General features: G+C 29.0%; 4 protein-coding genes and 1 long non-coding RNA gene across 13 annotated transcripts; 1 reads left to right on the forward strand and 4 right to left on the reverse strand.

Annotated features, from left to right (window-relative positions):
* Positions 1-9,302: 9,302 nt before the first annotated feature.
* LOC119601042 lies at positions 9,303-12,307 on the reverse strand. Its single transcript, XR_005231178.1, has 3 exons — positions 12,198-12,307; positions 12,090-12,143; positions 9,303-9,598 (listed from the first exon to the last, which is right to left on the reverse strand). It is a non-coding gene; the product is annotated as an uncharacterized LOC119601042 (long non-coding RNA).
* Positions 12,308-12,415: 108 nt separating this feature from the next.
* LOC119601045 (calcium-binding protein P-like) lies at positions 12,416-13,253 on the forward strand. The gene is made up of 2 exons (XM_037951738.1): positions 12,416-12,465; positions 12,588-13,253. The coding sequence occupies exons 1-2, from the start codon at positions 12,460-12,462 to the stop codon at positions 13,149-13,151; spliced, it is 570 nt and encodes a 189-aa protein (XP_037807666.1). The 5' UTR covers positions 12,416-12,459; the 3' UTR covers positions 13,152-13,253.
* A 2,259-nt stretch (positions 13,254-15,512) lies between these two features.
* Positions 15,513-17,401, reverse strand: LOC119601044 (succinyl-CoA:3-ketoacid-coenzyme A transferase, mitochondrial-like). Its single transcript, XM_037951736.1, is given in 5 exon segments — positions 15,513-15,914; positions 15,983-16,153; positions 16,205-16,226; positions 16,228-16,783; positions 16,848-17,401. Coding segments are annotated over 5 exon segments (1,227 nt in total). The 5' UTR covers positions 17,182-17,401; the 3' UTR covers positions 15,513-15,770.
* Positions 17,402-25,249: 7,848 nt separating this feature from the next.
* On the reverse strand, positions 25,250-51,714 carry LOC119601043 (protein anoxia up-regulated-like). Of its 8 annotated transcripts, XM_037951729.1 has the most exons (9): positions 51,390-51,693; positions 42,220-42,246; positions 34,940-35,440; positions 34,687-34,799; positions 34,497-34,621; positions 34,067-34,243; positions 27,509-27,710; positions 26,134-26,340; positions 25,250-26,079 (listed from the first exon to the last, which is right to left on the reverse strand). In XM_037951729.1, exons 1-9 carry the CDS (start codon positions 51,462-51,464, stop codon positions 25,509-25,511), a joined length of 1,998 nt encoding a protein of 665 aa, XP_037807657.1. In that variant the 5' UTR covers positions 51,465-51,693; the 3' UTR covers positions 25,250-25,508. The 8 variants fall into 8 exon arrangements, 7 of the variants coding, with proteins under 7 accessions (XP_037807657.1, XP_037807659.1, XP_037807658.1 ...); XM_037951731.1 differs by lacking the exon at positions 34,940-35,440 and having other exon boundaries at positions 51,390-51,694; XM_037951730.1 differs by lacking the exon at positions 34,067-34,243 and having other exon boundaries at positions 51,390-51,691.
* A 17,462-nt stretch (positions 51,715-69,176) lies between these two features.
* On the reverse strand, positions 69,177-71,203 carry LOC119601038 (uncharacterized protein PF11_0207-like). 2 transcript variants are annotated; one of them, XM_037951723.1, is made up of 4 exons: positions 71,022-71,203; positions 70,729-70,955; positions 69,410-70,667; positions 69,177-69,347 (listed from the first exon to the last, which is right to left on the reverse strand). In XM_037951723.1, the coding sequence occupies exons 1-4, from the start codon at positions 71,066-71,068 to the stop codon at positions 69,224-69,226; spliced, it is 1,656 nt and encodes a 551-aa protein (XP_037807651.1). In that variant the 5' UTR covers positions 71,069-71,203; the 3' UTR covers positions 69,177-69,223. The 2 variants fall into 2 exon arrangements, with proteins under 2 accessions (XP_037807651.1, XP_037807650.1); XM_037951722.1 differs by having other exon boundaries at positions 69,177-69,350.
* Between the last annotated feature and the right edge of the window lie 886 nt (positions 71,204-72,089).

A 72,089-nucleotide genomic window follows, 5' to 3' on the forward strand; every position in this document is an offset into this window, starting at 1 on the left:
GACCTATAGAGGGAGGTCCGGCCTACATTTCCTCATATTTAGTTTTCATGTTTACAGATAGGCCTCCGAACAAAATTTTCAAAAAACTGTTTTTGGACAAAATCACTCAATTAGTTTTTGGACCATAAGGGTCCAATTTTTACTTTGTGCCAAAAATCGAAATATGGGGACCTATAGAGGGAGGTCCGGCCTACATTTCCTCATATTTAGTTTTCATGTTTACAGATAGGCCTCCGAACAAAATTTTCAAAAAACTGTTTTTGGACAAAATCATTCAATTAGTTTTTGGACCATAAGGGTCCAATTTTTACTTTGTGCCAAAAATCGAAATATGGGGACCTATAGAGGGAGGTCCGGCCTACATTTCCTCATATTTAGTTTTCATGTTTACAGATAGGCCTCCGAACAAAATTTTCAAAAAACTGTTTTTGGACAAAATCACTCAATTAGTTTTTGGACCATAAGGGTCCAATTTTTACTTTGTGCCAAAAATCGAAATATGGGGACCTATAGAGGGAGGTCCGGCCTACATTTCCTCATATTTAGTTTTCATGTTTACAGATAGGTCTCCGAACAAAATTTTCAAAAAACTGTTTTTGGACAAAATCACTCAATTAGTTTTTGGACCATAAGGGTCCAATTTTTACTTTGTGCCAAAAATCGAAATATGGGGACCTATAGAGGGAGGTCCGGCCTACATTTCCTCATATTTAGTTTTCATGTTTACAGATAGGCCTCCGAACAAAATTTTCAAAAAACTGTTTTTGGACAAAATCACTCAATTAGTTTTTGGACCATAAGGGTCCAATTTTTACTTTGTGCCAAAAATCGAAATATGGGGACCTATAGAGGGAGGTCCGGCCTACATTTCCTCATATTTAGTTTTCAAGTTTACAGATAGGCCTACGTACAAAATTTTCAAAAAACTGGTCGAATTTAAAGGACTTTCAAGTAGATTTAAAAGTAAATTTATTTAATTTTATCCGACTTTTTCGAGTTTTTAATTGAAAAATGATTTTTTTCACAAATTATTTATGATAAAAAGTCGACTTTATTTTCCCAATTAAACGCCTGTATTTCTTAATGTTTTCGAATTTTTCTATTTTTTTATATAGAATAGTCGACTTTAACAACTTTTTAGGACATATCCGAATTTTTATATTATTTAGTCTTCTTCAAGTTTTCTATCTATTAAAGTAAACATTTTTAAAGTTTTGTAAAATTTATTTCGAATTTTGCAGATACTCCATTTTTGAATAAAAAAAAAAAACTTTTTTAATTTTATTTAAAATTCGTTCTCGTAAAAATTGGGAAAGTTCGAAAAGAACTTAAAGAAATGTTTAATGTAGATTTTGGCTGATAAAATTTTCAAGAAATTTGCAAACATTTTAAGTAATTCTTTTAAAAAGTCATAAGACGACTTTTCGGGTTAAAAATAAGGCCAGTATTCAGAAAGAAGAATGTAAAACAATATTTAAAATTTTATATGAAAAACACTAACAAAAACTGAGTAGTTTTCATACAAAATTTTAAAAATTGTTTTCTTTTCTTCTTTCTGAATTCGGGCATAACTTGAGAAAGTCGAAGCAATTCGATAAAAGTCGTTTAAAGTAAATTTTTTGTTAAAAATCTCCAAACGGTTTGAAATTTTAAAATAAGTTGGGATTTTAAAAACTTTAAAATTGTAAAAATTTTAAATAAGACAATAAAGTCATTCAAAGTCATATTTTTCTTTTTTGTCACAGAATAATTAATATTAATAATAATTTAATAGAAATGCACTTAAAATATATCTCCATCCCTGCATTACAACATCTGGCAACTTCTTTTAGTACCAAAAAAATATTTAAACTTGGTAGAACTTTTTTAATTGTTCTGCAACAAATTAAATTTATTTTATATTTATATTTTTAAAATCTTGGAAAATATACTTTCCAAGCATATGTTCTTGTCAGAGGCGGCACTCTAGTGTTTTTGCCTTCAATTTCCATGCAAGCTAGACAAGATTTGGCCAATAAATGTTGATGGAAAGTGGGTTTTAACGAAATTACCACAAAATGTAATTATAGTTTAGTTTTTTATATTGTTATGTATAACGTAAATAGTGAAATTTTTTTCCTACAGCTATAAGGAGCGTTTGGAATATGTAATGCTGACCTATCGTTTCTATACATTTTCTTAACTCGAAGAGTTTATGAGTTTCAAAGAACGTTTAACGAACAGTTTACATTACGTAGCAATTTCTGTAGAGGCTCAATTGTGTTATTTTGTCATGTTTTTTGCTGCTGCGCTTAATCGCCTCTTTTGTTGTTCACTTCCATTCAATATTTAATTGCTAAACATTGTCGAGCTGCTGCTTACAATGCCAAGGAATGTCAAAATTCGATTTCCACACCTGCCGAAGAAATCGCCGTTAATGAATCGTTGTGTGATTCATGACCACTTTAGTGTAGCAAATTTATGTGGGCGATACCAATTTCGCTGCAATGTAAAGTGGTCAGTGATAATGTAGTGGCCGTGGTTAATTTGTGCGAAGCGACCATTAAAGGAAGTGACGAAGTCACCTAGGATGGTTTGTGGCAAAGACGTGAATGGAATTTATAGTAACTTTTTTATGAAGATTGTGTTTTTTTTTTCATTTATAGTTTTAAATATTTTCTAAATTTTATATAAAATTTACTGTCCTTACTTTTTTGATTTATTTAATAATTAATTTTCAAGTAAATTAAGTAAAAACAAGTTTAATTACAATGAAATTATAAAAATAATTACAAAAGATAAAACTGAACATTTAAAAAGAACTTTTAATAACGTTTTCTTTCAACCATTCATTGTTATTTATTTTGATCCTGATTTGTATACATAAATACAATACTTTTATTTCCAAGTATTACCGAAAAAAAGTGTTTGTATTTATATACCTACATACAGTGTCTCTCATAATTATTCGAATTTGGGTAAACTATAAAAAGAAACCAAATTTAATAATATATTTTGTGTGCAAAATAAATAAATTAATTTGTTATATTGTCTAGATAGTCCTTATGTTTGATATCACGCTTTTTAAAACTTGAAAAATTTGCATTGACTTAAATTAATTGTGGATTTTTTAAAAAAGTCCATGAAATTGCCTCTCAAAAGTATACAAATTTTTCCTGTATTTCATATTTGATCATATTATACGCAACACAAATTTTAGAATCGAATGGTTTTTATGCGTAATATTGTTTTAAGGGGTTACTATCCACGGAAAGGATATATTTTTGGCCCATTTGGTCCACAATTTTGGGGAATTTGTACCTTTCTTCAAGTAATATCATTAAAATGGGGATTTTTGGCCATAATTGTAAATTTTTCTCCTTATTTCCAGAGATAAAACAAAAATTTGATATTAGGACTTAAAAGACCCCTTGGGGTATCTAAAAATAATATTTTTTGTTACAAGAATCTGTATTTAAACGTTCCAAGATAAATTATTCGGATCATTCTTCTGTCGCTAATTCAATATATTGGAACTTAAGTCCATTTTTATAATACTAGGATCAACTATTTTCGGGAAAAGTTTTCTGGTATATATTCTTTTAGATATCAGCTTTTATACATTTTAAGTTTTCAATGTGTTGTGGAAGTGTACAACTCCAAAACATGCCTCGAAGAAACACCATTCAAAATAGTAAAATCATTATTTTTATATACCAATGGCCTCCATGCTGCACGGCACGATATCATTATGATCTAACTCAAAAATGTTGATATGTGTTTAAATAGTATTTATTATGATCAAATTAAAACCAAAATTTTGGACTTACAGTGTTATTGTAACGGGCAACATAAGCGTGAAAGTTACGAGTAGTAAAAACTGAAATCTACTATATAGGATGACGTTTTGTTAAGGCATGTTTTGGGGTTGTAACCCGCTATAATATATTGAAAATTTAAAATATATTAGTGCCAATATGTACATGAATATACACTAGACAACTTTGTCGGAAAATATCGTCCCTAGAGGTACGAAAAGGGACTTATGATCCAGATAATTCAATTAGAAACTGAAAAACGATACCAAAAATTCATCTTGGAACGTTTAAGTACAGATCCTTATAACAAAAAATATTATTTTTAGATACCCTATGGGTTCTATTAAATTCCAATATTAAATTTTGGTTTTATCTCTGGAAAAAGGGTGAAAACATTACAAATATAGCCAAAAATTGCCATTTTAATGATATTACATGAAAAGAGGGTACAAATCCCCCAAAATTGTGGACCAAATGGGTCAAAAATATATCCATGCGGTTGATAGTTACCCCTTAAAACAATATTAAGCATAAAACCATGCGATTCTAGAATTTGTGTATCGTATAATATGATCAAATATGAAATACAGGAAAAATTCGCATACTTTTGTGAAGTAGTTTCATGGACTTTTTTAAAAAAAGCACAACTAATTTAAGTAAATGTAAAGTTTTCAAGTTTTAAGGGGCGTGATATCAAAACTATGGACTATCTGGACAATATAACAAATTAATTTATTTATTTTTCACACAAAATATATTATTCAATTTGGTTTCTTTTCATAGTTTACCTAAATTTGAATACTTATGTATTTTGTATTTTGTTCTTGTGTATTTTGTTCTTGTTTTTTTTTTGTATTTCGTTTCGTATGTTTGGATGTCTGTTGGTTTTACTGCCTTGTGTATTTTGTTTTTTGAGTGTTTATTTCGTTTAGCGTTGTTGTTGTTCATTTTGTTTTGCTATTGCTATAATAATGATATAATCGGGAAAATTAAATAGGTACATAAATCTAAATTTTATAAAATTTATATTTTTTAAATACACTATGGTGAAGGGTATATAAGATTCGGCACAGCCGAATATAGCACTCTTACTTGTTTCAGTTAAAACAGTTGGAATAATCTAAATAAGTTGCAAAAAATAGAAATAGAATAGAAAAACTCCAGAAAAAATACATAGTTTTCCACACAACCCATGAGGTACTATGCGATGTGCGTTGCCAATTATTTAATATGGCTGGCATCCCCAATAGGCCTAAATACCATATTTGTTTACAATTGCATTGCATTGTTATCACAGATATTGCTACAATATATGTACATATGACTATTTATGTGAATAATAGATTTATACAAGTTATCTATAAGATGGTTAACCTCTTTATAAAATTTAATATTTACATAATAATTATTAATTCGTTTAATATCTATATTGACAATATATTTTGTTCAATAATTTTGCAACGATCAGATTCACTATTCTTATGTTTATGTGCGCAATTTGAACAAATATAATATTCGCAGTCATTGCATACACAAATATCCTCATTTTTTCTATTAAAACCTCCACAATGGCAACAAAATCTTGTTTTGTCACCTTGATGCTTTAACAACAATTTTTTCATATCATTTCTAACAATATTTGGTTGATTTAATTTTATTAAAGGTTCATTTTTTAGAATTTTAGAAGCATACATTAAAACAAATATTCCACAACTAGAACCATCATTTTGCAAATCTCTTTCCAGTATTGGTCGGTATTGCCATAAACTTTTGTTATTTTCAAACGTGCTTATAAAACAATTATAAAGCCGTTTTCCTTCACCTTCACTTGGTAATGAATTTACATATATAAATTCATGTGAAGAGAATTTAAGAACACATAAAGTGTAATGACCTGAACACAAAATAGGTATAAATATTAATTCAGGTTGATTTTGTATATATAAATTCAACTTGTCAAACTGTATATTATTAGTCTGACAAGGTAAACAATAGCAATCAATTAATCTACTTTCTTTTATTACCGCTAAAAGGCAAGCGTCTAAAACGAAATTTGTTAATTGTTCCATATTGTTTAATGAATCCCAATCGGATGTTTCTAAATAATCATAATACCCCATATTAATTGTATCTGTGGTATTATTAATTTCAGAAAAAAGTAAATCAAATTTGAAAAGAAAGAACGATTCTCTCTTAATCAATGTTTTTCCAAATTTAATTTCTTCTTTTTTTACCTCGGTTTTTTTTGATTTATTTTTATTTTTAGTCACCTCGGCTTTTTCTAATTTAATTTTATTTTTTATATCCATTTTTTTTGATTTTATTTTGTTCTTTTTTATATAAGTTTTTTTAGGTTTTTCAATATTTTTAAGAATATTTGAAATTTTTTTGCTTTCCTTCGCAGCAAGCAACATTTTAGGTCGAATATTTTTCTTTTTCTTTGGGTCTGTTTTTCCCCATTGCTCTTCGGGATCGGATTCAAAACTATGTTTTGAATAACTATGATCCGTTTCTATTAACTCAACACTTAAAGCTTGAGAGTTATCTATTTTTTTTTCAATAGGTGTTGAGGTAATATATGAATGTTCTTTTCGTTGTGAGCTTTGAACATCAACTACATTATATTCATTTAAACTTGTGAGTGTATCCTCAATTTCTTTGTCCATTGGACCAAACATCTTGTATTTATAACGTAGTTCTTTCAAAGAACTTAAATAGCTTATTCTCATTGTATTAACAAAGACATCGGCTCTCACAGATTTTTCAGGTAAAATTATATTTTTTTGCAAAAAGTAGGTAAATTCTACTGGAGCATTGCTTATATGTTCTCCTGATGGATCAACGTGAATACCCATAACATTTGTCCAAAGAACAATAAAAGCGCAGTATTTGTTTAATATAAACGTACAAATTTGATCATTACGATATTTATTTAGTTCATGACCCATATTTATATTTTTAATATCGGTTTCAACTTCATTATAGATTGTAAGAAACATTTTTCGGAATGGACTACTAGCCGCAATAGATTCTAATGGATCTATTTTTTCATTTTCTGAAATAATATAGTTCTTTTTTCTGTTTTTCTTATTTTCTTCATCTTTTATTAAAAATTGTGTCAATACTTTAAGGCTTTTTTCCAAATTATGACATTTATATGGCGTAAGTAAAACAATGAAGATATGTTTAAACCATTCTTGACACTCTTTAATAGTAGTGAAATTATATGCTGCTATGAAGGCATTCTTTAATAAAGGCCTTAACACATGATTTCTACCCAATCTAGCGTCCAAATCTTTGCACATGATGTGAATATAATGACATTTACACCATTGCAATATAACAAAATTGGGTTTAATTTTGGGATTCAATTCGAAATCATTTAGAAATTTTGCACAAGTATTCAGATACTCTACCATATTTTGGTTGTTAAAGCTTTGCAACACAGCTCCATATAATGCTGCGCTGACATCAGTACAGACTCTTTTAATTTTTGGCGGTTTGAACTGAAATTTCACACCATACTCTTTCAAATTTGATTTTAAGTAATCTATATAATTCGAAATTTCTTTTTTTGAGTGTCCTGAAAGAATTGCTTCTGCAATAGGCAGAATTTTTTTCAGTTTTCTGATTCGTATAACTATTTTATAACTTAGAATTCTTTTGTGAGCACATGCTAAAGTTTTCACGCTTTCACCTGAAGCATCGATATGCAATGTAAAATTCGAATCTTTAAGGATTTCAATATTGGATGATATTGTGTCAAACGTATATCTTTCCCATGTATAAACTGTAAAGGGAGAAGCAAGTCTATGAATATAATTCTTATAGGGGCCCATTTGCATCAAATAAAGAGCAACAAATGGATCTCTATCATAATATTTCGCCATATTGGCCTCAGATTTTAATTTTCTAAAAGTTTCTAAATTTTGGATATTTTGAAAATTGCCTTTTTCCGCAATATCGTCTGAAGCTACCAATATTTGTTTTTGTTTAAACAAATATGGCACATCTTCTTTTATTTTACTTTTAAATACATGTCTTTTTACACCTCTCATTTGACCAACGTGAATTTCATCTTCTGCATGATGTAACTCATTTGTTCTATAAACGGTTACATTTCCTTGAGGAGTTACGTCAAATCGAAAGGTAGTGCAATCGTTAAATTTACAATATGCATATATTAATGTTTTTTCAAAACAAAACTTTATGTTGTAGAAACATAAAATACAAACATTATTATACTTTAAATATTCTTCTCTTATCAAATCTTCGAGAAGCTTTTTTTTCGTAATTTTATCCATATACTCATTATTTACAGTTTTTAAACTAACAAGAAAAGAACAATCGAAAATATTATTCTTAAATAGTCGTTTAGGTTTTGTACTTTTTGATTTTGTACGTATTACATTTCTATTGCATTTTTCTTTTGGATTAGGACTTTTTCTATATTTTAAAAAATCTGAATTATTTGTGGAATCTCCTGTTATTTCAAATGGTCCAAGGGTTACATCCCTTCTATTATTTTTACACTGTTTTTTTATGGAACAATCCTGCTCTTTATAACACTGTACAGTTCCTACAGAAATTTCTTCCTTATGCAGTTTTTTTTCAGATTGAAGCTCATTTAAAATTTCTTTTAAATAAGCTTTAATTTCTTTTAGGTTGGATTCATTACTAGAGGAAAATTCATTCAAAATTATAATTTTTTCCATCGAATTTTTTAAATCGCAAGCTATTAAACTAAATTCTTGAACGAAACCTTCACACAATTTTTTAAATGAATCATGTGGGACTTCATTAAGATTTTTATTTAATTTAGCGTCTAAAATGGTATTCAACATTAATTCCAACTCTGTTTTATTAGATGTATTTTTGAAATCAACAACATTTTCAATTTCATTTACAACATCATTGTGGGAAACAAAATCCTCAACACTAATAATTCTATTAACCGAAGAATGACTGTTGATATTTTTTGTTTCATTTAAATTTGTATTTGCTGTTTCTAAACTTTCAGAGTCAGACAGCAAAGCAGATATATAATTTTGCTCCATTGGAAAACTTTCCAATTCTAAGTAATTTATACTTTCCAAAAGCTTTTTTTCATCATTTTCTAAATACGAACTTTCTATATTTTCTGATATTAAATCAGTAGCAACCGCATTTCTACTTTCTATACTGTTACCTTCAGAATGTAAATTTTTTATATTTTCTGACATTCTAACATCAGTTACCTCATTTCTACTTTTTAAAATACGTTTGGCAATAGTAGATATGCGTTTAAAAAGTTTTGCACTTTTTGGAATTTTGTTACATTTACTTCTTTTTTTATTCAAAGAATCTATAACATTTCGAAAGAACTTTTCATTTTGTTTTGAATAACTACTCAAATTTTCCAAACATGAAAAGTCTTTAATAACATTAAATATATCTAAATAACTTAATCTAAAATTCATTATTCCCTAAAAGAAAAAAAAAACAAAAATAAAAAAGACAGCAATATATTAATTATTAATTTATTTATTTATTTTGAAAAACTTAGCATAATACTTAAAAATAAAAAACTTTTTTTCATAATTAAATGAATTATAATAAATCACACATGATTGATAATCACATTATTGATCTTCGTTTTGTCGTAAATGACCATGACATTCATCATGGATTTTTAATTCACCATATTTAATGGATTTATTTAATATACACCACGTTTTTGTGGATTTTTCATATTAATAATAATATATAAAAATAAATATAAAAATAAACATACATTAAATCTGGAGGCACATCAAAATTCCCTGCAAAGAAAAAATAACGTATATAATATTTAATGATTAAAAGTTTTAAAAAATAGTCGTTAAAAAAGTTTACAAGTTGTAAAAGCAGTAAATATTGTTAAAAATAGTAAAATTTAAAAATCAATAAAATTTATATAAATTTGGAAAATATGTCCGACTTTTTGATTTTTTAGATTGTTCTACGTTTTTTAATATTTTTACTTTTTTCAACTTTTTTCGATTTTTCGACGTTTTTAGATTCTTCGTTTTAAATTTTTACACTTTTTTCAACTTCTAAGATTTTTCGACTTTTTTTGATTTTTTGACTTTTTTCAATTCTTCCGATATTTAGACTTCTTCGACGTTTTTGCGATTTTTCTAAGTTTTTAGATTTTTCGACTATTTTGAACTGTTTTTGATTTTTCGAAGTTTTTTGACATTATATCAACTTTATTAATTTTTTTTTTCGATTTTTCCGAATTTTTTTTTCGATTTTTCCGAATTCTTTTTCGATTTTTAGACATTTTCGACGTTTTGCGATTTTTTTTTTTTACTTTTTCGATTTTTCTACGTTTATCAACTTTTTTCGATTTTTAAACTTTTTCGACGTTTTTAGATTTTTCAACTTTTTTCAACATTTTCCGACGTTTTCCGATTTTTAGACTTTTTAGACGTTTACGATTTTTCGACTTTTCCGACTTTTTGACAACGAAAGATTCGTACAATGTACGAAATTTTTCGCATATATTCGGCATGAATTATTTTCAGTGCATAAAAAAACAAAAGTACCAAAATTAGGCCAACAACAATGTCCTTTTTTATAACTTATATATTTAATTGATATACGTCTAATACAAAAAATATAACGTGACAATGCATGACGTAACATATATAGTACATAGAAAAATTTGAAAAATAACTATCAACAGATATTAAATTAAAGTCATGTACCATATATGGTACGCTATGCATTTAAGGGTTAAATTCATGTTTCTAGGTTTAATATTATTAAAAAAAGTACAAAAGAGTTGCCTTTAATAGGTCCTCTACATTCTTAATTTATGTTTCTGGGTTTAATATTATAGAACGAAAAAATACTAAAATGTTTATAGGTTCTTATTTACTCCGGGATCTACATACTTATATACATGTTTCTAGGTTCAATATTATTAAAAAATCGAAAAGTACCACTTAATGAATGGAAAAGTGCTTAATTTTATGTTTCTAGATTCAATATTATAGAAATCTCAAAAAGTACCAGTTAAAGAACTAAAAAATACCAAAATGTCCCCTATATAGGTTCTTATTAAAGGCCTGAACAAGACAACACCAATTTGTTAAACAAATTTCGTGTTTTTTTACAAATTGTCGCCTTATTGTTGTCTTGTGCAGGCATTTAGTTCTTATTTACTCCGGGTTCTACATACTTAATGTTTCTAGGTTTATTATTAAAAAAATCAAAAAGTACCAGTTAATGAACCAAAAATTACCAAAAAGTGGCCTTTAATAGCTTCTTTACATGCTTCATTTATGTTTCTAGATTTAATATTATTAAAAAAATCCAAAAGTACCAGTTAATGAACCAAAAATTACCAAAAAGTGGCCTTTAATAGCTTCTTTACATGCTTCATTTATGTTTCTAGGTTTAATATTATTAAAAAAATCAAAAAGTACCAGTTAATGAACCAAAAATTACCAAAAAGTGGCCTTTAATAGCTTCTTTACATGCTTCATTTATGTTTCTAGGTTTAATATTATTAAAAAAATCAAAAAGTACCAGTTAATGAACCAAAAATTACCAAAAAGTGGCCTTTAATAGCTTCTTTACATGCTTCATTTATGTTTCTAGGTTTAATATTATTAAAAAAATCAAAAAGTACCAGTCAATGAACCAAAAATTACCAAAAAGTGGCCTTTAATATCATCTATACATGCTTCATTTATGTTTCTAGGTTTAATATTATTAAAAAAATCAAAAAGTACCAGTTAATGAACCAAAAATTACCAAAAAGTGGCCTTTAATAGCTTCTTTACATGCTTCATTTATGTTTCTAGGTTTAATATTATTAAAAAAATCAAAAAGTACCAGTCAATGAACCAAAAATTACCAAAAAGTGGCCTTTAATATCATCTATACATGCTTCATTTATGTTTCTAGGTTTAATATTATTAAAAAAATCAAAAAGTACCAGTTAATGAACCAAAAATTACCAAAAAGTGGCCTTTAATAGCTTCTTTACATGCTTCATTTATGTTTCTAGGTTTAATATTATTAAAAAAATCAAAAAGTACCAGTTAATGAACCAAAAATTACCAAAAAGTGACCTTTAATATCATCTATACATGCTTAATTTTATGTTTCTAGGTCCAATATTATAGAAAACTCAAAAAGTCATATGAAATCCAAAAAGCCCTAAGTTACAAACAAAACAAAATCGACTTTTCGCTTCTCCAGAAAAATTTGTCAAGGGCTTTTTGGATTTCATATGACGTTATAAGAAATGCTACTCACAAGTTCTTATTAATATTTTTCTTGCCCGTCCTATTCTTCCAGCGCCTATGATCTCTGGAAATAAATAAAAAATTAATAAATAATAAATTAAACCAAACATTTGCTTACCTCTCCAACAAGCACAAAATTCAGCCATGAAATAAAAATTTAACAGTGATGCCTGCTTACAAAATATTTAGTACTAAATAATGTTGTCAAATAAAATTTGTTAATGGTAGGGAATACATTTTCTTTGTAAGTCGACTTTTCGATCATGATGTTCGACTTTTTCAAAAATACAACCTTGTAAAAAGTAATGCCAAGTTATTTTTAGAATAGAATGGTTATGTACTTGCGCGAATAGACTTCATTCCACTTAAATCATTTGAAAATGGCGGTAAGTACTTTATTGCTCTTAATTTGAACGAAGATTTCTTAGAAATCTTATTTCAAATTTAGAGTTTGGAATTTAGTTTTTATATATTTCTTTTTTATTTATTTCTTTTTTATTTATTTCAGTGCATCAACAAGTGCCCATATTGCAACATGGCCATTAAAGTCAATTTTAAAAAGGCCAATATTCGGCCGATACATCCGGGCTATCTGGCTGCTCCGGCCCAGCAACCGGGTCATTATCCGGGATACTCAGGCCCACCGGCCCAGCAACAGGTCTACCCAGCCCAGCAACAGGTCTACCCAGCCCAGCAACAGGTCTACCCAGCCCAGCAACAAGGCTACCCGGCCCAGCAACAGGGCTTCCCGGCCCAGCAACAGGGCTTCCCGGCCCAACAACCCGGCTATCCGGCCCAGCAACCTGGCTATCAGGCCCAGCAACCCAGCTATCCGGCCCAACAACCCGGCTATCCGGCCCAGCAACCCAGCTATCCGGCCCAGCAACCCGGCTATCCGGCCCAGCAACAGGGCTACTCAGCAGCCCAGCCGGCAGCCCCACCACCAGCACCTGTAACAGCACCTGTAACAGCCCCAGCAACACCTGTAACAGCCCCAGCAACACCTGTAACAGCCCCAGCAACAGCCCCAGCAAACCCACCGACAGCAACATCAAAACCCAACGAAAGCTAAATACACATGTTTCGTTTTTTTTTCTTTATATATATGTTTGAATTGTTTTTATGTTGTTTTTTTAGATATGAAGTTTAAATATAATTTGTGTTTTTTTCAATATATTTTTGTTCGTTATTTTTGAGGGTTCTAGCCATAGAGTATATAGAGCGGAAACTCTGCTGTCAAGGACCTAAGTCTGTTGTCAAAAACCTAAGTCGTCTGAATGTAGTAGTAGAACAACTTATGGTAGTATTAGTATATTCCCCATATTTGAAATAACCCAGCAAACACAAAATCAAACGTTTGAAAAATGTTATTAATTTTATTTAATATTAAATATTAACGGTTCTTTAAAAAGAGAAATTGATTCAACGTTTACATTCGATTTAGAGTTTTAAAATTTTAAAATAGTTTGATTTACAATCTTTCTCGACTTTACATGAACCCCCTGTGTTTGCTGGGTAACGACATTTCAATTTATTATTCTGACATTTTCACCACAATTTTTTATTATTTATTTTTATAATTTTACATAACTTCGGCAAAATAAACAGATTTAGGTGACCCAAATTCAAGAGAAAACACTCGACATATTCTTACGAGTGTGTGGGTGTGGCGAGGTGGTGGCGTGTCGTCTAATAAGCTCACATTGTGGTTGTAAAAGTACCACCGTGAAATAAGGCCAACACGGCAGGTGTTCACGTAAAGCACTTCGAATTATGTATCTGTTGTCTTTCCGGCAACAGCAGTGAACTTATCCAGAAATATAGATTTCACCGTTCATCAGTCTTTTTATCAACACGATTTTGGATTTAAACCTCAGCCACCGCGTGCATCCGAAGGGACCTCTCCAATAACCGTGATGAGACAAAAATGGCAATACAGACGAGTAAGGGAACGTATATAGTCTAATCTATAGTGTAGTCTATAGTCTAGTCTATAGTTGTATAGTCTAATCTATAGTTTAGTCTATAGTCTAATCTAAAGTGTAGTCTATAGTCTAGTCCATAGTTTAGTCTATAGTCTAGTCCATAGTCTAGTCTATAGTCTAGTCCATAGTCTAGTCTATAGTCTAATCTATAGTCTAGTCTATAATCTAGTCTATTGTCTAATCTATAGTCTAGTCTATAGTCTAGTATATAGTCTAATCTATAGTGTAGTCTATAGTCTAGGCTAGTCTATAATCTAGTCTATAGTCTAGTATATAGTCTAATCTATAGTGTAGTCTATAGTCTAGGCTAGTCTATAATCTAGTATATAGTCTAATCTATAGTGTAGTCTATAGTCTAGTCTATAGTTGTATAGTCTAATCTATAGTTTAGTCTATAGTCTAATCTAAAGTGTAGTCTATAGTCTAGTCCATAGTTTAGTCTATAGTCTAGTCCATAGTCTAGTCTATAGTCTAGTCCATAGTCTAGTCTATAGTCTAATCTATAGTCTAGTCTATAATCTAGTCTATTGTCTAATCTATAGTCTAGTCTATAGTCTAGTATATAGTCTAATCTATAGTGTAGTCTATAGTCTAGGCTAGTCTGTAATCTAGTCTATAGTCTAGTATATAGTCTAATCTATAGTGTAGTCTATAGTCTAGTCTATAGTTGTATAGTCTAATCTATAGTTTAGTCTATAGTCTAATCTAAAGTGTAGTCTATAGTCTAGTCCATAGTTTAGTCTATAGTCTAGTCCATAGTCTAGTCTATAGTCTAGTCCATAGTCTAGTCTATAGTCTAATCTATAGTCTAGTCTATAATCTAGTCTATTGTCTAATCTATAGTCTAGTCTATAGTCTAGTATATAGTCTAATCTATAGTGTAGTCTATAGTCTAGACTATAGTCTAGTCTAAAATCTAGTCTATAGTCTAGTATATAGTCTAATCTATAGTGTATTCTATAGTCTAGGCTAGTCTATAATCTAGTCTATAGTCTAGTATATAGTCTAATCAATAGTGTAGTCTATAGTCTAGTCTATAGTTGTATAGTCTAATCTATAGTTTAGTCTATAGTCTAATCTAAAGTGTAGTCTATAGTCTAGTCCATAGTTTAGTCTATAGTCTAGTCCATGGTCTAGTCTATAGTCTAGTCCATAGTTTAGTCTATAGTCTAGTCCATGGTCTAGTCTATAGTCTAGTCCATAGTCTAGTCTATAGTCTAGTCTATAGACTAGTCTATAGTCTAGTCTATAGACTAGACTATATTCCTGCGGAAAATTAGTTAAGTACTTTAAAACCTAAAAAGTACTTTTTTTGTTATAAGTACTATTTCAAAAAAATATTTGTAGTGGTTGTAGTTTATCCTTTCCTTAATGAATTCATAGTCTAATTATTGCATAAATTTACAATTGAATTTCAGATTACTTCATTATTATGTTTTTTTTGTCAATTTTTTAATATTAAAATAAATGCAATCTTTAATCACGCTTAAATTTAACTTTACATTGTAGATTAAGAAATATTAATGCAATTCACATCTTAGTACGACTTAATATAAATTTAAGAAGAAATTATATTTCATTTTGTATTTAACTTAATATTAACGAAGGGGAGGAGGTTGAGGTATAACAGCAAATAGAACCAGTCCATTTTCTGGCTAAGAAAACAAATGTACGCAACAAATTATACATCAATTTGAGACATTTTCTTAAGCATCAATTTGATACATTTTCTTAACATTGGGAGAAACAATGAATTTAGCTCCAGTGCAGGCGGTAATATCATCAACGGTAAGACCCTCAGCGATTTCAAGAAGAGTAAGACCAGCACCCTTTTCAACTTGGAAAACAGCCTGAAAACAAAAAAAAAAATCAAAAATTAATACATAAATTTAAAAAAGCTTTAAATTGTTCGTTTTACCTTTTCGGTAATAATTAAATCAACAACATTTTTGCCGGTCAAAGGCAAAGAGCAGGAGTCCAAAATTTTGGGAGAACCATCACGGGCATTGTGTTCCATTGTAACAACCACTTTAGTACCGGGAGCAGCTACCAAATCCATAGCACCACCCGTACCCTTAACAAGTTTACCCTGAAATTCCAAATTGATTTTTACTATATTCCACAAAATTTTAAAACTTACGGGAATCATCCAATTTGCCACTAGTAGCCGACACTTGCATAGCACCCAAAACAGTCAAATCCATATGACCACCACGGATCATGGCAAAACTGTCATCGGAACCAAAGAAAGAAGCACCAGGTACGACGGTAACAGTTTCCTTACCAGCATTAATAAAATCAGGATCAACTTTATCCTTAGTGGGGAAGGTACCCAAACCCAAAATACCATTTTCCGATTGCAACATAACATTCATGCCCTTAGGGATGTAGTTGGAGGCGAGTACGGGCATACCAATACCCAAATTGGCATACATACCATCACGGAACTCCATGGCAACGCGTTTAGCAATACGTTCACGTACGGCCTGGGCTGGTGTGGGAGCCGATTTCTTGGTAGAGTCAGTCTCAGTAATGCGTACCTTTTCGATACGTTTCTCATAGTTGGTACCCTTGAAGATACGCTTAACATAGATGCCAGGAATATGGATTTCATGGGGATCAATAGCACCTATGGGCACAATTTCTTCGACCTCAACAATGGTGACTTTAGTAGCACGGCACATAGCGGCATTGAAGTTACGGGCAGCCTTATTGAAAACCGTAATAATTAATAATTTAAAATAAAGAATAATTCAATATTTCCTCTTTTATATAAAACTCACCCAAATTGCCATAGGGATCAGCCTTTTGAGCCTTGACAATAGCAAAATCAGCAAACATAGCCTCCTCCATGACATAGTTTCTGCCATTAAATTCTTGTACTGGTTTTGGTTTGCTAGCAATTTCAACTTTACCATCTTTGCTGTATTTAATTGGAGCTCCACCTGTTTGGATAAGAGTACCATAACCGGTGGGTGTAAAGAAGGCGGGTACACCAGCAACAGCGGCTCTAATTTTTTCAGCTAATGTACCTTGTGGTGTCAATTCTACAGCCAATTCACGGGATAAATATTGGTTGACCAATTCAGCATTTTCACCTACATACGAGACAATCATCTTACCCAATTGGGGAGACTTCAAAGGCACCACGTGTAAATCGTGCACTGCATCAGCGGCACTTTCATTGATTTTACCCTTAGCTGATTTACCACTGGTGGAATAGCAAGCTATTAGCTAAAAGAAACAAACACGTTCTTTTAATAATTACAATAAAAAAATCTTAAAGTAAATTCATCAGTTGGATCAGTAGTTGTGCCAAGTTGACATTTTTTGTACTAAAAAGTTGCCATTTGCTAAGTACAGGGTTGGATAAGCTTTTCCTAAATTATCTTGGTTTGAATCTAAAAAGTCGACTTTTTCAAATTATTCGCATTTTCTTTATACTGTATTCACACCAAAATAAAAGATAGACATTGAGTTGTAAAAATCTTTTAAAACTCTTTATTAATTTATTTATATGAAATAAATGAAATTTATAAATATAAAATGTTAAAATATGAAAAATTCAAAAAGTAGTTTTTCACTTTTAGACGTTTTCTTTTACATATTAGTTTTCGACAAAATTTTGAATTTTTATGGGAAAACTAAATAAATTTTAGTAGTTTTTCAAACAAAAACTCAATAAAGCCAAAAACTACTAGCTTTTACTTAGTGTATAGGGCATATTAGTTTTTTAATTAAAAAGTAGATTTTTTGTTATAACGTTGTAGTCAAATTGTATTTCAAATATTTTTATATTTTTAGACATTTTTATAAAAAAACAATTATTGCATTTGAGAATTTTATATTTACATTCCAAAATTTTCAAAAGTATTTTAGAAGTTTCCTTTTGTATTGCGGAAATTTCTATTTGTATTTTAGATTAATATTTTCTATATATTTAGAATTTACATACATTTTAGAAATTCTAGTTAAAATTTTAAAATGCAATTAGTAAATTTTGATATAAAATTAGATATTTCTAAAGTACAATTTTAATTTAAAATTGAAATAAATTAAAAATTTATGAAAATTGGAAAATTCAATTGAAAATTTTGGAGGAACAATTGAAATTTAACATTAAAATAAATTGGAAAATATGGGTACTAGAAATTTAAATATTTTTGTTAAATTTGTAGATATACGTTTAGAAATAAAAAGTTTTGAATGGTTTTAAAAAGTTTATAAATACCGACCGTATTCCAAAACAAAAAAATTAAAATACCTTTAATAAATTATTTTATAATATATCAAAAATAATTTCGTATATTGTTGTTTGAAATTGTTTTCATTTAATTCACTTCCCATCCTTGATGAGTGCATTTAAATATATAAGAATTTGGCAGCACTGCACATTCAGTCTGCAAAGAAAAGAAAATACTCATTTTCTGCACAAAAAACTCAATTTCTGCAAATAATACTCATTTTCTGCACAAAAGAGTAATTTTCTCCCTCTCTCCCATAATCGAGTAAAAAAAGTTTGCCAGCCAGAGTTTGTTATCTTCTCGTGGCTTGTTTTTTGGTGTATTCAGTTTCGTATGTTTGGATGTCTGTTGGTTTCATTGCGTTGTCTATTTTGTTTTTGTGTATTTCGTTTCGTATGTTTTTATGTCTGTTGGTTTTACTGCCTTGTGTATTTTGTTTTTTTTGTGTGTTTATTTCGTTTAGCGTTGTTGTTGTTTGTTTTGCTATTGCTATAATAATGATATAAACGGGAAAATGAAATAAATTAAAATTTTATAGAATTGATATTTTTAAATACACTGTGGTGAAGGGTATATAAGATTCGGCACAGCCGAATATAACACTCTTACTTGTCTTACAATTGTTTTAATATATTTTCTTTATCGAAATCTTTTTAATTTTCATAAGCCAAAAAATTATTTTTTCAATTGTTTGACAATTCATTTTTTGTTTTTCTAATTTCAAATTGAAGGTGCAGAGTAGCATTTCTTAGTAGTAAACAAATGTATGATAATCCAAGAAATGAAAGAATTTTGCATTTCAACAAATACAGAATGCATGAAAAATATTATCATGCTTTTATAAATGCAATTTAAAATGTATTAATTTAAGAAAATTAATGCAATAAAAACATTGTAATATTATTTCGACCGATTTTATACAACTATGTGGGCATTGTATGTGTGGTAAAAACCCAGTAAACAATTTTTTCAGACATGTCTGATGTCAGAAATTTTCTGAAATAATTCTTATACTTTATCAGAATTTTTAACGAATTTCTAAATTTCCTTTAGACATTTTACAGAATAATCGGCAAACTGTTTGTTAGACTTTTCTGCACATTTTCTGAAGTATTAAACGATTAATATCAGACTTGTCTGCACATTGTCGTAAGGGAATTTCAGTGTTACGACAATTATGAGACTAATCTGCACATTGGCGGAGGACAATTTGTTTTTTTATTCCTATATTATTTTTTAGACATAAAGGAGAATAGTCTATACATTTTCTGAAGTAAAATATAAAATGGATTAAGAATTATATCCGATAAATCTGCACATAATCTGAAGAGAATTGTTTTTGTAACGTTCCTTTAGATATTTAACAGAATAGTCTGCACATTTTCTGATATTTTTTGCTCGGTCATTTTGTTCCCATTTTCAGTACTTTTGTAAGAAAACTTTGCGACAACTCTGCACATTATCTGAAGAAAATTTTGTTTTTTTTTATAAAAATCATGCACAAACCTGTTTATATTTTGAAATTTGTCAACTGTACTTTAAAAGGGAATTTAATTTTTATTTTCTTTTATTTTCTCAGTTAGTTTTTGGAAATCAAGTAAACAACATCTGCATATGTGATGATTATTGTTTAAATTTCTTTAAACTTTGTTAATACACAAAAATTAGCAAAAAAATTACATAATTTTTTATGGTTTAATTTTATAATTTTAAATAGATGTATATAATGAACTCTATTTTCGTATATAATACGTAAGTAGTATGGTTTAATTTTATTAATTTTAAAAATAATCTATAAATTTCTATTATTTATTTATGTACCCTTAAGAAGTCATGAATAATGGAAGCTTATAAATTATTATTAAAATTAATAAACTTAAACCATAATAAATTGTATATATGAAAATAGTTTTCATCAGACGTTGATCAGAATAGTCAGGCCATTTTCTTATACTTGATCAGACTTTTGTACGAACTGTCGGACATTTTATCAGACATTTATCCGACATCTATCAGACATTCTTATACTTGATCAGACTTTTAAACGAAATGTCGGACATTTTATCAGACATTTATCCGACATCTATCAGACTTTCTTATATTTGATCAGACTTTCGTACGAAATGTCGAAAGAATGTCAGACATGGTACCAGACTTCAATCAGATTTGTCGAAAATTCCTTCAGAATTTCCCCAGGAATTTACATCAGATTTCGTACCGAATTCTGAACGACAACTCTGCACATTATTCCGAATTTCCTCAGACAAAGAGTTCCGAATTCCGAGCAACCTTTCATACGATTTTCGTAACGAATTCTGACGGAATTCGGATACGAAATCGGGAACTTGTGCAGACTGTCGGTACGAATTCGGCAAAAATTGTTTAGTGGGAAGCTTTTATACACTAACACTTCTAAAGCCCCCTTCACACGAGCACACAAGTAATATGATCTGTCAAAATTTTGTGTAGAAGAGAACGGATGGGATCGTCTAAACGCAATATGTAATGAAACCACACATTTAGAGAAAATACGGATGGAAAATTTGACAGTCGTATGGCTCTCTTCATTTTTTAAAATGATTCAAAAAACAAGCAAGTCGCATTAGATCAGGGATGTATTTTTATGTAAACACATACAAAAAAGTGAAACAGCTGTTTCCATCTTACTTTGTTATTGTTTTATACCAATCGTGTAAACACAAAAAATATAAATCATACGACTTTTATTCTCTTTTTTGTCATACGGATGGAATTTCATTTTACTTTTTCATTAGACTTGTCGTACGTAAAGTGTGACCGTGTGAAGGGCCCTTAAAGAAAATCTTACTAATACATATTTAGAGTTAGGTTTTTTTGACAGCTGAGTTAGGTTTTTTCCGGGAGAGTTGGCCTTTTACGGTAATATTCTATGCCATATGAAATTTTGACAGGTTTCCTCTCTATGTTTCTCTATAGTTCAGTGCATATAGTAGGGATATAGGCGAAACTGAAGGGGTTGTCAAACAAAATTTGTTTCTCTCCACACAGACGAGTTCTGAGGGAATAAAACACACTTGAGAGAACTAAACGCACTCACAAAACTTCAAATTTTCTTCGCGAAATTGCGAGAATATTAGCACATAATAGTTTTTCTTATCAATTAAACTGAATATTTTTTATTTTTTGTGACACTTTTATTGTGTTTAAAATCCCGTAAATAATTTATATTTTACAAACGAAAAAAAATATTTTTTATTCTTCGACATTTCATTTTAATTAAAACTGAAAAAAGAAAAGTTGTAAATTTTAGTATTAAAAATGAAAAAAGTATTTCACACACTTTTTTTCTTTTTCGATTGGTGCAGAAAAAAAAGACATGTTTATAATATGTTTTAAGATGAAATATCTTCTTAATTAACTATTATTTTCATTCACTAGTATATAAATCTTATATATTTTATATTATTTTATATTATTTTATATTATATTATTATTATATTTTATATATTTTATATTATAAAATCCCAGTAATAACATACAAGAAATAACGTATCAGAAATACATTTATTATTCAGTACCTTTTGAACAACTGTACTTATTTTTGTGCTAATACATTCTCAACAGTTAGGTTTTTAAAAGGGTCTTAAGTCTTTGACAATCTCTTTCGGCTATATGCTACTATATCGATACCCTATATTCAAAAAGTGCTAAATCAATAAAGTCTAGTTTTCAGGAAAGCAAAAAAACTATTTAATTCGTGAAATATTGCACTAAAAGACAATATTTCTTCCATAATACGTTTTTAACATCCTTACTAATTCTTACCTATGAAAAAATTTTAATATTTTGCACATTTTAGCGACTTATTTAAGATAGCACTTTTTGGTCGACAAAAAAACAAATATTTGTTCTAAGTTAGCATGTTTTGTTCAAAGAATAGAACAAAAATTTCTTGTAATAATATGCGTTATTTTATAATTTTATGAAATGTTTTTTTTAAGGGATATAAATCAAACCAGTAAGTCCAATAAGATGCATTTACACCATTTAAGTAGAAAAACTCATGGCATATCTGCTTGTTTACTATTCCTTATTCTCATTACAAATATTTTAAATTATGAAAAGTTTTTTAATATAAAAAGTACCAATATTTTTAGAATAATACTCCATTATTTTGCACATTTAAAGACTTTTTTATAATCAAAATTCTAAATTGGAACCATAGAATATTATAGATCTTAGTGTTATAAACGATTTCTGAAATAACTTTACATTTTTCGGAAAAACATTATTTAAAGTCTAAAACTGGCTTTATATACAAATATATAAATGATCATATCTTAAAAACTATACATTCAATTTATTAATCACCTGTTTTGTTTTCAGCATGTTCATCTTGTTAATATACAAAATAAATTTTAAATAAATTTGAAGTTTTAAAAAATGTTGTAAAATTTGTATGGAAGTTAGCACTTATTTTCTTCAATAAATATTTAACTTTGAGATAGCATATTAACAAAAATTGTTGTTAAAAGTTCAAAAATTACTTTTTTGGTTTCAAATTTATACCAGACGTGGATCATGCATTGAGGAATCCTTTTGCATCAAAAACTCACTTTGCCCAAAATTGAGTTCGCACATTTTGAATATAGGGTCACGATATGGTTTAGTGGTTGTGAAATTGTACTATTTGGAGTTGCCAGATACACAAAAAGAAACATTTATTTACATAGGGATTATTTTCACCTGCCTGTGATTATGATCTGGTGGGCATCGCGAATAAGATTGGCATCATATATGTAAATTGTCAATTCCAAATATTTTATTATGTATCTTTTCAGTAGAAATGTAGACGTAAACTAAAAAATGTAAGTACGTTCATAAATACATTAGGTTTTGTGAATTAGTAAGATCTGTAACAATATGTAAATATGAAACAAGAAATACTGCAAAGTACGTTTTATTTAAAATATTGCAGTTTCGCGCTATCAATGGATTTATGAACGTACAGTAAGGATTGAATTTAAAATCTAAAAACAAATTATATGTACATGCATATCTACTAGGAAATAAAAAAAATCAAATAAATATAAAACAATACGAGTATTTTTATTGGTTACTAATATTGATAGTTTCGGTCACCGTAACCGAATTGTATTTTAAAATAAGTAATTATGACAACTACTTAATCAATGACTTCAATCGATAATTCGGTGCTAACAACTTACCTGTGTTCTAAAAACATAATTTTAACAAATGAAATATTCGGTAATTGCAACCAATTTATGTGGTAGTTGTTGTAACCGACCAAATTCGATTGGAAACAAATTCGGTTGTGGCAACGAATCTGTTTTCTCTGTGTATATAACAAAAGAAATATAGTTTAGAGATATTTCATTTGACATACATATATATTGTGTGGGAACAAACCTATATGCTTTAAAAAGCTTACAATGTACCAAACATAATATGGTCTGTTAAAATTCTGTGTAGAAGAGGACGGATGGGATCGTCCAAACGCAATATTAATAGAAAATACGGATGAAAAATTTGATAGTTCATTTTTTTAAATGATTCATAAAACAAGCAGGTTTCATTAGATTAGGGATATATTTTTATGAAACAGCTGTTTCCATTCTACTTTGTTATTGTCTAATACAAATAGTGTAAAAACAAAAAATACATTTAAATCATACGAATTTATTCTCTTTATTAATTGGATTTTTCGTGCGTAAAGTCGTACGTAAAGTCTGATAGTCTAAAGCCACTTTAAGTTTAAAGTATTGTTTAAAACTTCTGAGAATTCATATTTCAAATTAACTTAAAATATAGAGACCAAATTTTCAACTTCATTGGTGCGGAAACTTTTTCGATTGTATCGAAAAATTAAAATTGCGTTTCTTAAAATTTTTGTATGGACTTTTTGGTTTATACATGTAAAATTTGATATTTGCAAAAAAAAAAAAAAAAAAAAAATCAAAAAGTCATTACCCCGTTAACACGATGAAATTATTCGTTATTCACTGTCTCATTCCTTATTCAACTCCCAATTACGAACTGAATTACATGATTCGCCATACAAAATTTCAGTGGCGAATTACACAAGCTGTACGTTTGAATTATCCACCAATTTCGAATGAATGAGTGTCACCTATAATTTTTGTCGGGTATTTATTATAATCAGCTGTTTGTTAATTGGCTATTGTAATTCAGGAGCCTAAAAAAGTAATTCAACTCTCCGTGTGAACTTGGTATAATACACATTTATTCCAACGAAAAACAAAGCAATGAATAGAAAACACAATATGGCGATGAACTGCCAAAACGAATTACGAGTGTATCGTGAAAACGGCAATATTTAGCAACTTGCCGTGAAAACATGGCATAACTCTTTCATGAATTAATATTGGCACGAAGGAATATCTTTTAAATAAAACAAAAGCAGTAAATAGTTATTTTATTTTCGATTTTATTGCGTCTAATTTAAATATAATGAGTAGAGAGTTATTAAATAAATTCGTTAACTTAACAAAAATATAAAAACAAATTGTAATGTTTTTATGGTTAAAAGCATTCATTAAAGGTCAAGGGAAGAAAATGCGTTTAGTTTTGAAATTTGAAAGCAAATATCAACTCTTATACGTGAAATACATAGTTACAAATATTTTACTTTATATTCATGTAATTATAAAACAAAGTATAGGAGTGTTTTGCCAGTTGTCCACAATTCAGAATATGTTCAATTTACTAAATCGTCTTTATTGTACGAAAAAAAACTTTAAACTTTTTTCGGTACAAGTTATTGTGGTAATGAATTGATTGTTACGTCTTCAAAATAATATTAAAATATTAGATAATTGGACGTAACATTTTAGAATTAAATGTCTTTAAATTTTAAAGTTCCTTGGTGGAAAGTGTAAGTAGTTTGATTAAGAAACGAATGAATAATAAAACGATAATAATTAAGTAATAAATTTAGAATAAGTGTATTTTGGTTTTTATGATTAAACGAAAGTTGTAGTTGTATGAATAAATAGTAAATAAAGAATTGTATGTAATAAATATTCAGCAAATAAGACAAACTGAACTCAATCGAATGGGTTCAGTTGTTAAAGCTCGTATTTTTTTATATGTAATATGTCGATTTGTTTAATACATTTGTATGTGTATGTATGTTGAATAAGTTAGACGAGAGATGTGAAAATGATCAGCTTTCCGAAGTTATTCCTCTTCCGTTTCCTCTTCGGTAGTGGCATCGACAACGTCAGCATCACCACCGCTTATATTCAAGTCAATGGTTGGCTCTTGTTGTACTTCTGGAGTGGCAGGTTCTTCTACAATTGGTTCTTCGGCAGTTGTGGCAGTTGTTTCTGCTTGTTGAGTTTGTTGAATAGTTTGTAGTTCTTGAGCAGCAATTTCAGCTTCTTGTCTAGCAATTTCTGCTAATTCAGCTGCTTGACGGGCCAATTCACCTTCCCGTTCTTCTTCGGCTAGTTTTTCAATTTCAGCCAATCTGTTAATTTCTTCTTCACGAATGCGTTGCTCTTCGGCGAGACGAGCAACTTCTTCAGCCTTACGGGCAGCTTCTTCAGCTTGTTTAGCCTCCTCAGCTTTTTTGGCCTCTTCAGCAAGTCTAGCTTCTTCGGCTAATCTAGCCTCTTCAGCTAATCTAGCCTCTTCAGCTAATCTAGCTTCTTCAGCTAGTCTAGCCTCTTCTGCTAATTTAGCCTCCTCTTCTAGACGTTTTTTCTCCTCTTCGGCAGCCTTACGTTTTGCTTCCTCTTCAAGAGCTCTAAATATAATTTTGTTACAAATTGGAAATATAATATCATAAGTGTGTACGTACTTTTTTTCAGCTTCTTGTGCTGCTTTGACAGCTTCCTCAGCTTGTTTTTCGATTTCAGCCAAACGTTTCATTTCTTCCTCATCTTCTTTGCGTTTACGTTCTTCTTCCTCTATACGTGCAGCTTCTTCAGCTTTTCTGGCAGCCTCTTCTTTAGCTTTGCGTTCAGCAGCTTCTTCGGCTTTGCGTTTAACTTCATCTTCCAAAGCTCTAAAATATGTAAATATACAGAATTAATTAATTGAATTAAACAGTAACGAAAGAAACAAGCTATTAATAAATTAAAAAATACTTTTTTTAATCATTACTCAGTCTTCTGATGACTACTGAGAACAAATTATAAAACATAAGTTATAAAATATCGGCGCAAACTTCTTCGTCAATCCTCTTATCAGTTTAATGCAGAGAGGTAATCAATTCATTATTAATTCTGAGATAATTTCTATACTATGTACCTTAGACCGACTCACTCTGTATGAAAAGCAAAAACATGTTTTTGTTACGAATCTCAAAATTAACCTTGCTTCGTTTTATAATGATTCCCAAAATATTTTAAGTCTAGCGATGGCCGTTCGTGAGATGGACCAAATTTAAAAAAGGTATTTTTGAATTATTTTTTTTTGAATTTATGTTTATTAATTTATTGAAATAATTGACTCAATATGGGGTATCGTTTGAAAGATGTTTCAAAGCCGCGTCTAATGATGTATTAATCATAAATAATCGTCTGCTCATAATTGTCGTATTTCAAAAAATTTTGAATTTTTTTGCATGAATATAAATAAAATTTATGCATAATGTAGGAAATTTTGCAAACCACTATATTAAAAACCCTTTAAAATGATACCACATATTGTATACTTTGTTCAAGGAAAAACTGTACAATTTAAAAAAATAACTAAAAAGGGACTTTTTTGTAACCGGTCCAGCTCACGAACGGTCATCGAGAGACTAAAAATATTTTGGGAAATATCATAAAACTAAACAAATATTTTTTGGAACTGGGTAAAATTTTGAATTGAACGTGAAAAGTAGTGTCTCTTATAGGATAGTTTCTTGAAAACTGTCCAGCTCACGAACGGACAACACTAAACCCAAAATATTTTGGGTAACATCATATTACATAACAGCGAATTTTTTGAGGGGGGTAAACCAAGCACCATTTTTTGTGAGTCGGTCTAATGTACATACTTAAATACTTCTAAACATTTTAGTTCCCTTAAGAAAATCTCAATCATCATTTAAATTATTATTTAAAAAATGTTTGGTACTTTAATTGTTCCTAAGTAGAATAAATTCTAGCTGTTTAAATCTGTGTATTTGGTTTCTGGTAGGATAAAGTTTAATAGTTCGGGCAACACATATCATATTATCTTACTTTTGCTCACGACGTTTAGCTTCGTCAGCACGTTGTGCCTTCTTCTTCTCCAATTCTACGAGATCCAGTTCCTCCTCATTAACTGTCATGAGACGTTCCTGGCGCAAACGTTGTTTTTCCTTAGTTTCATCATCAATTGGATCTTCCAATGGTCTGGGAGCAGAGAATTTCCTACTTGGGCGATGAGGATCCAATTCGGGGTCTTGAAAAAATGAAACCAAATCAAAATTTACATTCAATCATAATATTTACAAGAAAGTTCCACTTTCTCAAATTAAAGTCTGAATAATACAAAAGAATCTTAAAGTTGGAATAATTGAAATACAAAAACTAAAAAGAAAAAACGAAACAGAATATGAATTTGTACTTACTCTTCCCATAACTGTATAGTGTTATGAAAATGCTTTGAGGTCCTGATCATGGCTTATTGCAGTTAGGTACAAATCTTAACGACCGTCTTAAGCGTTGGATTTGCAAATGATTTAAAAGAATTATTTAAAAAAATATTTATAAAAATATCTACATATTAACATATACATACATATATACAAATTGTCTAAAAATTAAATATTATATACATACATCAAAGCAATTATATAAAAGTTAAAAATATTGCAATTCAAAAGTATTGGTTTATAGACCGCTTTTTTAATGTGTCTTGAATTATAAATTACAATTGTTATATTGAGTGTCAAAAAGTATTATTTTGAAATAACATGCATGTTTTTGTTTATAAATAATGCTATTTAGAAATATGTGTAATTAATCATATTAAATAGATTAAATTAATTTCAAAACTAAGAGTCCTGAAAGTCAATAATCTTCATATCGTCACCAAAATTGCAATCTGCCTTAACAAAAATTAAAATTCGACTTTGTTATTGATTCTGATATATTGATGATTTATCTTAATGAATATTTCTAAATAAGTGTCCAAAACATAATAGAAACACAATACCCATTATACATACATATTAAGTGCAAAAAGTGAATTTCCTGCTCACTTTATCGCCCTAAAATAATTTTTAAATGTCTTCGACTTTATATACATACATATGGATGTATATTTTTTTTTTTAATTTGGGTGGGAAAGTTCAAAGTATCTGAAAGAAATATCACGTCGCAATCTAACCAAGAATGCATATTTTTAATGAAATGTAAATTATTGAAAATTTATTAACATGAAAGTCTCAAATACACACATACATACATATGTATAAATATTAAAATTATTTCGAAAATTTGTTTCCGAACATTGACGTCATACCCGCATAATAGCAATCATTTCGATTTAAAAGAATTTTATTGTTCTTAATAGTTTGCAAAAACAAAAATATTTGAAAACATATTATATTAATTTATATTGTTTTTACGAAATATCAAGGCAGAATCTGCCAAATTATTATGACCACACTTGAAATAAATATTCATTCTTTACCCCTCACAGCATCTGTTTTATCATCGTATGTGACAGAGATTAATATACAATTCATTGAAATGTTCCACATGTCCACGAGCGAGGGGTTTAATAAAATTTCATCAGTCATGTCCTCTTCGGAGATTGTATATATGCCAATGCCAGGGGGCATTGAAACGGGTGGCAAATATATGGGTCAAGGCCATTTAATCATTATCTCCCATTTGTCTGTATACTAACGTGAGTACTGTATTGTTGTACTTTGATACTCTCTCATATTTACGATCAGTTTCAAATTTGTATTCTCGAACACTAACGATCAATGTCGAATTTAGATAATAAAAACTATTTTATAGTTGTTTATATTCAGATGGGGTATTTGTTTGTACCAAAAAGCATCCATTATTCACTAGTCATAAAACTAGAAAGCGAATGTGAAAAACCCAACCGCTAGCCTCCACGCTTTGGCGCCCAACAACCAATCGCCCCCCAATAGAGTCTGAACAAGTAAGAACTCAGTAGTAATAATAAAAACACATTCGTTCATTTTAAATTTTCGTCAATGTTTTATATTATTTTGCATTGAAATTTTTCTTTTTTCATTAGTTTATTATATATTTGTTGTAGCAGTTTTTATAATAAATATAATTATAATAATAATAAAAAATCATATAAAATAAATTTCTTTTCACAGATATTTTCTTTGGCATAAGTAGTATTTTTAAGTTTCATTCATTTTCTTACTTTTCTAAATGTGTAGATATTTTCAATATTAAGTAAATGTAGTTTTTTGATAAATAAATCATAATGAATCATAGAAAAATTTATAAAAATCATACATTGGCAAAAAAATCTGATAATTTATATAAAAACGAAATCAACAAATAAGGACAATAATTTTTTAAATAATTTGTTAATAAAAAAAAATAATTAAAACTTAAACACGTTTGTATTGAAGACGTGATTGTGTAACAGTGTTTATGAAAGTGTATGTGTAGTGTAGTTGTGTGTTGCATGATCGAACGCCTGTTGCAATATATTTTCGTGTATGAACTGAAGCATACAATATTTCGAACATACAAACAAATAAACAAACAATTATTAATTATAAACAGAATTCATTTTGTTTTCGTTAAATAACGATGTTAAAATTTATACACAATCAGTTCCAAGTGTATATTTTTCATCTTTTTGGTTATTTGAGTTACATATAATGAGTCTGTCTGTAATTGGGGGTCTAATGTGAGAACATATAATTTAGTTAAACATTTTGTTTATTCGTTTTATCTCTTTTCTTTTAACATACACTTATTTCAATTCAAATTCATACATTTAGGCCTCAACCTCAGCAGAACATACTGCAAAGAATCATTGAATCATAGAAAGAAAAACACATAAATGTTAGCAAAATACTATTAAATGAAATCAACAAAACAAAAACAAAATATCATCAAAAGGATGTTTTATATATGAAAAGATGAATTAACAATCATAAAACAAAATGTTAGTCACAAATGTTAAAAATGATTAGTTTTATAATTGACATAGTGTATGTGTGATTCCTAAAAGTTTTGGTAAAAAGTCCGGCAATTATTGGCCAATATATTTTCCTCCGAGTAAAAATCTATAGCACCCAGTAATAATTTAAAAAAAAGCTTTTACACATAAAAAAGGCGATATGCTGTGAAACTAGAGTCCAATGGTAGCAATTCTGCCTACTCCGTCTTTTTAAGGACTTACAATTTCAAATGATTATTTTAAATATTTAGATGTATTTTATGATGCTAATATTGGTATCAAATGAAAGCTGGAAATCTGTACATTCTATCTATATTTTTTATTAGACTCAGAAAAATATTTAAAAATAAATTATATCTAGAAAAGTTCAAATTTTTAAAACAAACATTTTTAACTACTTTTTTGCGACACATTTTCCTTAAGCCTCTGTTTCTTTCTTAATGCTGATGAATTGAAATAAATAATATTATTTTGATGTTGAGATTATTCGTATGTACTTTAAACTTTAAGGTCCTTTTACAGGGGCATAAGAGCTGACTATGAAAAACTACACCATCAGGTGCCGTATTTCTATAGAATTACAGACATAGCTATATAAACTTAAAATCCGGGTATTTTGAGTTAAATACCATAAAATTAGAATAATAATAATTTCGATTACTTATAATTTCGATAAATTTAATAAATTATTTACGAAAAGATTTCGAGTTTAAAACTAACAGCCTGTTTTTCTAAAACAATTTAGTTCTCACACGAACATTTCATTTTATTACGATCAAGTTTAAAATTAGGTTTTTATAAAACATTTGAAAGTTTTCGTTTAAAAATGTCTAAAATGAAATGAGCTTTTTCTATCGTAACAGAACATTATTGCCTATGTATTTCATTTCTGAATTTTTAAATATTTTTTCATGTAGTAATAAGGTGTTTGGTGTTAACCCTAAAAAATAAACAAAAATAAAATAATTTTAGAAAAAAATTGAAATTATGAAAAAATGTTTTTTTTAAAAACAACATGAAAATTGTATGCAATGTCTCAAGAAATTTAAAGGTTTGTATTGCGAATTACATTCTGGTTCAAATGGCCACATATTATTACGTATTTTGGTAAAATTTTCGTTGTTTTTTGGGCAAACGAAAGGCTTTTGCCTATCGTCTATTTCTGACATTTCTTTCGTTTATTACGAACGAATTCATTTTCTAAAAACCAAAAATATATGGAAAAATAAAGCTCTTTCGTTGCCACTCACATGAAAATTTATTTTTTCGTTACAAAAACGTAAAGCCAATTTCGTTCGTTATTTTTAAGAACGAAGACAAATTTTCATTTTAGAAAAACAAGCTGTAATTGTAATAACTTAGAAAATAAAATTTTAAGTATAGTCCAAGGTACGCTTCTATTCGGAATCCTTCAATTGGTCAATTTTGAATTGTTTCAATAACACAAATTTTTGGAATTAAGTTCTAACTATAAAATAACTGAAAACCTATATATAAATATAGGTAGGTAGGTTGATAAGAGGATGTATACTACATCAAATCCGAAGAAATACACCTAGTCCACTATCGGGCCTGTTGTGCGCTCCTTATCATGAAAAAATGGGAACTGAATGAATTATTTTTCAGTGTTCATAAACTCAGTTTCGTGAACGTAATTCCTAAGAATCTTCCAATCAGTGTTAGTCAGGAATGTTATTTCCGGAATAACATCACTTCCAAGATACTTGGATCTAACTTCTGTCATTCAGCTTTCCTTTGTGGAGCAAAAGCTATTCTCGAGCTTGCGATTTTAATGACCAAATGAAATATTGCTCGATAAATGGTAAGGTACAAATACAGACAAGTACATATCTCGCTGAAGAGTTCAGACTAAAATGGATAGGAAACAAATTCCACGATAAATTGGTTAGTATTGCAATCTGCTACACTTTATTGGGGCAATTGTTTGGATTTTTGAATAATAAGCATTATCTTGATCCCTCCTCCTAAATCATTTATTATTATTTTTAGACCCACGGGTCACAGTTTTGACTGATAATTCAAATTAGTTGTGTCCCATTACTTGCCAAGTTTGCAGATTTCGATCAGAACTTATGTACATGAAGTGTTTTTATACAATAGAAAATTATAAAAGAGAATAAAACTGAGATGTTAAAAATATTTTCCCTGTGTCAGAACTTGTTGATTTTACACAGAACATTATTTTCTAGCAAATAAAAAAATATCAAATAAATTATATGGGTATTTCCAATATACATAATTTATTTGATAAGATTGAAACAAAACGATTTTTTGTTTTGGCAAATGACTAGGTGTAATTAGTCCAATTATTGGTGCCAATTACAAAAACAAGGTAATTTCATACAATAACAAGTAAGAATTTATAGTCGGTCGAGGCCGAAATGTGATTTAATGTTCATAATAAAGCATTAAAGTTGAATGGTACCTTGTCTGAGATATACTTTAAGGTGGAAGTACACAACACGCGTTGGGGCGGCAACGCGTTTAACGCTTTTCAAACTTAATAAGCGGCAAGTTACACACCACGCGTCATTTTAATCTCTCTTTTAATGTTTTTTAAGACTATTACTGTTTTAAAAATCAAAATTTTAAGTTTTTGTATATTTTTTTAACATTTTTCTTCCATTGTTGAAGAAATTTATTTTAGTTTATTCTTATTCTACACAAAACAAAATACAACCTTAATCAGCTGCCGACGCGTCAAAAGTTGAAAGTTGCTGAACTTTTCGCGGCAGACGCGTTACAAACTACAATGTGTAACTTGTTAAATGAAAATACACTATTTCAACTTTTTTTGACAGAATCTTATAACGCGTTGCCGCGTACAACGCGTGTTGTGTACTTCTACCTTAGCCATTTTTTGTTGAATAAAATTGTGTACATTTAAGTCATATTTCGAAGGGGTCATCAGGGTCATGAAGGCTAGTATAGAACTTGGTTTGAACATAATTATGAACTTAAAAGTCCTACTCGGGGGGTTCAGTTGAATGGGGGCTAGGCCAAATATTGGAGATCATGTGCAAAATTTCATTGAATTATCTTCAAAATTGCGACCTGTACTTTGATTACAATGTTTACAAGCCCTTTTCGGGGGTTCAGTTGTATGGAGGCTAGGTGAAATAATGGACGATCATAACCATTTTTAATAAACTTCGCCACTGAGACAATAGAGGATCATGTACCAAATTTAATCGAATTATCTTCAAAAATATTGATATCGATGTGAAATTCGCAATAGACTATTGACTATATTGTATATGCATCGATCCAAATTTCGAAAATATTAGGATATATTGGATTATTGAAATCACGGAATGTCTGTTCTTGTTATTCTGTTTATAAATAGATTTTAAAATGTAACAAATTATATTGTCGCTCTTTAAATATTCTCCAAAACTAATGTTTTTAAATCTATTCGTCTTTAAGGTAATTCGTGTCAAGGACAATCCAAACAAAAGTGTATCACTTCTTCCGTACCACTTTGTATGTATGATGAATGACATGATAATAAAAGTGCAATTATTTACAAATATGAATTCGATTAAAATGAAATGTGTTCGGTTTTTGTTTTATTTTTCATTAATGAAATATTAAGCACTTACCTGTATCGACACTCTCCACTTGTTCTTTGATCATTTTCTCTTTCTTGACTGTGGGGTGTCTCAAGTACCATGACAAAAGATTAATATCAGTGCGTACTCTATCGGTATCATACAGAGGTCTTCTAACATTGTAAGCCTTATCGCCACAAATCCTTACCGAAGCGAGATGACTTTTGCCTTTATATTTTATATAGTTTTTTTACATATTTTTTATAGTTATATATTTGTTTGTATTAATTAAAATTATTTTATTATGTACATTTTGTATGAGTGTTTGTGTACGTAAGTAATAGAGATTGTAAAGATATAGATTGTGTTGTTTTGTATTTAGTTGGGAAAGAATGGAAGAAATTTCAATTCAGTCCGTTATTAATAAATCTATCTAGACAATCGCAAATTAAAAACTAAGAGACAAATATCGCATACTTACCAACATATTTGTGAGCGGGTTCTGGATACATCGACATTCTGTGCACTTCCTTGGCAATGTGGCGCACAGGATTAGTGATGCGGGAAACATAAGCATCGAAAGCTACATCAGTAGTGGGTTCATAACTGTACAAAAATAGCGAAAGTAAATTATAATTACAATTTCAGAAATTAGTTGCTTTCAAACTTACCCAGTCACTGGGAATGGTGTCATGCTGCGTGCACGACGTACTACAGGTGTGTGCAAGTCACGAATAAGCGATTGAGCTCTATTACGTATTCTGCCGGTTTCCTCGCGGAACGTCTATGGGTTTTGGAATTCGAAATTCAAGAAAATAAAACAATTAATTCTTAGAAGTAAAATTAACTTGCAAAAAGCATCAGTGATAGCCAAAGGTAGAGCGGAAAACAAAATCGATTAAACAAAATTCAAACACAACTCACAGTGAAGGGTTCAGTGCTGAGGTAATTAGTTAGTGCGCGGGCACCATAACCGGGCAGAGTTCTCTTCAAATATGAGGGAGTTACACGTACTGGAGAAGTTGTTACTCTCACGGGAGTCAAGGAGCGTGAGTAGACACGAGTCACTGGCGACGAGTACAAATAGGATGGTGATGAGTAGATATAGGTCGATGGTGTATAAGACGAAATGTATCTCGGTGTATAAGACGAAACATATGGGGTATAAGACGAATAATAAGTGGTCGATGGGATATAGGACGAAGAATATGTCGTTGGTGTAGTGTAAGTGTATGAAGATATACGCTCTGGCGATGTAATAACACGGGTAGTTGTCGTACGACTCACACGAACTGGTGATGGCGAACGAATTACACGTGTAAATACACGAGCTGGGGAAGTCACAACTCGAACTGGCGATGAAATCACACGGGTTCCACGAGTATAGCTTGATGTCGAGTATATCGGATAACTCGATTTGTACACCTACATATGGTATATTATAAAAATATAACTTTATTTCTAGTTATGTATGTATGTGTGTTGTATGTACATATGTATTTATGTATATATGTATGTATGAATGAGTATATGTATTTGAAGTGTTTAAAAGGAGTATGAGATTCTGATGTATTGAATCAAAACTTATGTCCAGAAAAATTAAGTAATATGTTTTCTGTTTATTTGTATTTTGGTGTAATTTATTTTTATTTGTCTCAAGTAAATGAAAAGATAAAGTGATTATGATAAATACTCGATAAAAATTAGAGATGACACTCATTCGATCGTAATTCGTAATTTAATTTAAACTGAATAATGTACAGTTTCTGTAATACTCAGCTGTAATTTTGTATAGTGAATCCAGTTATTGGGCGACATGGCGATGACTTCCGACAATAATTAGATTCCATGATAAGCCCGATTCTGATTTCAATCTTTCTTTAAAATTAATGACTCTAAGCGATATTTATGAGCGTTCAAACAGTATTTAAAAAGAAAACTTCTATCGGAGCGTGGTCTAATCTTTTGACCACCTTTAACACCAAGCAAACAATTTCTATAAGAAATATTCGTGATACATCATTTTTGAAAATTTACACAAAAATATCAAAAGTACTTTATTCCATTTAAAATACAATAGAATATTTTAATACTATAAAATATTCAAAATGAAAATTGAGTTCAAACAATCAATCAATTTTTTTACTTAAGTTCATCAATTCAAACTGGTTTGGCGATATTTGGCGAATTTTTTCTTATAAAAATCTGAATAAATTTGAACAATTTTCTCTAGATAAGATTTGGTCGAAATGTTAGAAAAAAATAATTTTAACTCTTTCACGTATACGGGACACCGGTGTCCCAAGATTTTTTTTAAATTTTCCCCATTTTGAACGTAATTTTGAATTCACAGCTAGAGTAAATGTTTATTTCCAAAAAAATAAGTTATTTTTTAGAATTTGATGTCACTATATGCTAAAAAAGATAATATCCTGCGATATTCTTCGAAACACTTTTTCCATTTTTCATCAAAAATGATCAATATACGTCAAAATAAAGTGTGTTAGGATGTCATATCCATAAAAAGTCCAGCGGCTTAGTTTTGTGCGCGAAAGGGTTAATGGCACAATTTTTGAATAAATTAATAAAGTCCTATTATTTACCCAATTTTACACTTCTCAATCGAATTCCGGCACGGGTTCCCGTTACTCGATTGGGATAAAATTTAACACCAGTTAGTTTTAGACACTAATGTGCAGAGTAAGATCCATCCAAGCAAAATCGATATATTTGTGCACCCTAATGTAAGTACGATAACAAAACAGCGGGGAGAAAATGGGTTTCGAAAACTGGATGTCTTTTTATAAATTGTACCGTTTTTTTACAATATTTTGCTTCCTATAACACCCTTTAACAATTTTGAAAAAAAATATTGGTATCAAATGAAAGCTGAAAATCTGTGCATTCTATCTATGTTATTTATTTTACTCACTTAGACAATAAATTTAAAAAAAAATTAAATTTAAACAAGTAGGAAAGTATAGTCGGACATGGCCGACTACACGATATCCTACACCATGGGTATACTTTAAAAATTATTTATTTTTCATAATGAAACCTTTATGTTGAATGTTACTTTAATTCTGATGTATTTAAGCAATTTATTAATGAAAAACTAAATTTCTAAAAGAGTCTTTATATGGGAGTTGGGGTCAAATATGGACCGATCCTCAACAAATAAGGAAGAGGGATGTAATTTTGTGAAAAGTTTAGTTATGCTGAATTTCATTACGATACTAACGGTTATAAGTAAATTTTTGGACGTTTAAGTTATTTTTTAAAGGGGGGTTTGTATGGGGGCTAGGGTCAAACTACGACCGATCATTATAAAAATTTGCATGGTCATTTAAGTCTATATAAAACATAGTTGTGCCAATTTTTGGTGAAATAGTAGTATATTTGACGTAGTTATGTGTTTAAAACCGTAAATCGGAAGGTAAGGTTGTATGGGGGTTAGGTGAAATAATAGACCGATTTCAACCATTTTCAATAGACATCGTCCTGTGTATCCAATGTGGCAAAAAATTCGTATGGTCCAAATTTTATCAAAATATCTTGAAAACTGTGGCCTGTAGCTTGCGCACAAGGTTTACATGGCCGGACATGTCTTAATCGACTCAAAGTTATTCTGAGTCGGTCGATATACTTTAAGGTGGGTGTAGGACCAATATTTTTATGCGTTACAAACATCAGCACAAAAGTGTGTAGGGTATAAAAAGATCTCATTTTCCAAGCAAAATGTTTAACTACTTTTTTGCGACAAACTTTCTTTAAGCTTAAATTTCTTTTAAATCCTGATGAATTGAAATAAATAATATTATTTTGAAGTAGAGATTCTTAGATTCATTTGAAATTAATATCAGATTATTCATATATACATATTTATAATTTATTCTTTTGAAATTGTATTTTCTTTGAAATTTAAGGTCCTTTTACAGGGGTATAAGAGCTGATTATAAAAAACTGAGTACTAGAATACTAATTTTAAGTTAATGTTGAAAAATCTCAATTTTATTTACAAAACACGTTAAAAAACGTGACATTTTGAAATTTTTTATTATTTGGGCAAAAAAAGTAATTTTTTGATTTTTATTTTTTCGAGCAGAAATAAAAGTAATTTTTTGACTTTTGTTTTTTTGATCAGAAATAAAAGTTATGTCCCAATTTGGTTTAGATAATATAGAAGTTATTTAATTCATCGTGATATTAGTATTTATAAGTAAGTTATGATTGTTCAAGTTATTTTCTGAAGTGAACTTTGTCTAAACTTAGTTATGCCATTTTTCTAGAGATACTAGTGTATTTAACATAATTATTAACTCCAAAGGATCGGTTGCGGTTCGTACTGTGGTACACACATTATCTTTGGATTGCATTATTTTTAAATTATGTCAGAAAATGGTCATAAGCCTATTAGTTACAGTTATTGTCACAACTCAACCAAAAAATAACATTTCTTTAAAACGAAGGGAAAAGTGGCAGAAAAATAAGTAAAAAAGTATAGTCCGTCAAATAATGACTGATACAAATAAAATTTGGTGAATGGAATTATGTACCAATTATTACGTAAATTGATATTATGAATTTTATAAAACCTAACTTAGCCATTTGATTACACAATCCGACAAAATTTAAAAAATGTCAGTCACTGACTAAAATATACTTGTCTAAAGGATTAAATTACGTTGATTTCGAATCAGACTTCGAGATATTTTAGCTTAAGGTTTGAAAAAAAATAATTTTTGCTATTTATGTCAATATAAAGGTTTAACATCTGTTATATTTTGTTCATTCTTTTAGATATAGACATTTCTAGAGAAATGCCTACCACGACTGAAAAAGTAAACAACCTTACAACTTTGGCATCTTAAAAAATAATTAATTAAAATTTGTTATATGTTATTCCATTGTACCAAAGACGAAGGCTATTGAAAATGTTTGAAATAGATCAATTATTTCATTTAGGGTTTGACTCTAGCCCCTATAAAAAGATTTTTTTCTGAAAATTACTTAAATGTCTAAAATTCACTTATAAACACTAGTAATTTATTAAACTAAGGCATAAGTAAATTTATTCATGATCGTCCTTTATTTAACACTAGTTCCCATGCAACACCACTCTTTAATCTTTGTCTATAAATTGCTTAAATATGTAAATATTTCCTTTGAATCATATAGGATTTTTAGACTGCATTATAAATTTACTGCCTGTTTCACAATATCGAAACCACATTTTCGATATTGAAAACAAAAACAAAATTTTAAATGAGTGAGTCATTTCGCTCGGAATCGAATATTTTGTTCATATATTACGGATATTTTATATATGTATGTAATTATGTATTATGTCGATCTTGTCGATGTCATCATAAATACGGGTTTTCATTATATACTATATTTTCTCTAAGTTTCATTTAAATCGTTAAAAACAAAATAATATTTCACTATGGGTTCCAGAAAATTTCTTAATATTGCATAGCTTGATTTTGACCTTCACAATTTATGGGTTAACATTATTCCATTTTACTAAAATTTCAGATGTATGTTTCCTATTATCTTGAATTTTATATTTTGAAAAGGTTATATAAAATGCATAACAGTAAAAAATAAAGCATGTTTTTCAAAAATGTTACCATAATATTGTTTTTTTCCGAAATCCTCAAAATTCAAATCGCAGGTACCGCTAATAAGTGAGATATACATATCGACCTAATTTCTTTACTATTTTATTCCATTCTTTATTGTCCATAAGTCACATGGAGTTTTTCTTAAAACGTTTAAATTAGCTTAATAAAATTGTTAAAAGTTCAAAACTGCCGTTTGAAGGGATTCACATTTGTGACTAAAGTAGTTTTCGTTTATAGTCATCACTGTTATATTCACATTAGTGACATTGTCAATTTTATTAGATATAAATGTCTCTGTCGATCAATTTCATTTAAAAAGATTACTTTATAGTACTCTTTTTGATATAAGCACTTTTCACATATATGCCATCTATCCGTGGCTATTAAAAGTCATGTTATATTCACGATATTGTCACATACGAATTTTTTTTTAAATTATCGTGAATTGAATGAAGAAGTTTTTGTTGAAGAAAAACAATTTTCGATTAAAGAAATTTAAAATGCAGTAGATATTTTGCGAAATTTTTGCTTAGAGCAAGGTATAATTAAAAAAATTTTGTTTGAAAAAAATAGAAGATAAAACTGTAACCAACATCCTCAACCTAAAACAGACTAATATTGATGATTTTTTTTAAATAATATAAACAATATTTCTTTAATGTAATGAATTTATGAAAATAATATTTATTTCTTTATTAAACATGAATTTTTATACCCACCATCAAAAAATATTGGAGTATATATATATATAAAAATGGATAAATTGGACTTTTTACATTTAATATTTAAATGTTTTTGTAGATAGAGCCTTTTTTTGTCAATAAAATCGCTAATTTTGGTCGGAGGAGTCAATTTTATGTGGACATTTGTTTTGATACAATACATCAGAATCAACAATAAAATCGATTTGAATTTTTGGTTAGTTAGGGCCGTTTGCGTTTCAGGTGACGATATATTGTGTGTCCTTATTAAATTCTAAGACAATCTAGCCATGTCTGTCCGTCCGTCTGTCTGTTGAAAGCACAATAGAGGCCGAACGGCAAGAGGTAGAGGATTGGTCGATAACTGACCCTACCCCTCATATAGGGTGCCCTTCAAAAAATTAATTTTTTGCTTATTATTTACTAAAAAATATGAATATAGCGATGAAATTTGACATAAATAAGCCAAATCTCTACCGAATTTTATGTGGATCGATCCCTAATTGACCCTGCCCCATAGCAATGGTTAACGTGGTCCAATCGCGCTAAATTTTTCCAGAATGCATTTCTATAACTCAAAGTATAAGTCTAGACTCTGGAGGCAGAGTCGGCCAATATTCGCAACTTCTGTGATATTAAAGAATTTTATATTTGGGACATACATAAGTATACAGTCAGAAATAACACTGGGATTAATGAAAATTATTTACAAAGTATTTTCATAGTTTAAATAACTCATAAGAATTATATTTATAAAATATTTGAAATAAATTAAATTCTATTCCCTAAATCAAAATATTACTTTTACCATGACACAGTAATGTCGAAAACTTAAAAAAATAAAAATAATTTGTTTTAAATAAGTTAATTAGTAAATTATCTCAACCTCCGGCTATCGCTTAAGCGGTAGATATTGAGAAAATTGGGGTAAAAGTTTTAATTAATATGTATAAACAATCAAATCCAAATTTGTATACCCTGTATATCCTACTATTGTGATTTTGTAATGCATAAAATAATTGGTTTAGTATACACCTTAAAGTAACCGTTCCCAAGTTGTGGTTCACTGACACATGATGTCCGAGCAATATTCTATGGTGACGGTGAGTAGCTATTAAAAAATTTTAGTTTCTCAAAGTGTTTCATTTTCTTAGTAACTACTTTTTATATAACCTTATCGATCGTGGTTGTCATATTTCTTAAAGTGTAGAATCTTGAAGAATTGCTCAAACAATTCTTTAGTGCTAGATTCTATCGCCACTATTTTTTATAGTTCTAGTTTACATTGAACATATTTTTATTTATCAAAGTTATTTTCAGCAGAAAATCTGGAAATGATAATTTATGTATGTAGAATATGTATGGGGGACCGCATATTATGCTAATAGACTTCCTAAGCCAATTTAACGATGACCGCACCTAACTCCCATACCAGCATTATTTCCGATTATCACAAGTTTATACATAAGTTTAAAATACTTTGTACTAGCAAATTTTATAAGATTTGGACAAAAACTCGTTGACTAGTCTATCGATTACTCCAATATCTAAAAGTATATTGAATAATATTTTTCTAAATTTTATATTGTAAAAAGGACAATATCTCGAGGGGGTACTGAACCAGGAGTTATGACTGTAAGTATGAGTCAATGTTAAAATGGATAATGTTGCCTATAATAGCAACAACTCATTGATGATGGTCCATTATGGTTTATTATTATTAGAGAGATCGTTAATGTGACACATGGATGGGTTTTAACAGTAACACGTTCAATATTTAAATATGCCAAACATATTTAGATGAGTGATGACGACAAGTAATGGAAATGCATGAAATAAACTGAATAAAATAATTGAAGATATTGTAGGTACTTACGCGAGAAACCTTGGTTACTACAGGGTACTGAAAGTCAAAAACAAAAAGTAAGAAATAAATATCAAAATCATAAAAACTGAATGTCAAATGCCTGGTGATCGGAATAGAAAACGTTGACTGGAATCCTTATATGTTTTATCGCTAAGTCCATATCATTAAATAAAATGTACACATTTACATGTTTGTTTTTTGTTAAAATTATTAATGTAATCAACTTTATTAACTGATTTAATTTACATTAACATATCACTTGTTAATTGTTTACTGTTTTGAAAGCAACATATTTTAATATTTTAAACGATTCTTAAAATCACTACCATTTAGAATACAGAGCAAGTATATAACTTTAATACAAAAATCCTTTGTTAAATATGTACGAATAGGTAGGTAGTATATTGAGTATTAGTATAAAAAATACGTGATAATTAACACTAAAACTAATTGTTACATTTAAAAAGTTGAATATTTGTTTTGAAATACTTATACAATTTGTATTTTATATAAATATAAGTACACGGTAAGTAAAAATGGATGATTAGTAAGTTCTATTGATAATGCTGGCTATTTGATGGCCTGACACATAAGTTCATTCAAATCCAAGTTCGGTTTGTATTTCACGTCTGACTCACTTAGACGCGGTAAGAGAAGTGACGATAACGGGTACCACCGGGCAAGTTGCCAGTGGTAGTGGAGGAATAACTGTATCCACCAGGACCACCGCCGGAGGTGCTAGAACGTTCAGTGCTGTAGTTGTAACCACCGGGACCGCTGCGAGATGACGATTCATAAGAAGATTCGTATGTAGAGCGTTCGGGTCTAGTGTAGGGATTGCTGGAATCGTAACTGTTCTTCTCTACGGTGGACTTGTAAGAGTAGGAGTAGTCATTGGAGCCACGGGTACGGTGAGTGCCAGGAGCAGAACTGCACAGGTCCAAGCGAGGAGTCTGTGAATTTTCAGTAAAATACATTTACAAACATTTTACCTTTAATTTTACTTAATCTTCAATAAAAGACGTACAACTAATGAAAACAATCTAACTGAATAATTATAAAAATTTTAAGGTCGCGTCGAACTCGAAACTCTAACTAAGAAGGTGACTAAACTCGTAAGCAATTAAATGAAAGGAAATTGAAACATGTTTGAATTTACATTAAAAACGTTTCATTCGATTTCACTCGAGACTTTATGGAAAGATTTCGAAAGATTAACTGAATGTGGATCAAGCAAAAATTAGCATTAAGAAAAAAAAAAAAACAACATAAAATAGCCATACAATTATTTTATATATTATAATAAATATTATAAAATGTAAATAAATACAAATCAAAAGTGCATACATATAAAAAATAAAAAGAGTTTAGGATTTCATACATACAAACTAACAAATTTCTACTTAGAAGTGGTAGGGTGTGCGTGTTTGTGAGTGTGTAAGTATTTGAAACAAACCCATAATTATAAAAATCGTTGCATAAATTGTGAAAATAATTGTTTAAGTTTGTGTATTAAATTTTTTATAATATTAATAGACGTATCTGGTGACCATGGCACCCGATTTTGGATTCCGGAAAGTTTCACGTCTAACCGGCAACGATTCGGAGGCGGCACGATGCATGCGTGGTAAGACTGCATCTAAACTGTCGCGCGATGTGCGACCAGCTGTATTGCCGCCAGCCTCAACGGTATCAATGTGTTGACGCACCATTGATAAGATACGTTCGCGATTTTTATCACGGGCTGGCACGTATGGCTTGATCGGTTCGTTGAGCACTTTATAGCTCGGCTTAATGGCGGCTCTATTAATTGGATCTAAAATTGAACTTTTGCGCTCTTCACGCTCTGGACGACGTCGGCCAAAAGCAGTAATTGGATCCGTAATCAAAGATGGTCGTGGCACAAACGGACACTTTTCCCAGTCTATTGGTGTTTTTGTTGGTCTCTGTAAAGTGCCCACATGGGAAATTTAAAGAAAAAACAACTATATCTTAATAATAGGTTTTGCGTTTTTGTCATAATAATGTTTGTTGTTGTTTTATTTAGAAGGTGAAGCAATTATAGGCTTAATAGCCTCCAATCAAGCTACATTTATACATACATACGAATACCAAGAGGACAAACTGTATGGTTCAGCAATCGCATATTTACAGCTAAAACTGGGCAAGGTGCTTACAAAGTTTATGTTCAAAAATAATAATTATAAAAGTGTTATAAAATAATAAATTGGCTTTTTGTGCAAGTTATTGTAGTAATTGTTTTAACAATTATGTAAATATCATCATATAACTAAGTATAACTGTACAATGTAAGTAAAGTATTAAATTTCCTAACTTTTGCGCGCAGTGTGGTGGTAAGTATTGGAAATTAATAGAATTCTGATCGTGAATGGTAGTGGTGCGAGATTAAATGAAAACGTGCAATTTAGTAGTTACATACTAAGTTAGGATGTGGAATAAAATAAATAATTTATGTTTAAATAATATTTATATATTTTTATTTATTCAATTGCATTTCATTTAAAAGTACAAACATATTTACATGAGGTAAATTAATGCCAAACAATAATCCTGAATAAGTTAAAGTAACGATAAGTTCGTTTTAAATATTTCTTTGGCGAAAATTCGGTTTCGATTCTCGCTATGCACTCTTTATACATTTACTTATTATTTGTACAATTTATGATTAGGTCACAAAATTGATTTTCCCTATTTGAACATATAGATACATATGTATGTACATACATATATATGTACATATCTATCATTTCGATAAATAAGCGCAGTTTAGTATTTGGTGAAAACGATATTGCAATAAATACACAGAATTGTAAAAATCCCGTGAAGTATAATTATCACACCATTGCTTCTAGGAAACATTCAAAAGTACAAGTAGGTATGCATATTATTTTGGAGACCTACATATATGGGCTGTATTTCCACAAAGGTCTTATTTTCTAAGTAGCTCTGCTGAGTAAGTTTCACGGAATGCCATTTTGAAATTTCCATACATACTCATGTATGTATGTATGTATGTACGAATACAACTTGTAAAAATATTTTACATTCTGCTAATCATACAAAAAAATATGTTAAAAGACTAAAACAGAACGTATGCATATTTCTCTCCGATTCTGCTTATGTAGATCAATAATGCAAAATATAAATATTAAAAAAACGATGCCCTTAATTTAGAAATACATAATTCGTTAAATCGAAATCTTGTGCTTTTGTATCAATAAATACATACATACATACTATATGAATAAATTATGCTATAAATATAACATTTTAAAAGGTGAGAATTTTTAATAAAATTTAGAAAATATTTATATCTTAATAAAATCATGAATATATGTATGTATGTATGTACATATATTTTTTGTTTACTTAAAACATTTTTGTATAAATATTTTTAAATAAAAAAGACCTTGTGAAAAAATATATTTATGTATGTTTGAATGTATACGATATTTTAATGGCAAATCCTACTCATTTAGTAGATTTTGCGATTCTCCATAAAATATTTATAGAGATTTGAAAAATATGCGCGCGCATCTTACATTACAAAGCAATAGATGGAAATTTTAACACGGAAAAATCTTGACATTTTTCGAGTTACAAACAGACATACATATGTATATTTGAAATGGTAATACATATTTAATAATTAAGTTTGTAAAACATATATAAATAATATTTGATAAAATATTGAAATTTTTTTTGCAGAAGCAAGAGAACATTTTTTGTAATATTATTTATAGATATAAATTTAACTTAAAATATTTAAGTTCAACATCTATAGAGTCAATACAATTAATAATTAATTAGTTTTAAGAATAATATATACATACATATTTGTATATAAATATATATTTATGTATGAGACTATGTAAGTAGAGTATGAAATAGTTTTTAATTAGTTCTTCAAGGAAAAACTGAAAACTTGAATCATGTAAAATTCATTAATGTGTCATCATGTGTACAAAATTATTGAGCAGAAAGAAAGCCTTAAAGTGAGAGACTAGTTATTTATGTATATATTAGACGTGCCCTTGAAAATTAATTTGTCTTAAATTTATCAAACATATTTTGATCATTACTGAATGTTTTTAATTTGGCTAAAATATAGTATTTATATGTATAACTTTGAAATAACTGCTATTTAAACAAATCTTTCTTAAACTTAGATGTACTTTTTTAATATAGAACTTTTTGATCGACAAAGAAACAAATATTTCTTGTTTTGGGATTTAGCTAATTATTTTAAAATAATGTGATTGTTTTTTGAAACATATAGGAACATTTTTGAATATAGAATTTTAAAATTTTATTTAAAAAAAATGTATTCTTATTTGCATATCTAATTATTAAATAATAATTATTATTAAAATATTTATATAATTATAATTATTAAAATATTAATAATTATGAAAATTCTAAATCGGAACTATAGATTATTATATTTTATGTTATTAACGGTTTATCACGGTTTCCTGAAAAACATTAACTAAATCTAAAATTATGGTAATGTTTAATGACCAGTTTCATAAAGTGTGAATTTAAAAGAAAAACTTTTTTAAAAATTATTTTATTTTCTTCAATTAAAATTATAGTTGTTTTATCTTATTAACAAAAATTTATGTAAAAATGCTTCCTGCGTTGGGAGGATATTTGTCATTAAAAATTCACATCGAACAGAGTTTGAGTTATCACTTTTTGAATATAGTGTCTTGATATAACTTAGAACATATTTTTACCAACTGCCAATTATTTAGAGATATACGAATTTGTGTATTAGTTTGTTATCACTATCTTTTTGACTAATTTTCAAATTTATTTGTTAAGGGCAGGTCTAATGTCTAAATACTCTTGTACATATTGAATACAAAAAAAAAAAAAAAAAAACAAAATAAACATTTGGCAAGAATGGTACAAATTTTAATATTTTCATTTTTCATTTATTTTCCCGGCAAATGTGAAAACACATTTATTATACATATCTGTACACACATACAGTGTCTCTCATAATTATTCGAATTTGGGTAAACTATAAAAAGAAACCAAATTTAATAATATATTTTGTGTGCAAAATAAATAAATTAATTTGTTATATTGTATAGATAGTCCTTATGTTTGATATCACGCTTTTTAAAACTTGAAAAATTTGCATTGATTTAAATTAATTGTGCTTTTTTAAAAAAAGTCCATGAAATTGCCTCACAAAAGTATACGAATTTTTCCTGTATTTCATATTTGATCATATTATACGCAACACAAATTTTAGAATCGAATGGTTTTTATGCGTAATATTGTTTTAAGGGGTTACTATCCACGGAAAGGATATATTTTTGGCCCATTTGGTCCACAATTTTGCGGAATTTGTACCCTCTTTTCATGTATTATCATTAAAATGGCGATTTTTGGCCATAATTGTAAATTTTTCTCCTTTTTTCCAGAGATAAAACAAAAATTTGATATTGGGACTTAAAAGACCCTTTGGGGTATCTAAAAATAATATCTTTTGTTACAAGAATCTGTATTTAAACGTTCCAAGATAAATTATTCGGATCATTCTTCTTTCGCTAATTCAATATATTGGAACTTAGTCCATTTTTATAATACTAGGATAAACTATTTTCGGGGAAAGTTTTCTGGTATATATTCTTTTAGATATCAGCTTTTATACATTTTAAGTTTTCAATGTGTTGTGGAAGTGTACAACTCCAAAACATGCCTCGAAGAAACACCATTCAAAATAGTAAAATCATTATTTTTATATACCAATGGCCTCCATGCTGCATAGCACGATATCATTATGATTACATCAAAAATGTTGATATGTGTTTAAATATTATTTACTATGATCAAATTAAAACCAAAATTTAGGACTTACAGTGTTATTGTAACGGGCAACATAAGCGTGAAAGTTACGAATAGTAAAAACTGAAATCTACTATATAGGATGACGTTTTGTTAAGGCATGTTTTGGGGTTGTATACCGCTATAATATATTGAAAATTTAAAATACATTAGTGCCAATATGTACATGAATATACACTAGACAACTTTGTCGAAAAATATCGTCCCTAGAGGTACGAAAAGGGACTTATGATCCAGATAATTCAATTAGAAACTGAAAAACGATACCAAAAACACATCTTGGAACGTTTAAGTACAGATCCTTATAACAAAAAATATTATTTTTAGATACCCTATGGGTTCTATTAAATTCCAATATTAAATTTTGGTTTTATTTCTGGAAAAAGGGTGAAAACATTACAAATATAGCCAAAAATCGCCATTTTAATGATATTACATGAAAAGAGGGTACAAATCCCCCAAAATTGTGGACCAAATGGGTCAAAAATATATCCATGCGGTTGATAGTAACATATTAAGCATAAAACCATGCGATTCTAAAATTTGTGTATCGTATAATATGATCAAATATGAAATACAGGAAAAATTCGCATACTTTTGTGAAGTAGTTTCATGGACTTTTTTTAAAAAAGCACAACTAATTTAAGTAAATGTAAAGTTTCCAATTTTTAAGGGGCGTGATATCAAAACTAAGGACTATCTAGACAATATAACAAATTAATTTATTTATTTTCCACACAAAATATATTATTAAATTTGGTTTCTTTTCATAGTTTACATAAATTCGAATACTTATGAGAGACACTGTATATACATATGTATGTATGTTTATATATACTTTTTTTGTATAGTATTTAAAATATACAGACATGCATGTACACGATTTTAATGTTTATATTTTTATTATTTCATTTATTTATTTTTCAAAAAATATTACGTAAGAAAAATATTTTTAAATTATTGCAAAATTGTTTTTCAAAAATTAAAAGTACATAAGAAAATACATGTATCTATATCCAAGAGTAAATATGTATGTATGTATGTATGTATATGTTTTCTTGCATATGTTTAAAGATATGCAATTATTAATTGTCCTTGAAATATGCTCTAAATACGCGCAACCTTAATTTAAACTAAAACTAAAATTTTATTTATTTACACAGTTTTCATATTAAATTATTTAACATATAAAACATTAAAAATAATTATAACAATTAAAAAATATAAATAGTAGTATAATTTTACATTAATTTATATTATTAATTATACACATACATATACAATGATACAAATACATTACTCATTTATTTATCTAAATGTTATGTTATTTTTCTCATTGTCTTTTATAAAATATCCTGAGAATATTGTCATTTAATTAAAAATTAATAATTCAATTAATATAACTGCAGTTGACAACAGGTGCTAAAACACGTCTAAAAATATCGAAATTAACATTGACCTGCTAATATAACTAAGGGAATATCTATGGTGACAGTCATTTGTTTCTTGTCAATTAAAACAATAATTTTTTTGTTTTTATGGTTTAGAAAAACGTTTTTAGGTCCGTGAAAAAATCGATAAACATTACACAAAAATTTAAGTTTATCAGATACACATGTATATTATGAATTCTGGTAATATTGAAATAGTCAAAAAATCTGTGAACGAATAAATTTTGATTTTGCTTTATCTAGTGGCCTAATTAAAAATTAAACTCATATTTAAGTACTCAATAATTTTGTAACTGATTTTTAATGTTTGTCTCTAGTTAGGTAGACATTCGGAAAAAAATTGTTTCAACATTTCAAAATTTCCATTATAATCGGGTTCTAAAGAAAATATTTGTTATTTCTAATTAACAATTGTTTAATTATTTAAACTTATATTAAGGAAATAATGACTTACAACAAATTTAAAAAGTAATTGAATAAATTAAAATATAAATACAAGTAAATAAATTTATTTATAACTTAAATTCAGTACTTTTCCGATTTTCAAGTTCAATTATAAATAAAAAAAAATTATTACAAAATCTAACAAATCGGAATAGTACTGGACTTGAACTAAGATAATATTGTTGTATTATTAGTCAATGAAAAAACAATAAAAATCATTTGAATTATAATAAGCCTATTATGAATTTAATGTATTATTAAATATTTATATAACTTTGTTTTAAGCAGTTATCGTAACATTAAAAAAAAAGTTTTACAAAAAAACAGACTCTTAACATGACTTATGACTATATGGACTTCTGATAGTGCGATAATAATTAATTTAGATATTTTAATTATATGTTAAAAAAATTACGACGATATCATTAGAAATTAAAATTAAAATACGAAAAAACAAAAATTTTAAGATCAAAATAATGCAGTTTCAAACGTGTTTCAATTCCGACCAGGTACATTTTTTTCTTTTCATAAATCACTAAAACAAATTTATATTCTAATAAAAATGCTTAAAATTTAAAAAAACTAAAAAATTATTTTGAGAAAATTTGGTCTATAAGTGAAATATACAAGCAATATAGAGAGAAAAAAACAAAAAATTAAACTCTTAAAAGAAAAACAATCTAAAAGTTTTTATCTTTCTTCTACTAGCACAATTTGAAATGGCAACATTTAAAATAAAAAATAGATAAAAATAAATACATATTTTTTGAAAATTGTGTTTAAAATATTCTCATATCCATATTCACAAACTACCCGTTAGTCTTTCTGTCTGCCAGTTGATCTGTCCGTTCATCCATTAATCGCCCGTCTTTGGATGTTGTTGTTTTTTTTTTTTTGGCAAAAACACCTTTCAGTAAATTTTAAACTATTTAAATAGAATTATGTATATATTTTTGCACACGGTTCAGTTTTTTTTCAATTATTCATGATTATTCACCAATAATAAAAATACGATTTTGGTTTAATTTTTCTAATTTCAAATTCTATGAGTTAAAAGTAGTTTATCTTTTTTATTTTTTTTAATAAATTCATAAATTGTTTTATTATAATTTTTTAAAATTTGTAATTATTTTCAATTTATACATTTGTAATGGATATTTTGAAATATTTAAACACAATTTTCAACTTTCTTTTTTATTTCGATTTTATTTTTTGGACTTAATTAGGATTAAAACCACACTACACTCTATTCAAAAATATAAAACTATTTTCGTTAGAATTTAATTATTATTTTTTTTTTTTTTTGGGAATAGGAAAGTTCACAAATCCTAGCTACGTATTCTTGCAAAAGGTATATAATTCGGTGTAAACACATCAAGTAAAAATAGTATGAACGCTTACCGAAACTGCGTACGAGGTAACGACTGGCCTGGAAGAGTAGGTTCTGCGGGTAGTAAATCCACTTTCGTAAACCATTTTCGTTCGATTTAGTTTAAAATAATTTCAAATTGATAAAGAATTCTTTTAAAATTTAGAAAATAATTTTCTTTTTATAATTTAACACTAGGTCCACTTTAGGATTTTAAATTTTGTATAACTCGTTTCGTGTGTGCACTTAGCGCCCGTTCGAGATCTTCTGAATTGTTCGTTGCTGGTGGATGCTGTTTTTGATTTTTGAAAAATATTTGAAAATAATGTACGTTTATTTTGTTTCTCTCTCAGTGCCGAATTATTTTTGGAATAACTTATACAAACATATGAACAGTCTAACAGACAGACAGACATACATACAATCGTATTACATACAACAAATTCAAAATCAAAACGAATATTTTCCCAAATGTCTATTAGTGTGAGTGTAGTGACGTCATACTTAAATCTCTTTGTCGTTCAAAATGAAATTTCTGAAATTTCATTACAAATTGAGAAGAATTTATTATTTTTTTATGAGATTAAGCAAATATTTTCTCATACAACTTTACAAATCTGCAGAAAAGTTTGTACAATTTTGAAATGTATATGTTCTGAAAATATTACAAACATTCTTACATATTATTATGTATATATACATATGTATGTACATATGTGTGTATGTTTATATTTTCCTTAAAATCTTGGTGAAATTTCTCTTGAATGGAATAGATTAATTTCTTGTTTATAAAAACAAGAAAAGTTTCTTAACTGTACATCATTTCAAATTTTCGTTTTTTCTTTATTTTTTGCGTAGGATTTGTTTGTTTTCATTTTTATTTTAAGTGTTTTTGAGTTTTACCATTTAACTGAAGGTAAAATTAAAAAAAAAGTCGACTAAAATTAGTTTTATTTTGATCTAATTTAATATGAATGTCAGATTTTTAGTTTGTGTTTTTTTTTTATAATATTTCTAACGTAAATCACTTTCAATGATCTTGAAATTCTTATAATATTTTAAAATAAATGTGTGAAAATAAAATAATGTAGGTTATTGACGTCTTATTATTCAGCAATCATTACCAAAATACTATTTATAGTAAAAATTATTACAGTCTACCTTGAAACTCTGCTTGAATGTAAGGAAATGACAACTAATATTGAATAATTTTTTTTTTTAAATTTTAGAAGTTAGATCTTAACTTAAAGTTATATGAATAACATTATTTTAAAATCATTTGAAATTTGCACAGGCTAAAATTCAAAAAGATATTCATCTATATATATAAAATTCTAACGTTACTGACTGACTGACTGACTGATTCACTGACTGATTCATCATCGCACAGCCTAAACGGTTGAAGCTAAAGAGCTGAAATTTGGACAGGAGGTTGGTCTCCCGCCAAATAGATCCACTAAGACGGGATTTTTGGAAATTCGAATGTTTAGGGGGTAAAAAAGGGTAAAAACGGTAACCTTATATCTCCTAAACTAGAAAAGATACAAAAACAGCTTAAAGCTTATCGCCGTTCATTTAAAAAATAAACGGACAGGTGTCTGGTACTTTTTTAAAATTCGGCTCCTTTAGGGAATAAACGGGTAAAAACTGTATTTTGGTACTTTTTTCGCACCCCATGTATCTTTTAAACCAGTGCACATTCAAAAAATATTTTTGACACCTTCATAACTTAACGAAAAAATAAAAATATGAATTTAGTACTTTTTGGTTATTCGGATGCTTAAGAGGTGAAAATTGTACCTATTTTTGGTACTTTTTTCATAAAACATTGATTTTGGTTTATTAACTTATACATATAAATACTAGGGTGATCGACTCGATTTTTCAACCGGTTTTAAAACCGGTTTTTCTGCTTTACCAGTGTCGGTTTTTTCTTAATGTTGATTTTTCGAATATCGAATAACCCGTTTTTTTCACTTTTTAAAACCCGGTTTCGAATACTTTTATTTGCTTTGTATTCAAAGATTATTTAAATGAAATTTTTAAGTAAATAATAATACAGCCCGTCTAAATTTTAAAAACATTCGAGTCGAGGAACTAGAGTACATTTTTCTACAGCTCTTTTGGTTAAACTTTTTTGATTTTCCTAATTAATTAAAAAATTTTATTTGTAAAATTGATAACTGTTTGATAAAATTTAGCAATCTTAAGATTACAATAATTAATTTACGGCTGAAATTTTATGGAAGTGTTGGAATGCCTATGCAAATGTCCTAAACAGGGCTTTTAAAATAAGCTAGGATTACATAGTACCTTATGTTTAACAGAAGTGTCCCACTTTTTTCCTAATTTTTTATATTAAAGAAATAATGTAAATCAGACGACTAGATCTAAAGTTATGATCATTTAAACTGTTAAAAATCATTTCAGGATATGTTTTATTAATCAAATTTAAACATAAACATTAAGTTTTTCAAATTAAAATATATTTTTTTTAATTATAATGAAAAACCGGTTAACCGGTTTTTTCAGAATTCGAAAAATATCAACCGGTTTTTTTTAAATGTCAACTATTCGAACTATTCGAAAACCGGGTTTTGGAAAATGTCGAATAATCGATCACCCTAATAAATACATAATAACGGGCTCCCACTACGATGTTGCAACATTTTGGAATAGAATTTTTATTTCGGAAATGTGATTTTATTCAAACACAATGATCCAATTTAGATAAAATTTTTGGATTTAGAAACACTAAATATGCTAATGAGGTGTTATTTGGAACCCCGTTACCAAGTGATATTTTTTGGTACTTCTTCATTCTTCATCTGGTACTTTTTGAGTTTTCTTTGATATTGAAATCGAAACATGTAATTAATAATAAAGGGACTTTTCGCTACTTTTTCGTTCTACACAGGTACTTTTTTGAGTTTTCTTTAAAATTAAAGCTAGAAACATGAAATTAAGCATGTAGAGCTCGGAGTAAATGAGAATCTATAAAATGGGACTTTTTGGTACTTTTTCGTTCTTCAAAAGGTACTTTTTGAATTTTCTATAATATTGAACCTAGAAACATGAAATTAAACATGTAGAGACCGGAGTAAATGAGAATCTATAAAAGGGGACTTTTTGGTACTTTTTCGTCCTTCGACTGGTACTTTTTGAGTTTTCTGTAAAATTTAACCTAGAAACATGGAATTAAGCATGTAGAGCCCGGAGTAAATGAGAATCTATATAAGGGGACTTTTTGGTACTTTTTCGTCCTTCGACTGGTACTTTTTGAGTTTTCTATAAAATTTAACCTAGAAACATGAAATTAAGCATGCGGAGGCCTTAGTTAATGAGAATCTATAAAATGAGAATCTGAGTTTTCTATAAAATTTAACCTAGAAACATGAAATTAAGCATGTAGAGCCCTTAGTAAATGAGAATCTATAAAAGGGGACTTTTTGGTACTTTTTCGTCTTTCGACTGATACTTTTTGAGTTTTCTATAAAATTTAACCTAGAAACATGAAATTAAGCATGAGAGCCCGGAGTAAATGAGAATCTATAAAAGGGGACTTTTTGGAACTTTTTCGTCTTTCGACTGGTACTTTTTGAGTTTTCTATAAAATTTAACCTAGAAACATGAATTTAAGCATGTAGAGCCCAGAGTAAATGAGAATCTATAATTTGGTACTTTTTCGTCCTTCGACTGGTACTTTTTGAGTTTTCTATAAAATTTAACCTAGAAACATGAAATTAAGCATGTAGAGCCCAGAGTAAATGAGAATCTATAATAGGGGACTTTTTGGTACTTTTTCGTCCTTCGACTGGTACTTTTTGAGTTTTCTATAAAATTTAACCTAGAAACATGAAATTAAGCATGTAGAGCCCTTGGTAAATGAGAATCTATAAAAGGGGACTTTTTGGTACTTTTTCGTCCTTCGACTGGTACTTTTTGAGTTTTCTATAAAATTTAACCTAGAAACATGAAATTAAGCATGTAGAGCCCTTAGTAAATGAGAATCTATAAAAGGGGACTTTTTGGTACTTTTTCGTCTTTCGACTGGTACTTTTTGAGTTTTCTATAAAATTTAACCTAGAAACATGAAATTAAGCATGCGGAGGCCTTAGTTAATGAGAATCTATAAAAGGGGACTTTTTGGTACTTTTTCGTCCTTCGACTGGTACTTTTTGAGTTTTCTATAAAATTTAACCTAGAAACATGAAATTAAGCATGTAGAGCCCTTGGTAAATGAGAATCTATAAAAGAGGACTTTTTGGTACTTTTTCGTCCTTCGACTGGTACTTTTTGAGTTTTCTATAAAATTTAACCTAGAAACATGAAATTAAGCATGCGGAGGCCTTAGTTAATGAGAATCTATAAAAGGGGACTTTTTGGTACTTTTTCGTCTTTCGACTGGTACTTTTTGAGTTTTCTATAAAATTTAACCTAGAAACATGAAATTAAGCATGCGGAGGCCTTAGTTAATGAGAATCTATAAAAGGGGACTTTTTGGTACTTTTTCGTCCTTCGACTGGTACTTTTTGAGTTTTCTATAAAATTTAACCTAGAAACATAAAATTAAGCATGTAGAGCCCTTATTAAATGAGAATCTATAAAAGGGGACTATTTGGTACTTTTTCGTCTTTCGACTGGTACTTTTTGAGTTTTCTATAAAATTTAACCTAGAAACATGAAATTAAGCATGTAGAGCCCTTAGTAAATGAGAATCTATAAAAGGGGACTTTTTGGTACTTTTTCGTCTTTCGACTGGTACTTTTTGAATTTTCTATAATATTGATCCTAGAAGCATGAAATTAAGCATGTAGAGCCTGAAGTAAATGAGAATCTATAATAGGGGACTTTTTGGTACTTTTTCGTCCTTCGACTGGTACTTTTTGAGTTTTCTATTAAATTGAACCTAGAAACATGAAAATAAGCATTTAGAGCCCGTAGTAAATGAGAATCTATAAAAGGGGACTTTTTGGTACTTTTTCGTTCTTCAAAAGGTACTTTATGTATTTTCTATAATATTGAAAATAGAAACATGAAAGTATGCATGTAGAGCCCGGATTAAGTGAGAAACTATAAAAGGGGACTTTTTGGTACTTTTTTGTTCTTCAAAAGGTACTTTTTGAATTTTCTATAATATTGAACCTAGAAACATGAAATTAAACATGTAGAGCCCGAATTAAGTGAGGACCTATAAAAGGGGACTTTTTGGTACTTTTTCGTTCTTCAAAAGGTACTTTTTGAATTTTCTATAATATTGATCCTAGAAGCATGAAATTAAGCATGTAGAGCCTGGAGTAAATGAGAATCTATAAAAGGGGACTTTTTGGTACTTTTTCGTTCTTCAAAAGGTACTTTTTGAATTTTCTATAATATTGATCCTAGAAGCATGAAATTAAGCATATAGAGCCTGGAGTAAATGAGAATCTATAAGAGGGGACTTTTTGGTACTTTTTCGTTCTTCAAAAGGTACTTTTTGAATTTTCTATAATATTGAACCTAGAAACATGAAATTAAGCAAGTACAGCCAAGATTAAGTGATAACCTATAAAAGGGGACTTTTCGGCACTTTTTCGTTCTTCAAAAGGTACTTTTTGAATTTTCTATAATATTGAACCTAGAAACATGAAATTAAGTACGTAGAGCCCGGAGTAAGTGAGAACATATAAAAGAGGACTTTTTGGTAATTTTTCGTTCTTCAAAAGGTACTTTTTGTGTTTTTTATAACATGAAATTAACCATGTGGAGCCCGGAGTTAATGAGAATCTATAAAAGGGGACCCTTTGGTAATTTTTCGTTCTTCAACTGGTACTTTTTTAATTTTCTATAATATTGAACTTAGGAACATGAAATTAAATAAAAGAGGTCTTTTGTTACTTTTTCGTACTTCATTGGTACTTTTTGAGTTTTCTAAAATATTGAATATACAAACATAAATTTAAATAGGGGACTTTTTGATATTGCAGATATATATACATTTACAATAATATTTATTTTATTTCATTACGATGAGGGTAGCGAAGCACACTGGGTATAGCTAGTATGTATATATTTTTAAGTCCATCTATTTGAATTTGAGGATATACATATGTAAGTTTTTTCAATAAAATGTATGACTCATAATATTGTGAAAAATTAAATTTGCTATTTGGAAATTTTTCAATAACACAAGTTTAAAAATTAATGCTTTCTTTTGCTCATGGAATGAAACATATAACAACTTTTAATTTTTATACGTCGAAATTTTGAGATAAAGTTTTTTCCATTTACCATCTTCCTTCAGTAGTGCTGGAAAAATATTTTAATAAATAAAAAATTCGAAAATATTATTGACATTTTATTCCAGAATTACAAACTTACGGATCTACATTTATCCCTCATTGTTCATTTCTTACATTCTCATTTATACTTTTTCCGAAAAAGTCTTGGAAATGTGAGTAATAAAAATGGCATCAATTCACCAAGATTTAAGAGAGGAATCCATTGTTAGAGTGTTGTGAGGAAGGCTAGTAAATTTTTTATATAAAAAATTACTACAACTCTAAATATTAAATTTTATCCTCCCAATTTTACCTTTTTTAGGAATTTCTTTCTTTGTGAATAATTAAAAAATTTTACGTTAAATATTATTTTTTCTGGACTTAGACGTCCAAAATAGAGAAATCCATATAGGTTTTATATCATGAACAAAATCGTTGTAAACTAGTGTAAGACAATATAATTACATTAAATGTTGATTTATTTCGAAATTGTACTTTGAATTTTCTGTTTTTAATCAATGTACTTTGGTATCATATTTTAATGTAAAAATATTATTTGTCACTTGCTGAAAACATTTTTCAGCAAGTGTATAAAATATAAAAAATATATTGCGTTTGATGTTATTGGTATTTGTTTGGCCTTATATTGAAAAAGAAAGACTCCAACAGGTTATGGGCCTATAAATCTTTGTAAAAGGTGAAATAAATACCCAAGATGAGTTCCGAATTACAAATAGAGATATTGAATTCAAACAATTATGAATCCAGGTGTCTTCAATGAAGAGCGTATTAATACATAACGAATTATGGAAAATTACAAATGACGAAGTGGTAAAACCTCAAGCTGCTAGTGAATTGGAACAATGGCTATCAAAAATTGAAAAGTTCTCAAATGAGCTCTCTGGTTGTTCTTCTTTCATACGTACCACAGTGTCAGATTTTGCAAATTTAGGGGGACCAAACTCAACTAAAGACAACTGTCCAAATAATAAATAAATGCTTAAGAAAGTGAAGAAATGTAAACCAAAACAAGGTAACGGTATTCTGAATGTCGTGTGTATTACAAAAAATTACAAGTAAGAAAGTATAGTCGGGTGTGACCGACCATATGATACCCTACAAGCTCAGAAGCCCTTTTCGCGGGGTTCTGTTGTATAGGGGCTTGGCGAAATAATGGACCGATTTTAACCATTTTCAATAGGCTTCGTTCTTGGATCAAGCGTGTGTGCCAAATTTCATCTAATTATCATGAAAACTGCGACCTGTACCTTGCGCACATGGTTTACATGGACAGCCAGCCAGACAGACGGACGGACGGACGGACGGACATAGCAAATTCGACTCAGAAAACTATTCTAAGCCGATTGGTATACTTTAAGATCAGCACAAACCCAATATACCCTCCCCACTAAAGTGGTGTAAGGTATAAAATTCTTCTTTTTCCTGCCGAGTATTCAATAACTTTGAACCGTTATAACTTTGTTTATGGATATTTTTCCATTTTTTTTGCCAAAGGTATTAATCTATTCATTAATAGTAATAAAGCTTTATAAAAAATAAGTGAAGACATATTTTTCTGTGCCGTTTAAAGTAAGTCATTTTATTGTAAGTAAGTTTTGAAATTAACAAATATTTAATGGAATCAAAAATATAGAATACCATTTGATTCCAAGGTTCTGTTGGCACTCTATGGTAAATTGATATATAACCTATTGTGATTACAAAATATTTTTTGCATCTTTTTGCATACCCCATACACATTTTTTCAAAAGTCCATCAACAAATTTTCGATGTTTGGTGTTCCACTGCGCCAAATGATAAATATGAGCGAGTCTTTGATTTTATTTCTGGAAATAGTAGTAATGGATCCAATCAAACTATTGATCTTAAAAAATTAAAATTTTTTTGAAGATTGTGAAAGGGACCACTCCGAATGAGTTGTTAATGGCAGCGGCTGTACAACTACATTCATCTGGTTAGCGATCTTCAGCTGCAATTGTAAGTGAGCTTGCAAATACATCCCCAAAAAGAGGTGTCTCAATAAAGAATGTCTAATGAAAGGCTAACAACTCTTTCTCCTGACCAGGACTTGGCAATGATAATTGATACCGATTTATCGACGCATAAATATCGATTACTAAGACAACATACAACAGCTGTACAGCCCAAGACACATATATCCATCTTACGATTTAGTATCGAAATCGAAGCATTTATGCTATCCGAATGGTATAGTTGTCACTGAGTCGTATACGCCTATTAATCAATACAAGCAAAAATTAGCTCAAGAAGATATTTCGAACGAAAATTTTTTTAGTATTTCCACGGTCCCAATTGAAATGTATGTAAATACAAAGGATGGAGTTAAACATACTATTTGGAAAAACTTGGCACCATCCTCAATGCGGTATTGTCCTCCAATAAAATTTATATTTGCTAAAGAAACTAAACAAGAACTTATTTTAAATGAAGTAAAGTTATTTGAGGAACAAATTTCGTCACTTGTACCAACCACGATAACAATTGTACCAACCACGATAACTTCCAAATTAATTTTGTGTATGATTGATGGAAAAGTGTGCAGTGCACTTTCTAATTATTCATCGTCACAAGCATGCTATATATGTGGAGCAACACCATTAGCTATGAATAACCCAGTGGCAATTTTAAATAAATCAGTGGATCAGCATATGCTGCGTTTAGGAATTTCTCCTCTCCACGCCTGGATCCGTTTTATGGAATGTCTCTTACACATTGCATACAGAACAGACATTCAAAAATGGCAAGTTAGAGGTGATGAAAATAAAGCAAAATTGTTGGAACGAAAAAAAAATATCCAAAAAAGATATAAAAATTAAATGGGATTACTAGTCGATATGCCATAACAAAAATCCGGAAATTCTAACGATGGAAACACGGCAAGAAGATTTTTTTTAGAAACGCCGAGAAAACAACAAAGATAATGATGCTAGGAATAAAGACAACAAAAGATATCGACTAAATTTTACGAGAAAAACATCTAGAGTTGACTCTAATACTGATTTATTGCATAGACTTTTGATATCATCTGATCCGATAATATGCAGTTTGCGCAAAAATCCGAAAACTAAAAACTCCTGAAGTTTTGGCATTACTTAAAGAGCAGGACATTTATAATGACGACTCTGATTTGGAATAAATAATATAAATTAAATGTTTATTTACTTACCTACTATTGTATTATTCTGTAACAATTATTAAATTAATAAAAAATAAAAATTTTTTGACCAGCTTTAACATTGTAGTAAGGCCCGAGTATTTTTAAATATGGGTTTGCCCAAAATATCTCCTGGCCATAACATTCAATCTTTCCTTGAGCCAATCTTAGCATTTGTCCGATTCGCACAATTTTTCAAAAAGATGCGTCTTTCATGATAATACAAAGTTTAAAAATTCGTGGCTTTACCATTAATAGTTTTCGAAATACAGCGTTTAGTCCCCCTAAAATGACAAAATCTGACACTGTGCGTACTAGGGATGCCAATCGGGACTGGTTTTTAGAAATCCCGGGATTCGGGATTTTTAAATAAATCCCGGAATCCCGATATCGGGATCCCGGGATTTCTAAATCCCGAAAAATATAAAAAAAAATTCAAAAAATCTTAATAATTTACCGACAAAAATAAAATGTTTTATTTCATATTGCAATATGAATACTCTTAGTAGGTGTTTACTTATTGGAAAGCATTTTGTGAAAAGAAAAACAAATTAATTCAAAGTACATACTTAGAATAAAAATCTTTCCATCCCAGGCACTGAATAGTAGAATAAAAACCTAAAATAATACCCGTGATATCCAAATTTACAATGGTTTCCAAATAATATTTAAATAGTATGTGTAATGGGGATCCATACGAGGCTACATAGAGCACCTGTACTGCACCTATATCTCCTCCACCTTATATTCCGTGTTCCTCCACCTTATATTCCGTGTTTATTGCCCTTTTTATACCCTTAGTAGGGATGGTATATTGGGTTTCTCCGGAGTAGTGTTTTTGTTTTATACTGTCCTAAAATACGCTGATGAAATTTGAAATGATCGGGCTTTAAAAAAGAATTAGTGTCCACAATTCGCTTAAAAAGAGAACTGTCGCAATTAAATTCACCATAAAACATTTTATGTAACCGTAAATTCGACCTCCAAATTTTATGAGGATCGACTCATATGATGGCGTCCTTCCCCCAAGCATATTTCAGAAAAATAGTTTTATAACAATAAAGTGCTAGAATATATCGGAGGCGAGGTATACATTTATTATGAAAACTAAATTACATTTTACTCTCATAACTGGTGTATGGGGTTATATGGTCGGCCTCGCCCGCCTATAATTTCGTACTTGTTATTTTTATATATCCGATAGTATCTATGCCTATTTAGTATAGCAATGAAATTTGATATTCGTAAATCCCTGACGAGCCAAAACCTCTCTACCAAATTTTATGTGGGTCGGTTCATAATTGACCCTACCCCCATATAAGGTCCCGTTAAAAAAATGACTTTAGCGCTCATTACTGGCTTAAAAATACGAGTATAGCGATGAAATTCGATACACATATGTTTCATGCGAGTCAAAATCTCTCTACCAAGTTTTATGTGTTACGGTCCATAATTGACCCTACCCCTACATAAGGTCCCATCCAGATAAATACTTTAACGCTCATTACTGGCTTACAAGTACGAGTGTAGAGATGAAATTTGAGATAAGTAAGTTTCTTACTCACCAAAAGCTAAGAAACTTTTATAGGAACGTAAATCTTCCTACCGGAAAGTGTATGAACCAAAATTGGTCTAAAAAAATTATGAAAAATTTTATAAAAACGGTCAATGATTCACCCTACCTCTCATATAAGGTCCTATCAGTAAATTTGATGAGTAATATCACCCTGATGTTTATAGAAAAGCATATTCGGCATAGCCGAATATAGCACTCTTACTTTTTTTTTTTTTTTTTTGATATTTCAGCTTGTAAGTTAGTAGAGTCATCTTAAGTCCAAAAACTTTTAAAATTCTCTTATTTAGTACTTTATAATGTATAAAATAGCGGAAAAATACTTAAAAATTCGGGATTTTAAAATCCCGAAATTTCCCGGGATTTCATTTTTTAAAAGCCCGGTTTTCGGTACTTTCAAATCCCGAAAATCCCGGGATTTTCGGGAATCGGGAATTCCCGTTTGGCATCCCTAGTGCGTACATACGAAACTACCAACAACTGCTAAGAAAATGACAGTTTGGAAGTTTTTTTGATTGAGATACATATGTATGTATAGAGAAATTTCCGATGTTAGACATGAAGATAAGTTCTTGTTTGCCTTAATTAACATTTGTGGAAATGCAAGTGTGCAGAAGTGCAAAACAAATTGGAGGATATTTTTATATACCTAACGTCCATTATTGGATTAAATAAGGTGTAAAAAACAAAGTTTATAAAGTTGAAAAAAAAAACAAACCCCACAGAAAATTTATAGCTTACTACATTGATATTGTGTTGCTTATTTTGTATTCGAAAGTGCTTACAAACTTACACACACTCTGGCTTACATTACACAGGGTATGGCCGCTTGAAAATGACACACTAACTGATATACTTGGTTTGCGATATTGTGTGTAGATTATACTTTTTTTTATAATATACTTGTGTGTGGAAATGTAGCTATTCCTACATTCTTACCGATATACCTAGTAAGTAAAATTTTTTCCACAGCACCTTTCTAGCTGGAACACAAGTGTATCAAAAAGTGTCTACAACAACTTTCTAGGTTAAATACATGTGTATTAAGAAGTATCTAAATATGTATATTTTTTAAAAAAATGCTACACAAATACATGTATCTACAAATTCATTCGTAAGTATAAGGCCAAAGTATAACTACCCTGCAGAAAATGAAGCGATAATTGTCTTAATGCCACTAGTACTAATACTAGAACAACAGACACTAGTACAAATTGGGTTAGAGTTTATATGGAAAAATACTAGTACTAGAAGTAGTTGAATGGCGCCACTTGTAGACTGATTTTTGTTTGACATGTGTTGGTAAAAATAAATTTTTTAAATTATTAAAATATAATTTTGAAACATTTTGCATAAAAAACGATATTTTCATACATATCCCTTCAAATGAGACGATAAATAGTGCATGCAAATTTAGGTCCAGTTGCAGCAAATCCCTATGTAAGTACGTCTATTAAATTTAAAAACTTCAATAAGTTTAATATTTATTTTATCGTACGGCAAATGTTTTTATAACCAAATGGAAATATATACCTGAAAGGAATTTTTGGACATAATGAAATCAATGATGGTGATACAGATAGAACCAGAATTTCTTCAAACTTTCATATTGAATTGTTAGGCAAATGTATTTACAACATTTTTTATTGTAATTTTTTTGTATCTTTTTAGAAATAAAACCTTATAAAAAACTAGTTGTGTAGTAATTTTCACTTGGAATTGTGCAGGAGGATTTCAAAAGAGCAAAACCACCAATTATGGCGAATTTTTATGAATATTAGAACTAGTATCAAACTGGTTCTTAAGAACCCAATTGGGTCCAAGTGTACTAGTATAAGTCTAGAACTAATGGTACTAGTAATTTTTCAAACACACTCAATGTTAATTTGAGCATTATGATGGTATAGGAAAGTTTACAGTTGAGAACTACTACTGGTGATTTTGGTACTAGTAAAATACTAGTTTGGTACTAGTTCCATTTTCTGCAGGGTATAAGGCCATTCCAATTATCGCTAGATCATGATCCTAATTTTAAGCAATAAATTTTGCTTAAAATTCATCTAAACATTAAAAAAATGTTGATCCAAAAAATATTTTTCAATAAATGAAAAATTTTTTGTTGATTAAATTACAGCACACTTGATTTTTTTATATTTCAATTTTCTGTTCTCATATACAATGTTAATCACAAGTATATTAAGATGTAATGCAACAAAATTTTATTAAAAATTGAAACTTCATATCCAGATTTTATATACAAGTAAATCAAATTATAAGTAACACAAAGTAAGGCACACAACATTGGTTACAATTCCGAGTACTCTGAAAATTTTCTGTGGGGAAGTTAGAGTGCTATATTCGGCTATGCCGAATCTTAAATATCCCCCCACCAGCAAGCTACTTTTTATTAAAACCCATTTAACTCTGCATAAGTTTTGTTTCCGTAGTGAGGGTACTATTTAGTAATTTCATTATTCATATGTGGAACTTTTATTGATTAGGTCGAAAAAAAAAATTATATTAAGTGATTTTCGGACATGGACTTTTTACCGGTGCTATGACCTATTATGGGCTGATCTTGCCGATGCCAAAAAATTTAGGAGAATGATTTGTAAATTTACAAACCATGTTTTTGTCGAGTTTTACTCCGACGTCAAATATTTTAGCAGAATGATTTATCTATTTACAGAACATGTTCATGTTCACAAAACATATTCAAGTTGAATTTTATCCCGATAACTTTTATTGTCAATGAAATTGAGCATTTATGTTATTTTTGGAAGTGAGTGTTGTGACAAATGGAAGTTGTGACCATTTATGAACCGATCTTGGAAAAATTTCGCAAAATGTTTTATATACATATGTATAAACAAAACATTTTCACGTCGAATTTTACCCCAATAGCTTAATTAGTTAATGAAATATGTTTGTTTAAGTGATTTTCGGAAGTTGACCTTATATGGGAGCTATGGCTAATTACGGGCCTATCCAGAAACAAATTCGTAGAGTGATTGATACATACACAAAACATTTATTTATTTGTACATTACAATACAGTTACAAATTATATAAATAAATTATATTTATCGAGCGGTGTAGCAGACCAGTGTCTCTAGCGGGAATCGAACCGACAACCCCGACAATATTTTATTTCTAAACTAAGTTTTAAAAGATAACATTTTTATGAAATTTATATCTTCACCTGAAATACAAAAGGGCGTTACAACACATTAAACAATTTTACAGGAGAGACAAAAAAATAAATAAAAAATTGAAGCTATTTTGGTTATAAAAACGGCATTTTCTTACAAGTAAATATTGTATCCCAACATCGATAAACACGTTTAAATATAACTGCACCTTCAGATGTTGTCTATTATGTCGCTTTTAGGACATTCTTACTTGTGGAAATGACTAATTTGTTGTTACGCCCTTTAGAATTTCACTTCATATTTTTGACAATGGGATTCTAAAAATTTGCAACAACATGTATTTTGATGCAGTGGACCATTTTCAATCAAAAAGTCGATTTAAAATGTTTTGGTTGTTACTCCTTTTTGCATTACAGGTGACGATATTCAATTTATAATTGAATTATAAATTAAATAACAAAATAATAATAACAAACAAATTGTCTCTCTATATTCCACATTATATAGTGCATCACACAACTGACCTATTAAAAATGTCTATAAGTTCTACTTAATGAATTCATTACATATTATTTTTTAATTGGTACCATTATGAAAAATAGCAATATGAATACTATAATGTGATAATTTTGGGTCATAATATGATTTAACAAAAATTTTTTTTTACAATATAAAATATGCTTACTTTTAACAATAATAGGGCCATTTCAAAAATTTTCGATCAGGTTTTGTACCTTACCCTTTCCGATTTTGATGAAACTTGGTTCACACATTCTTTGTATAAATACGAAGTTTAAAGTTCTCCAAAATTTCCAAATTCATTCCGGTTTAGATTTTATAAAGGTTCAAAGTCCACATTTTTTAAGATTTTTTCAACAAGCATTAAATTTGACAGCGTTTTTTTCTATACTATTTATCCGATTTTAATTGTTCAAGTCCCTTCCTAAGGCCTATGTCTTGTAGTTTGGCAATATTTTATTTAAAATATTATCGTTTTAACATAAAGATAATGATATCAAAAAATGTCCTTTAGTCAAGGGTATATCAAAAAAGGTACCTTCCATTTTCTTTATTCTTTCACATAAGATTGCTTATAGTGTACTCAACAATATGTTTACCACAACCATGTTTTCTCTCACACAGGGGAACTTGTTTTGTGAAACTTTTTATTTTGTGTGTGGGAGAGAGATGGTTGATATTTCGTTTTCTTTTTCTCACAGCTGTATTTTGTTATAGTCAAAGTCAGTGATAGAAAATTGTGAAAGGATGGGAAAAATCAAATTAAATTCTTAACAAGTAGGAAAGTAATTCTGAGTCGATCGGTAAAGGAACAGCACAAATGTATAATACACTCCGGACTATAGTGGTGTAGGGTATAAAAATTAAAAAGTAAATTTTAAAACTAGCTAAATGCCGTCATCAAACATTGTTTCTTCAATTAACTATTCAATATAAATTTAAATTATAATTATGTTTCCTATTTATAATATACATATATAAATTCTATATGCTAAGCAAGTCGTATAATCCTGCTGAAATTGAAATAATACGAAATAGTTTTAAGTTTAAATATATGAAAACAGGGTTTACAGTCAAAATATAGGTGGACAAAATTATTTGAAGTTCTTTTTTATTGCATTCGCTATTTTGGAAGTTACAGTAGGGTCTAGATATATGAAGATATATAATTAAAAATATTGTTTTTTAACAAAGTTTTCATCGTTGTTATGTGGATTTGGTGTCTCTAAATCTGACTATGCAGTTTAAAATTTTCTACCACATATATTTTTCCTGTTTCAATAGGATTTAGTAAGAAAAAAATTTATATTAAGTTTCAGCTTATTCCCATGTTTATATAAGTTTTGAAGTATGGATTTCTAATTATGTGGTAAAATAGTTGAGATACAGTTAAGACTAAACGAAAATATTAACAAACATTTGTTGAATTTCTCGTGACTCTCTCATGAAAACGAAACGTCCCTTTGAAAACCCCTTTTGTATTGGAGGAGAGCATTTTGTTAGCTACCGAAAAAGACTATATTTATCCAAATTCAGAAAGTACCGATTTTTTAATTTTGTCCGACTAGATTTTGATTTGGAACCACAGTGCTAAAAGGAAAATTGTATGAAATTTTCCAACTTAAGTACACTTTTTAGCCTTATAGTGAACCTGCACTATAAAATCATACCTTTAATTATTGGCAGTTGTTATAATGGATCTTAAAATGTTTGTTTATTTAATTTTTTATTTATAAATATGAACCCAAGAAAATATTTAGAATTTGTTCTAAATAAACAGAACCACTTCAAATACTTTGAACATCATCCTTGGAACTAGAGTTGTCGCAATTCTAGAATTCCTTCTATGGAAGATTGTTGTGTATGTTAAAAATCAATTAAAATAATATTTTTATTTTTTTTTTAATAAATGAATTTGTTTTTATCGAAATAGAAAATGCATTAAAACATTCAATCATCAATTAATTAAAATTAAACGAAATCCTCAAAGTCAAAATCAAAAAATCGACATGATTTCTTTACTATATTTACAGAATTATAGCAATATAGAGCAAGTTAAACTTCATTAATTTAATCTGTTTTACAAAAAATTTAACTCGAAGAAGTGAGAAATATTAATGTTATTTCTTATACACATAAGGGAAAACCTTATTTACAGCAACCGATCTTAATTTAACATTAACAAAAATCATTTATTTTAGAAAAATCTGTCGGAGTCATTGTGATCAAATGATGATGATTAAATAATATATTAAATGCTTTGTTTCATTCACACCAATTAAAAATTCAATGTCAAAAAACAATAAACTTTAAGCAGAAAAACCTTGAAAAAATGAAAATTGGCCAAGTGGCCTCAAATATTATTTATTTTATGTGACATCTTGAATTTGTATGGATGTACATATATTGTATACATATGTATAAGCATTCAACGCACACAACTAAATGTTCCAAATTTGTATTTATTTAAATACTAAAATAATTTTTTAAATGCAATTTCTTTTCGTATATTAAATTAATAACGTCTGGAACCTAATGAAAATAAAAATACTAAACTGATTCGAATGGAACAACAAAATATACATAATTATACACATACTTAAATATACAAAAAATAATATAAAACAAATATGTAAATAAAACGAAATAAAAAACAAACAAAAATACTTTTTTAGTTTTCAAAAATATTAAAAGCTTTGAAAAATGGCATGTTGAAAAATTCACATAAATATTTGGACAAACTTACAGTGATAACATAGCTCCAAATACCAATCCCAATAAACATTGATTCAAATGTTTATCCTTTAAACTTTAACTACTTTTTACATGTTCACAAGAGCTTATTATAAAAAGACGAGTACACAGAGTTAATACAAATGGTCCACAGTTTCTTGTACATGTAGATTTTTTATGTGTGAAAATTACTGTTGCACAGTATTATCTAACTTGTTTTGAATTGTTGTTAAACACAAATTATTTAAAAAAAAATCGGAAAATAGTCACGGTTTGACCCGATAAATGTTCTTTCTTCACTTGCGATATCAAAAGTTCATTAAAATCAATAAATTCGGAAAATTTTTTGTTTTACTTTATTTTCTTTTTTAATTTGATCTGTTAAAATCCGAAACAATGACATTTAATGGAAAGTAACAAAAAATTAAATATTTTAACATTTGCAAGATTCCGAAAAGCATGAAATAACAGTTTTTGCGCAACAACTTGAATTACATGTCTGGGAAATGCATATATGGGGGCCAAATTGATTTGAATGTTGAGGGCAAGTCAACTGACTACTATGAAAAGGAGATACATAATAAAGGAAAAAATAATATATAATAATTTTTATAATTACCATAAATCACGCTGTTCCATGAGTGCTCGTAAATAGTCACATGCTTTAACTTCATCAGCTCGTGATGGTTTGGTATATCTATATTGAAGAGATTCCGTTTTTTTAAACATTAATCCTTGCAACTTTCTTATTTGATTAAAATTCGATTCATTATTAAGACCAATATTGTCTCCTCGTCGAACTTTAGCATGTAAATTAGTAACAATACGATAATTCTTTCCTTTGGGCTTATTAATATCATCGAAATCTTGGGACTTGCGATATTTATCTTGCCTGACATTTCTTGATGTTTTGCGATTTTTATTATGACTTTTTGATTTTCTCGAACTCCGTTTACTCACATTTCTTGTAGTATTTTCGAAATTGCCATCTTTATTTCCCTTTCCGTATGCTCTCTTATGAGTATAATCATCATCATTATCTATATACGCACCATCTTTATTTTTCTTATATTTATTTTTATTTCCCTTTCCGTATGTTCTCTTTTGAGTATATTCTCCATCACTACCAATTTCAGCACCATCTCTATCTTGTATATATTTATTTGTATTTCCCTTTCCGTATGTTCTTTTTTTAGTATATGCATCATCACTTCCAATATCTGCTCCATCTTTATCTTTCTTATATTTATTCTTCCCCTTTTTAGTTTTTGTATTATCCATTTCAGATGGGCTTAACTCACGTTCTTTATAAGTTGGTTCTCCTTTCTTTAGATTTCTACTGTTCTTTTCTTTCTTTTTGCTATCACGGTTTCCAAACCTTTCTTTTTCATTGTAGTTTTCATCTGATTCACTATCATCTCTGAAATTGCCACTGTTAACTCTCGAGGATTGTTCCTTCTTTTTATTTATGAAATCTTCTTTGGTTCTATCATTGATATCGGGAACATTATTTCTGTTGCCTTTTTTACCAATTCCATGAAAAAACTTTTCTCTTCCTTTCAATGTTTTGCCAGGATCATTTTCATCGTACCCGTTGCTTTCCCTCTCCCTACGCTTGCTACTTTTCCATTTTTGATTTCTTTTATCGTAATAGTCTATTACTTCTTCCCCAGCTTCTTTACTCTTACTTCTCATCGTCTTTTCACGATTAGATACATTGACATCAAAATTAAATTTCTCTTCATCTTTCCCTTCCTTCCTTACAAAAAGTTTGTCTCCTCTGGACTCCTGACCAACACCATCTTTCTTTATACTATGTAATCGGTAACGATCTTCACTAGATTTTTCATATCTCTGATCTTTATTATTTCCATCGTCTAAACCAAAAATGACAAGATATTGTAGTTTATATAAAATAAATTAATAGAAATTACTGACCACGAGAACCTGATCGGTGTATTCTGACATTGATACTATTGCCACCATCAAATACCGTATATTTTTCACGGCACTGAGAACGATTGTAGTCCTTAAAGATTTTGTGACAAATTTTTCTTAAAGTTGTATAAGTTCGATTGTTTATAAATTCACACTGATCTCGACAACACGTATTAATGCAACTTCTTGGGCAGCAGTGATATATATAATCCGTGCAACTAGATGTTCTGCAATATTAAATGTCAAATTTATATCGTTTCCTCTCTTAGATTGCACTTTGATTAATTCCTTACCTAGATGCGGTTAACACATTTGAACAGCGATTTGAACGATTTACCATTGTTTCAATATGTACATTTTAGTAAAGAAAAAACTTGAAATTTTTTATTAAATTTTATGAAAAATTTAACACAAATTCTGGATCATAAAATATAATTATGTATGTGATGAATTTAATTTATTTTGAATATCATTTATGACAAATTATTTTTAAATTACCAATTCTGTTTCGTAATTAATATTACCCAACAAATAAGAATTAATCAATACTCTAAACTGATTTTAATACAGAACTTGACCAACGCCAAAAGTAATTCGGAACAAAATAAGGTGAAGTCTTCATATTTATATGTATGTACTAGCTATACCTAGTGTGCTTCGCTACCCTCACCGTAATTGAATAAAATAAATATTAAAATAAATATACTTGTTTCTAGGTTCAATATTTAAAATCTATGAAAGTCCTCTTTTAATAAGTTTGATTTTATGATTCTAGTGTCAATATTACAGAAAATGAAAAAAAAAAAAAAAAAAAACAGTTGAAGAACGTAAAAGTACCAGACAATGACTTTTTATAGATTTTCATTTAATCAGGATAATGCATGTTTAATTTTCAACCCGAAATTTCTCTCATACAGATTTTGATACAATCAGGAAGATGCGTATCCAATTTTATGTTTTTAGGTTCAATATTGTAGAAAATTCGAAAAGTATTAGTAAAATTACAAAAAAGAACCAGAAAGTCTCCTTCTTAAATTTTCGTTCAATCAGGACACTGAGTGTTTAATTTTAAGTTTATATATTCAATATTTTAGAAAACTCAAATAGTACCAGTTGAAGTACGAAAAAGTACCAAAAGACCTCTTTTATTTACTTTCATGTTAAAAAGTTCAATATTATAGAAAATTCAAAAAGTACCAGTTAAAGAAAAGTACCAAAAAGTCTCCTTTTATATGTTCTCACTTACTCCGAGCTCCACGTGCTTAATTACATGTTTCTAGGTTCAATTTAATAGAAAACTCAAAAAGTACCAGCCGAAGTACGATAAAGTACCAATAAGTCCCCTTTTATAGATTCTCATT

This window comes from Lucilia sericata, unplaced genomic scaffold (genome assembly GCF_015586225.1).
Source record: "Lucilia sericata isolate MDLA Ls3-8-SP2 unplaced genomic scaffold, ASM1558622v1 Contig000138F_arrow, whole genome shotgun sequence".
In the NCBI taxonomy this organism is placed as follows: domain Eukaryota; kingdom Metazoa; phylum Arthropoda; class Insecta; order Diptera; family Calliphoridae; genus Lucilia; species Lucilia sericata.

What these genes read in the sequence shown, in the direction of transcription:
- LOC119601038 (XM_037951722.1), bottom strand. Translation starts at nt 71,068, where the DNA reads ATGGTAAATCGTTCAAATCGCTGTTCAAATGTGTTAACCGCATCTAG. An exon ending in AATGTGTTAACCGCATCTAG is followed by an intron (nt 70,956 to 71,021) that starts GTAAGGAATTAA and finishes TTAATATTGCAG; the next exon opens with AACATCTAGTTGCACGGATT. An exon ending in ACACCGATCAGGTTCTCGTG is followed by an intron (nt 70,668 to 70,728) that starts GTCAGTAATTTC and finishes TTTTTGGTTTAG; the next exon opens with ACGATGGAAATAATAAAGAT.
- LOC119601043 (XM_037951729.1), bottom strand. Translation starts at nt 51,464, where the DNA reads ATGGTTTACGAAAGTGGATTTACTACCCGCAGAACCTACTCTTCCAGG. An exon ending in GCTAAACGTCGTGAGCAAAA is followed by an intron (nt 26,341 to 27,508) that starts GTAAGATAATAT and finishes TACATATTTTAG; the next exon opens with AGCTTTGGAAGATGAAGTTA. An exon ending in GCACAAGAAGCTGAAAAAAA is followed by an intron (nt 26,080 to 26,133) that starts GTACGTACACAC and finishes AATTATATTTAG; the next exon opens with AGCTCTTGAAGAGGAAGCAA.